Here is a 72089-nt window from a genome sequence, read left to right as displayed (position 1 = left end):
CATCCCGGCAACCAGGGAAACTTTCCGGTGTATTGCTCGATTGCTACAAGAAGAAATAATAAGGTCATCACTTGAGTTAAAAGTTAAAGGTTTCGCAATGAGTAAGCTTTTGAAAAGTGGGTACCAAGGCTGGCTAGGCCACCACGGTACCACTACAATTCCAGTTGCATAATCGTCAATTATTTTTCGTAGTGTTTTTAATATTACTGGTATTGGCGGGAAGGCATAGAAGTAAAATCCGGTCCACTTAAAAGTAAATGCATTTATAGCAAATGCGTCTGGGTCTCTATGCCATGAAGCATATACTTCACACTTGTGGTTTGTTCTACTAGCAAAGAGATCGATATTAGGGTTACCAAAGCAATTGATTATTTGATGAAATGCGTGTTGAGAAATCTCCCACTCGATATCAGGATGCGATTTGCGAGATTCGTTATCTGCTATTGTATTCTCAGAGGAACGAATGTAATCGGCATGCACAATTATTTGACGCGCTTCGCACCATTGCCATAACATTTTTGTAATGTTAGTTAAATGTGGATATTTTACTCCGCCCATCCGATTTATATACGATATTGCCGTAGTATTATCGATTCGCAAAAGGATTTGGCAACATGTATATTCATTTGCAAAGACCTTTAAGCCTAAGAAGGCGGCAAGTATTTCTAAGTAATTTATATGGTGTAACCTTTCAGTGTTTGACCAAGGTCCACCAGTACTTATATCCTTACACGCGGCCCCCCACCCCGTTGTTGAGGCATCTGTAAATACCTCCAAGGAATAATCGTCGCTTTTTATTTTACTAACAGAGTTGTCTATTACATTTAGCCACCAGTTAAAGTCTTGAGACAAGTGTTTCGGTAAGGACATAAATTTATCGTAATTTTCATCTATTTTTAGATTTAAAAACTTGCATCTCTCAAATTCCTTTGTATAGAGCCATCCGTAGTCTACGGCCTGGCATGCTGATGTCAATAATCCTAAAAAACGAGCGAATTCTCTAATTTTGCAGCCTCTCAACTGTGTGAATTTTTATAGTTCTTTTTTAATTTTTTGTCTTTTCTCGTCAGGTAAACTAACTTCGAATTTCCGGGAATCAATAATATTACCCAAGAATCTGCATGACTGAGAGGGAATTAATGAGCTTTTTTCTAAATTTATTATAAATCCCAAAGATTCTAGTAACTTTCGTGTGTTGTTCATATTATGTAAACATTCGTTATAGTCTCGACCGATTAATAGTAAATCGTCTAAATAAAAAGTCGACATATATCCCATCCACCTTAACAGTTTTGCTACAGGCTTCAAAATTTTTGTAAAAATATATGGGGCGGTATTTAATCCAAATGGTAGCACATTAAATTCGTATAAGTTTCCATTCCAGATAAACCGTAAGTATTTTCTTGAGTTAGGGTGAATTTTTACTAGAAAATAGGCATCCTTTAGGTCTATGGTACACATATAGCAGTTTTTTGATATTAACTTAAGGGCAGTTCTTAAATCTTCAAGTTTAAAGTGATGAGTACGTATAAATTTATTAAGTTGTTTTAAATTAAGTATAAGTCTTTGTTTGCCATTTGGCTTGGGGGTAAGAAATATACTAGATATAAATTGGTCACAACAAGGTGAACATAAAGATATTGCACCTGTTTGAAGGAGACTGTCTATCGATTCTTTAAATAATATTTTTTCCCCAATCGAATATATACGCTCTTTGGGGATAATTGTTTGTACGACTGGAGATGTAAACATTATTTCATAGCCAGATATCAATGATAGTATAACTGGATTATCGGTGATCATAGCCCATTGGTTATAAAAACGACTAAGTTGACCAGAATTTTTTACCGTATCTAGCGGCGTTGACGGCCCTGCGGCGGCGGACGCGACGACGTCCTGAAAGCGTTGTGCTGCGTCGGCGCCGTCGTCGCCGTCGTCTGCGTCCGATATGGAGCTGACTGTCGCGGCGTCTGACGCGCTCCCCTCGTCGATGGTGTTCCAGTCTGCTTGCGGATCGCGGGGGGAGCTCGGTAATTTAAAGGCCTGTTCTGTGTTTTTGCTGTCGTCTGTGATGTCGGATTCATCTTGGAAGCCGACCTTATATCGTCACCGGACTTGCTGATTGATTTTGCCGATTTTAGGGTTTCTGACAAATTAGAGCCGAAGAGCATTTCATCTATCTTTGTTTTTTGTAGCTGATCTTTCAGATCTTTTTTCACTGTGGCAAGAATGAAAAATCTTCTCAGAATAGAATCTCCGTGTTGAATATCTCCAAGTATACGAACCGTGTCCATTAATATCTTCAGAAGCTCAGGGTTTTTGTTTTCCGATGACAAGACCATAGTGATTGCGGCGCTGAGTGAAGACAAAGCGCAAGAAGTCATCTTCTGTTTTTTTTCTATGCCCTTGTCGCGCTTGGATTGACTTTCCACTAAGGAAGCTTGTATCTCCGGATTAAGGGTAGGAGCGTTCAAGAGCTTGCAGATACCGGGTATTAGATATTTATCTTTTATTTCTTTGCGGATCTCTTTAGAAAGGCCAGACGTAACAATATGGTTTAACCTTACGGCTAGATCCTTCTGGATATCAGGGCCGTATTCTTTTGTAAGAGTAGGGTCTACGCCCAAAATTTCCATGAGATCCGAATCCAGACTATTTTCAACTAGTTCATTTGTTTGTGGGGTGGACTCTAAAGTTAAGACAGGGTCGTTTTGTGGGACAGATTGAGACAAGGGTATATTTGGATGTGACTGGCCCGTTCCAGTAGACGAGCCCACAGGAGAGTCATCTCGCTGGGTGTTACTGCATAGGGGTGCGGCAGCGGCCGGCAGCACTGCGGTGACGACAGAACGTGGACGCTCGTCTATCACAGGTGAGTGGACTTCAGCAGTAACTAGCTGTACATCTGTGTCTTGTGGCATTTCAAGTGCAGCAAGTACTTCGTGCAGGAAGTGGAAAGCCCCATTTGGACAGTCCGATTTTCCATAGTTACATAAGTAGGTAAGTACCTCTTTGGTTTGGGAATGGAAAGCCCCTTTTTTGGACAGTCCGGCTCCCATTTTTTAATTAAGGATCCTGAGTAAAAACCTTTCTACCATAGAAAAACCAAAACAAAGGTGACCGTTTTTCACTGGCTACCCTGATAGGGTTAGGCGCGACTTGTCCGACTAAAAATATGTTATTTGTTCATTACTATACCGTAATCTAAGTTATTATCAAGTATGAATCACCAGGAGAACCACGCGGCGACTGCACATCGCTGTTCGACGAAACTGATTTAACGTATTTACGACGAGAAACACGTTTCATTTCTCGCTCCAATTTCTTGAATTTTTTTAGCTAAATGTTCAAAATCACTGTCACTATCCTTATTACGCTTCCTTTTAGGCATTTTTTACGAACACGTGCGCAATAGCGAAGCACTACACTGTGAATGATGACAAAGGCGCGTAAAATAACGTCAGTGATTTTTTTAAAAATCTACCTTACAATTCGATTTGTTTATCTCCTAAATTCAGTGTACAATAGCGAGTCTATACGTGAAACTACATGTGTATAATGCTAATATCGAGAACGAAGCTCGAGTGTAATAATTATTCTTGTGTGAACGCGAATAATACGAATAATAATGAGCAAATACAAGATAAAAGTGCATTGAAGCAATGTTTTGACACTAAGGTGAAAAGAAAAACTCGTATTAACAGTAGACAGCAACTTTATTTTTATTCTTAGGTTATATGGCAAATAATGAAGGTCGAGTGACCACGCTACGTAAATCAATGGACTATTATTGGATTTCAAAATATGATATAATTAAAACTGCGAATGAAGAGATATTAATTTTAAAAAAGAAAAATATAGACGATCCTACTGTCCGTAAAGTTTCTTTTTTTGACGTGACTTATTGTAGATTTGCCGCAGATGCATTTAAAACGCATAAATGTTTTTGTCATAATTTACATTATCATAATCCTTTTTTTTATAATTTTTACAAGGCATAACGGTAGGTTAGGGTGCGGCGGGGGTGGCTCTTGGGCCACCCCTACGCCGCCAGTATGTTTATCTTACACACGAAAAGTATACTGAATGATGACCAATGGCATGAAATAGTGTCAAAAAATATGACGACGACTTCAAACCGAGATGCAGTTACGGCGTATATGTCAACTACATCAACACTCCGTTAATCGAAAATGACTTTTTAATATTTATTTGACTTTTAAACATTTTTATACTTTGTACTAGAGTAATACATTTTTTCCTACCTTATTTCGCGTTTTTATTACACCACTTATCATGGACACCCTACATTTATGATATGGCCAAACGTGGATGGAAATATCATTAAACGCTGACATTTAAACGATATGGTCAGTTGAAGTTGGCCATTTCATGAAATACGACCGTTTCATGAAATGGTCGATCATTTCATGAAATGGTCAATTCTATGATCTGGCCACGACATATACATAACAACAACAACAAACAACATAGATGATGATGATGATGATGATATATATATATCGTGGCCATATCATAGAATTGATCATTTCATGAAATGATCGACCATTTCATGAAATGGTCGTATTTCATGAAATAGAACAACATTCGTTGGCCACATCATGATGTGGTTTGGCCAGATCAATGAACACAAAACGTTTAACGATATGACCAACTAAATGCATGATTACTTCATGATATGGCCAAACGTTAGCGATCATATCGTAAAATAGTAACATTATCCACCGGTAGTGGCGCTGGTGTCGCTTTGTTTATGTTTTGCATAATGGCGGCGGACAATAATTATTCTTGTGTGAACGCGAATAATACGAATAATAATGAGCAAATACAAGATAAAAGTGCAGTGAAGCAATGTTTTGACACTAAGGTGAAAAGAAAAACTCGTATTAACAGTAGACAGCAACTTTATTTTTATTTTTAGGTTATATGGCAAATAATGAAGGTCGAGTGACCACGCTACGTAAATCAATGGACTATTATCGGATTTCAAAATATGATAAAAACTGCGAATGAAGAGATATTAATTTTAAAAAAGAAAAATATAGACGATGTCCGTAAAATTTCTTTTTTTTTTTGATGTGACTTATTGTAGATTTGCCGCAGATGGCATTAACTACTTGAAACGGGATTCTATTAAAACGCATAAATGTTTTTGTCATAATTTAAATTATCATAATCCTTTTTTTATAATTTTTACAAGGCATAACGGTAGGTTAGGGTGCGGCGGGGGTGGCCCTTGGGCCACCCCTACGCCGCCAGTATGTTTATCTTACACACGAAAAGTATACTGAATGATGACCAATGGCATGAAATAGTGTCAAAAAATAATATTTTTATGACGACGACTTCAAAGCGAGATGCAGTTATCAACACTCCGTTAATCGAAAATGACTTTTTAATTTTTATTTGACTTTTAAACATTTTTGTACTTTGTACTAGAGTAATACATTATTTCCTACCTTATTTCGCGTTTTTATTACACCACTTATCATGGACACCCTACATTAATGATATGGCCAAACGTGGATGGAAATATCATTAAACGCTGACGTTTAAACGATATGGTCAGTTGAAGTTGGCCATTTCATGAAATACGACCATTTCATGAAATGGTCGATCATTTCATGAAATGGTCAATTCTATGATCTGGCCACGACATATATATACACAAATGGCATTTGGCAATTGGCTTTAATGGTACAAAGAAAAGAGTAAAGTAAGTAAAGGAAAGTATTATTATTCTTCCACCTCTTCCTCCGGGACTTCCTCCTTCTCTTCCTCTAGTTCTTCCAGAGCCTCTTCTGTTTCTTTATCTGTTCCTACTACTATATTTTTTGACAATTCGTCAAATTCACCTTTTTTCAACTATTTTTGTTCATCTTTTACAATTTCTTCGTTTGTTTCTGTTTGTTCTTTCTCGACCTCTGTTTTTTTCTGTTGTTCCACTGTTAGTTACATTCTCCGTTACCTGCTTATTTTCGTTTTTTCTTTCATTTTTTCGTGCTCGTTTTCTCATGACCGGTTTTCGCAAATTTTTAATGTTTTTTCTTTGCTCAGCATTTCTAAGCACTAACTTAAAAAAAATTTCATTTTCATCAATTGTGAACCTTTTGTCCCAAGACAAAACCATTCTAAAGCAAAAATCAAGTACATTTTTGTATCCTTTCAATGCTATTTTGATCTTGTCACCTTGACTGCCACCTGACCAAGAACATTTACATAGGAACTCTCGAGTGAATAAAACATCAATCAGTTTATATGCACAAGTTATTCCATGTCCATCTGATGTAGTGCACAAGATTGAGTATAATTTCTGTAGTTTTCGTTTTTCAATAGGATCAGATACTAATAATTCAAATTCTTCGAGTTCTTCAATACTGTTTATAGGTTTCAATTTAAATGCAGTTGTCTCCACTGTGCTAGCTTCAGCCAAAGAAGTTACATTTTGATTTAGGTGACGCGACGGTTCAGAACTCTTGTGATGGTCTGTTCAACTTTAGTTTCCATTTCCAATACAAAATTTCCAAGTCTTTGTGCAAATCTTTTTTGAATTTCTATCATATTTTTTTGGTTTTCAAGTACAGTGTTCAACTTGTCCGTAATCATGTCAGATAGATTTTGAGTAATAGGAGTTGTCACAATGTTATCTGAATTATTCATGATGATATAAGTACCCTCGGTTGGTTCTTGGGTTATTACTCCGGATGACGTCGAGGGTCTTTCATTACATGATTGAAGAATCTGTAACGAAAACAGGTGGTAAATGGCATGTACTTATCGAAAATACGAAGTCCATCGCAAGAAGGTTTATAATAAAGTTCAACAGCATAGCTTCTTTCAAAACTCTCAAACCATAGACTTAGTATTAATTATACACATATACACTGATAGTGTGTGACTATGTGAAACATTTTTAAAATAATGTATTCTCTTTGGCGATAAAGGTACCTAAGCCTATTTTATTTACAATCTATACAGGGTATTAGGAAAAATATTAACTTAATTTAAACCACGTGTTCTACTCATGACACTGAACAACTTTCCCCAAGGAACATAGGTCGAAATACGAAAACAAAAAATTGATCTGCCATGTACAAAATGAGATATCAGCTGATCCATTTTGTAAGTAAGGTCCAAAAATTTTTTCGTATTTCGACCTATGTTCCTTGGGGAAAGTTGTTCAATTTCATGAGTAGAACACGTGGTTTGAATTAAGTTAATTATTTTCCTAACATCCTGTATAAAAAACATAGTTTCTTGAGGCACGTTCTCTGTATTAGAACACCACTAAGACAATGTTTGAACAATTCATGTAGCTTTGACTTTTGTAAACCGTTTATTGTACATACATACATACATAAACAGCCTATATACGTCCCACTGCTATGCACAGGCCTCCCATCAATCAACCGGAGGGGGTATGGAGCATACTCCACCACGCTGTTCCAATGCAGATTGGTGGAGGTGGTTTTTTACGGCTAATAGCCGGGACCTACGACTTGACGTGCCCTCCGAAGCACGGAATCGTCTTACTTTTTCGGACAATCGGGTGATTCAAGCCTAAAAAGTCCTTACCAAACAAAGGACAGTCTCACAAAGTGATCCAAACAAAAGACGGTCTCCCATCGGGAATCGAACCCGGACCTCCAGATCGTGAGTAAACATTTCGAATTTTCTATTTAACATTAGTTATTTAATTGTGTTCCATAGAAAGTGAACGTTTCCGTCCCTCCGAGGCTCCGTCCCACAGTCTGTAACCCACCGAACGTACATCCTTCCATCTTTTCGTCCATCCCACCCTTCGTCCATCCGTAATCCCTCAGTTAAAGAAAAAAAAATAGAATAGTTGTAACGCAGATAATGTCCACGACACCAGTTCATTTGTAAGTTAATAAAATATAAATATACACAAGTTACTTACGTATTGATCTGCCAGATCATTAAAGTCTGTGTTATCATTATCATTCGTTGCATAAATCGTTGCCGCTAGATTTTCTTCTCGGCCACCGACATCTGTGTCACTAATTTGTAACATTAATGACAGCTCTTCATCTGCATCTTCATATGTTGGGAAACCAGTACGTTTATCTTTGCAAGACATAACTGCCCAATCTGCACGAGGTTTAGAATTTTCATTCTTTGCTAATTTATATTCAAAGGGTCTTTTAGGATATCGCAAATTTCCTTGATATTCCCAATTACTTGGCACAATGAATAATTTTTGCACTCCCTTTTCTGTGGTTTGCACTATTTTGTAAGGCATGATGAATCTGAAAAGAATCCAAATATAAATTAAAGTCTAAAATTGACGTTAAGGGTTTGTGAATAGGTAAGTATCTCCTACATGGCAATTTTCGGCCCAACTTATTATTTTAAAGTTATCAAAACAGTGACGCGCAAGAGAGACTGGGTTACACTGCTTAGGCGACTGAAACAAGACTCAAGAGTAGCCTTCTCGAAGCGCCCCTCCCCCCGCACCTTTCATACACGGTGCGCGCGCAGCAATAAGTATGATTGGGGATTCCCCTGCAAAGTATTGTACCTACTGACTTTAGCGAAATCTTCTAATAAAAAAAAATGATTTATCAAAATTAACATGTTTATAACGTTTTCTTTATTTTAATAACTTGATGATGATGAGTAAGTAGGTAGGTACCTACTTAACTAAATAACGTTTTGATCTAATAATTGCAGTACCCTACTAAGCCGTATATTAAACTTTATAAATGATGTCTTAAAGAATAATATAAATATCAGAACGTTTTTACTACGTATAAAAAACTCTAATTGTTTTGTCTAACTAAATTACGATTAACGGCACTATTAAACTATCATTAAATGCTTATAGCTTTAATGTTACCTATCGCCATATTGCCTTACTGTTTACATTTTTTATGATTGTAGTTAGTCAACAAAATTTGAATAAATTGCGTTAATTATAATGTATTATGTTCAGAAATGCCCACCAAAGCTAATTATGTGTGTAAAGACCATGTTTAAAGCTAAGATTTAACAAAACGTATTATATCCTAGGTTATGTTTGTGAATATTTTCACAAACCTAAACGAAAAAAAGGGATGATTGCGAAGGCGCGCTTCATTTTTACCATAAACATCTATACCTTTTTACGGTAAATTGATATTCGCAGATCAATTACAAGTTTACAACCAAAAAAGAATGAATTAAAGTGATACTTACCCATAAAATAATTGTATCACTTCACAATCTTGAGATTACACGACACGCTGCATTAATTGCACAACAACACTTACTTAAATGGATATATTTAATTGAATGTATTGTAAAATATCTATTTGCAAAGGAAATAAAGGAGTAAGCACTGTTACAGAATGTTATTCCCTAACTAGCTTTTGCCCGCGACTTCGTCCGCGTGGCGTGTTATATAAGAGAGAGATCTTTGTGTGTGTGGGAGTGCATACTTATGCAGTTTAGATTTTTTCATAAGTACATTTTTTTTTCCCAATAACTCCCATTTTTCAAAATACAGCCAAAAATAAACTTTATATTTACTAAGGTATACATGCGTGCTAGATTGAATCAATTGATTGAATTGTTTTTTTTTTTAAATTGATTGTTCATTGAGTTTTAATTTTAATACACACTTCCTCTCTTCCCTTCAACGTTGCTGTGCCCTATAGGGTCCATGTTTTAGTTCCTATGCCTATGTAACACCCTATTGTACTACATGGAATGCAATAAATAATTTAATTGAATTGAAAATATCTATCTTACGCGGTTTCGATTTTTTCATACAAATGTTTTTTTCCCACTAACTCCCGTTTCCGTGGGAATTTTGCAATATCCTGTTGCAACTAAGCTTTAAGTTAACTAAGGTACCTGCATGCCAAATTTCAAGCGTCTAACTTAAGCGGTTTAGATTTTTCATACAAAAAGATTTTCCCGCTAATTTCCGTTCCCGTGGGAATTCCGGGAATTCCTTTCTTAGTGCACCTCTACGGTACCTAAGCTATGTCCCTTCCAAATTTCAAATGCCTACGTTTAGCCGTTCAGGCTATGCGTTGATATATGTCAGTCACTGAGTCAGTCAGTTTCTCCTTTTATTTAGATTTGTTTTTTTCATACAAATGTTTTTTCCCGCTAACTACCGTTCCCGTGGGAATTTTGTAATATCCTGTTGCAACTAAGCTTTAAGTTTACTAAAGTACCTGCATGCCAAATTTCAAACGTCTAACTTGAGTGGTTTAGATTTTTCATACAAAAGGATTTTCCCGTTAATTCGCGTTCCCGTGGGAATTTGGGAATTCCTTTCTTAGTGCACCTCCACGGTACCTAAGGTACCTGCATGACAAATTTCAAAGGTCTAACTTGAGTGGTTTAGATTTTTCATACAAAAGGATTTTCCCGCTAATTCCCGTTCTCGTGGGAATTTCGGGAATTCCTTTCTTAGTGCACCACTACGGTACTTAAGGTATCTGCATGCCAAATTTCAAACGTCTAACTTGAGTGGTTTAGATTTTTCATACAAAAGGATTTTCCCGCTAATTCCCGTTCCCGTGAGAATTTTGGGAATTCCTTTCTTAGTGCACCTCTACGGTACTTAAGGTACTTGCATGCCAAATTTCAATTGTCTAACTTGAGTGGTTTAGATTTTTCATACAAAAGGATTTTCCCGCTAATTCCCGTTCCCGTGAGAATTTTGGGAATTCCTTTCTTAGTGCACCTCTACGGTACTTAAGGTACTTGCATGCCAAATTTCAATTGTCTAACTTGAGTGGTTTAGATTTTTCATACAAAAGGATTTTCCCGCTAACTACCGTTCCCGTGGGAATTTTGTAATATCCTGTTGCAACTAAGCTTTAAGTTTACTAAAGTACCTGCATGCCAAATTTCAAACGTCTAACTTGAGTGGTTTAGATTTTTCATACAAAAGGATTTTCCCGTTAATTCGCGTTCCCGTGGGAATTTCGGGAATTCCTTTCTTAGTGCACCTCCACGGTACCTAAGGTACCTGCATGACAAATTTCAAAGGTCTAGCTTGAGTGGTTTAGATTTTTCATACAAAAGGATTTTCCCGCTAATTCCCGTTCCCGTGAGAATTTTGGGAATTCCTTTCTTAGTGCACCTCTACGGTACTTAAGGTACCTGCATGCCAAATTTCAATTGTCTAACTTGAGTGGTTTAGATTTTTCATACAAAAGGATTTTCCCGCTAATTCCCGTTCTCGTGGGAATTTCGGGAATTCCTTTCTTAGTACACCTCTACGGTATCTAAGGTACCTGCATGCCAAATTTCAATTGTCTAACTTGAGTGGTTTAGATTTTTCATACAAAAGGATTTTCCCGCTAATTCCCGTTCCCGTAGGATTTTCGGGAATTCCTTTCTTAGTATACCTCTACGGTATCTAAGGTACCTGCATGCCAAATTTCAAACGTCTAACTTGAGTGGTTTAGATTTTTCATACAAAAGAATTTCCCTTCACTACTCTGCTCCTATTGATTGTAGCGTGATGAAAAGTATACTATAACCTGTCCAGGAGTGTGAAGAATAATTGTACCAAGTTTCATTAAAATCCGTCCAGTAGTTTTTGTTTCTATAAGGAACATACAGACAGACAGACAGACAGACAGACAGACAGACAGACAGACAGACAGACAGACAGACAAAAATTTTACTGATTGCATTTTTGGCATCAGTATCGACCACTTATCACCCCCTGATAGTTATTTTGAAAAAATATTTAATGTACAGAATTGACCTCTCTACAGATTTATTATAAGTATAGATTGTAAAAAAGAAAATGTAAACAAAAAACAGGAAAAATTGTGTCCTGAAGAATTAAATTCTGCTCTGCTTTCATTAATAAAACTTGATCAACATAAATATTTTGAAAATGACATAAATAATTTGAAGTCTAATGTACCATTGAAGTCTAACTTGAGCAATTTAAGCCCCTTTTTGGATTCCCTTGGTTTATTAAGAGTTGGAGGGCGACTTCAAAATGCCAATTTGACCTTCACACAAAAACATCCCATTATTATGGCAAAAGGTTCTTGTTTAACTAAATTAATTATAACCAGGGAACATTTAAGACTTTTGAGTCATTTGTCAGTCATTGGAGTCATTTTGCTTTGACAACTATTCTCACATTATTTTATGACGTGTAAAATAAGTTAAAATTACCTACTTGTTTAGGTAAGGTATTTAATTTAATAGTAAATAGGAAAAAAAAGTGTGAAAGTGTGGGTAAGTAGGTAGGTAATTAATAATTAGACTTACGTTTTACAAGAAAGGTTCGAAATGTCGTCATCCCCGTTCGATCCACAGACCTGCCGCTTCATCTGTCCACAACACTTTCGAAGCAAAGTCTGGTGAGCTTTCCACTTGAACTCGGTACCATTCTCAGAATGCCACACGAGGTAAGCAGGAATTAGCTCGGGCGTACGTTGCATGTGGTAAGGTTCGCGTGGTAGTCTTTGGGTTGGCTGCACGGCTAGTACGGCTTCTTCAAACTCCGGAACCTGTCCAGGAGTGTGAAGAATAATTGTACCAAGTTTCATTAAAATCCGTCCAGTAGTTTTTGTTTCTATAAGGAACATACAGACAGACAGACAGACAGACAGACAGACAGACAGACAGACAGACAGACAGACAAAAATTTTACTGATTGCATTTTTGGCATCAGTATTGACCACTTATCACCCCCTGATAGTTATTTTGAAAAAATATTTAATGTACAGAATTGACCTCTCTACAGATTTATTATAAGTATAGATAGTCAGTTTACAAGCTTTATATTAATCGTAATGATGTCGCAAAAAGTGCTATAAGCATAGTGATATGCTGTTTCCCGACTTCAATAATGATGTTATACAACCGTTATATTGCTATTAAACAGCCAAATTAAAGTTTAAAGCTGTATAATTTGGGGCCCAAATTAGACTTATAATAGCCGTACAAAATAAATGCAGCTGATATGCGATATACTTGTAATGCTTTGCTAATGACTTCGTGCTATTATAAGTTTCATATAATGTGGTTTTGTGTTGCTTGGGTTTACTACCCTTTTTGAAATCAGTTCTGCGATGTCCACCATAATGCTTATGCTGTAAGATCTGTTTTTCACTAACATTATTTTTAGCTGTGGATGACGATGGCAACAACGTGTCTGTGTTATCATCTGCGTTACTGGTATCTGTTATCCTCACCCGATCGAGTCTACAACGTAGCGGTCGCCCTAACAACAACTGAGCCGGAGAGAACCCCGTAGTGCCATGAATACTGTTTCGATAATCGAATAAGAATCTATTAAGTTTTTCCGTTATTTCCTTTTGTGTTTGATAGTGTTGCAAAATTATTTTTAGTGCCTTTTTAACCGTTTTAACGCTATTTTCTGCTTGTCCATTTGATTCCGGATGGTATGGTGCAATCGTTTTGTGCTTTATTCCGTTTAATTTACAATATTCATTAAATTTAGTCGAACATAAATTTGGGGCATTATCTGTTACAATAGTTTTTACCAAACCGAATCTACTAAACAACTCGCACAACTTTGATACGATCGCCTCGCTATCCGTACTTGTCATTAGAAAACATTCCGGCCATTTAGTATGTGCATCCACTACAACTAAGAATTGCTTGCTGTCTAATGATAACATATCCAGATGTATGCGATCCCATGGCCGCGCGGGGTATGGCCACGGCGCGAGCGGAGTCCGAGGTGGCTTACTGCGTAAGGTGTTGCATACACCACAAGACCCAATTTTTTCTTCAATATGCTTATCGAGTGCCGGCCACCACAGTCTACTTCTCGCTTCCGTTTTAGTCTTAACTACTCCAAAATGGGAACTATGCAGTTCATCTAACAGTTGTTCTCTTAAAATTTGCGGTATTACTATCCTATGGCCACGCATTACGCATTCCTTTTCCACAGACAACTCCAATCGGCAATGGATGTATGGTAATAGTTCCTTGTTCGTCACTTTTACCTGCCAACCGTTTTTTATGAATCCCATTACGCTTTTTAAAGTTATATCGCGCTTAGTTTCCTCTTTTATTTCTTGTACTGTTACAGGTTTTATTAAGGCATCCGTTATATAATTTATGTACAGCAAAGGATTTGTCTCTAAACATTTGTAACTGTCAATACTTTTTGTTAAAACTGTTCTTGATAAAAAATCTGCCACGTTATTTTCACTCTTTATGTATTCTATTTTGAAATTATATGCGGAAAGAAACAATGCGTATCGTTGCAATCTATTTGCAGCCATTTCGGGTACACCCCGTTTACAGCCAAAAATCGAGATCAGAGGCTTATGGTCGGTACGTAACGTAAATGGAACTGTACGACCATATAAGTAATGGTGAATTTTTTTTATAGCAAACACTATGGCGACAGCTTCTTTTTGAATCTGTGCGTAGTTTCGTTCGGCTGCGCTTAAAGAGCGCGAAGCATACGCCACCACCCGCTCGCTGCCGTCGGCCTGCCGCTGGGACAGCACCGCGCCCAGCCCGGCCGGGCCTGCGTCCGCCGTCACTGCCGTTTGCAGCTGGGGATCGTAATGTGCTAACACTCTTTCCGATGCTAACTCCGCCTTAATATTTTTAAAATTTTATTTTTATTTTTACCTGTACTTCGCCCCACTCCCATTTTTGTCCCTTTTTCAATAATAAATTTAATGGACTGAGCACACTAGACGTGTTGGGCATGAAACACCTATAATAATTCACCATTCCTAAAAATGATTTCAATTCGCTTACATTTTTAGGACATTCACTATTCAAGATAGCTTCTACTTTCCTATCTGATTTGTGGAGACCGGTCCTGTCTATTACAAATCCTAAATACTCAACTGAGTCCCGACACAGTTCACATTTGTCTGGTTTTAAACGCAACCCCGATTCCTGCAACCTCCTTAGATCTTCCTCTAACCGTTGTAAATGTATATCGTTTGTCGGGCCGGTCACTAAGATATCGTCTAAAAAAATACATGTTCCTTCAATATCCGCTAATAACTGTTCCATAGTGTGTTGAAAAATAAATGGTGCATTGGATAACCCAAAAACTAAACGATTGTATCGGAACAACCCCTTATGTGTGTTAATACATGTTAAAAATTTTGACTCGTCCAACTCTAACTGATTATAAGCCCTTGAAAGGTCTAATTTCGTAAATTTTATTCCTCCGTGCAACTTAGAAAATAAATCTTCTATGCGCGGCAAGGGATAATTGTCCGAACACATAATCTTATTAAGTGTCACCGAGTAGTCGCCACAAATTCTAATATCCCCATCTGCGCGTAACACGGGTACTATAGGGGTTGCGATCTCGGAATGATCCACTTTCTCTAATATACCTAAATCTAGCAAGCGTTGCAAGCTAGTGGTACAGGGCGTGGTTTAAAAATAATAATTCGGCGTTTGGTTTGATTCGTAATGTGTTTATTATATTTCCCTAAATCATTCTTAAAGAGATCCTAATATTTTGTTGTTAACCATTCACCTACACTTTCTTGTTTTAAATTGTTACAATCAGCCCTACATAATTGCAATCCAAACACAGTAATAAAATCTCGGCCCAACAAAAACGGTTGTGTTTCTTTTGTGTCGATTACAAACAACTGAATAGGTTTGGTGTGCCCGTCGAAAATGATAGGCAACGTAATGAATCCTAACGGCGAGATTTTACTCCCATTATAGCAATTAAGAACAACGTTACAGGATTTTAAAGAATGATTAGTTTCGAAATAAGATTTATAAGTGTCATTTGGTAATACTGACACGGCACTACCGCTATCTATTTCGCATAAAATATTAACGCCGTCCATTGAAATCATTTGCCGCATTGGAGTCCTCGTCATCCACAGCTAAAAAGTTACTACTTTTTATATTCAAATTGCACATTCTTGCTAGATGTCCCTTTTTATTACACTTCCTACTAATAAAGTCAACGTAACGACACTTTTCTCTCGTGTTATTTTTATAACCGCACACTTCACATCACTTCGAACCGACGTTGTTACGGGATGAATCAACGCGCGGGCCGCTGCCGGGCGCTGCCGCGCTGCCTGCAGTCGCGCTGCGCAGCGAGTATAGCGGTGCGGCCGCACCACTCGCCTCCTCTCGAGTCGCTGCGCGCAAAGCTTGTCGGGCACACTGTACGCTTTGTGCCAATTCTAACGCTTTGTCAAAAGTCAATGTTTCCACATTTTCCGCGAATAATTTTTCCTTTTCTTTTGATGGTTCCAATCCTAGGATAAACCGATCTCTTAATGCCGTTTGTAGTTCATCTCCTTTATAACCGCAATACTGTACCATACTACGCACTCGCGCCGCCCACTCCGATAAGTCTTCACCCGGCCGCTGCTGTGCCAAACTAAATTTAAGCCGTTCACCGAACGAACTCTTTTTTGTTTTAAAGTGATTATCCAGAATTTTCACTAATTTATTGTGCTCCAATTCTTCCACTTGGCTAGGAAAGGCTAAATCTCTCGCGACGCGGTATGTATCTTCCACCAAGGCCGTAAGCAATAACGCTCGTCGTTTTATTCCAGACTTATCTGTTGTATCGTCAATATCGTTCGCAGTACAATACTGTGTAAACCGACTCTTGAAAATGCTCCATTCCTGTACCCGGTGGTCGAAAATGAGACAGCCGCCAAATAATCCATTTCCCTTAGTCGCCATTGTTTCAAATGCTGTTCACAATTTGCCATTTGCCTTTGCTTCACACACGTGAGAATTACTCGTCGCCAAATGTTATATCGAGGCACTTGGAAATGAAACAACGGGAATACGCTCACGACCATTTAATGGTTGGCAACAGACTGCCCTAATACAGGTAGTTTTATAAAAAGATATATGCTTGTACCCACACATGCTACAGGATTATTAATAAGACATGATTTTCCTCCAAAACTGCTTCATTTACATATTGGTAGTATTATACAAATATTGATGATCATAATTAACAAGGGCATATTATTTTCGCGGCGACTAAAAACTTAAAGGGCGACTAATTATTTTGTTACAAATAATTACTTGGCAGCGATTAAATATTATTGCGACAATTATATTAGATGAGCTTCGAAATGCAAGGATTTATAAAAACTCAATAATGGCTGCTACTTTAAGGTAGCAAAAATATTTAACAGGGCCAATGAAATTATAGGTGAGGTATTATAAATAATGACTTGGCGACTAATATTAAGACAGGAGAATTAAAAATATGTTATTGGCAAATATAGGCTTCCATATAAAAATACACTTTCGGGCTGCGATTTGCAAGCACCTAAAAAAATAAAACGGGTACTGTAATTAAGTATTAGGATTCTAATATTTTTGTTTGGGAATCAAAATTTAATGAAAACGGCGCCAAGCGCACACGCTTAGCAGAGTGCGGGCCGCGGTGCGGGGGGTGATGTAGGGCGTTATTAGCCAATGGCAAGCGGCGGGCGGTTATCACGGGATGATACGATTGCCTGTTATTGTTTACTTGTAATATTTTCACAATTTTTGAAAACAATTTTTACTATTAGCCGAAGTCTCTTTTGAAGTTTTTTCATTCCCTATATGATCTATTTGACATATTTTGGTTAGTTGTGACCATCGAGGCCCGAAGGGCCGAGAGGCGGCGGTGAAGATTTGTTTCGTAACGACAGCAGTCACGGGTGCGAGCGAAGCGAGCACGGAAATTCGCGGCACCCCGACACTGTAGATATAGGTTACGAAGGCTGTATGGCAGGGGGCGAGCAAAGCGAGCCCCCTGCCATATAGCCGAGTGGGTTAGGTTACTTGTGACCATCGAGGCCCGAAGGGCCGAGAGGCGGTGGTGAAGACCTTTTAAGGTCACAGATCTTGAAGGTTTATTAACAGTAGTGTAATGAATGTTCGGCATCATGATATTTGGGACAAAATGTATTTCGGCCAACCCTAACTTCGGAAAATAGTTTTTCCCACAAATGAAACGTCGGAGTAACGAAAAGAACGAATTGTTATTAAGTCAAACGAAACTTAGGCAAACGTGATTTCAGCGAAGTGAAAAAAACCGAAACGAAAATAGTCGAAAAGTTTTCTGTTTAATGAAATTCGGCAGAAAAAACCATCAAACTTGAGATACAAGTATTATCAAGTATTATTATAAACCAATAATATTTTTTGCATGCCAATATTTGCTTTATTTAGAGCTCATAAAATGTCGCTCAAAGTATATTTTTTATAACCTTGTTCATATTTTTTTCTCACCTAGGTTAACTATATTTTCAACCCCAATGTATAATTTAAGAGAGCCTATTTTCTATTTTTTAGTCGCCGTCAAGGCGTTGGCTTAACAATAAATTCAGTTGCCACAACAATAAATCGATGCCAGTTTAAATTAAAACAAAGCTTATAACTGATTTTTTAGCCGCCACTTTCTACTAAAAATTACTCTTCACCGTTGCTGCCAACCTATTATTTTTGCTACCTGCTTTCATTATTTTTACATCCCTAAATCCAATTAATTTGTCGCCTCGTTAAATACATGCCATTAACAAGTACCTTTGATGTGAGAACCAGTAGTATGCTTGTAGACTTAAATATTTCATCTTACCAAGTCTGTCCGTCATTCATATTTCTTTTCCCATAATTTTCTTGAATTTATTTATTTACTAGCTGGTACCCGCGACTTCGTCTGCGTACTTTTAATTTGAATATTAAGGATTTTATAAAAGGAACGGTATAGTATTTGATTAAAAGAGAGTAAGTAGGTATATTTAAAAAAAATCTGTTTACAGTAGGTGTAAAGTACCTATGTATTCCATTGAGTGGCAGAAAGTACCTAGGAACATTTATTGGTCCCTTATGTCCAAGAGATACTTACAGGGGTCAGCGTCACGTTGTGTACAAAAATATTTTAAAATGACCTAATTTAAAACTTTTTTGTACACAACGTTTGCTGTTTTGTTATTATTTGTTAAAATGTGGAGATTGTTTGGGCTCGACACTCGCGAGCAGGCCATGTATACACCACGTGCGCTCCCCCACCACACGACAGCGCCGTTGACTGCCGCCACACTTCGGCGAATGTGCGCGACGACGAACGACGACCGACGGCAGTGGCGGCGATGCAGAGTATTCGTTAAAAGGAACTTTATCTTCAAAAGCCAATTTTTTTTAACTTGATACACCCAAAACTACTAAATATCATGTGCCTAGGTTCAGTGGTTAAGATTTTGTATACAAAAAGTTTGGCTTCGTAGTTCCCGTTCCGAATCCGTTCCGTTCCGTTCGAATTTCGGGAATTCCGTTTGTTGAAAAACTCTGCACATCCTAAGAGACCTACGTACCAAGTTTCATGGTTTTATCTTCAAAAATTACGAATACCCATACAAACTTTCAAACCGTATTTCACCCCCATACTGGTAAAAATTTCAAAATGCTAGAACAAACGATTTTTTGTTTGTTATTTAGTGCCTAAATACAAAATTTAATATTTTTATCTTGAAAAATGACGAACCTCATAAAAAATTTCAACACCTATTTCATCCCCTCAAAGATCGAATTTTCAAAAACGCTTTAACAAATTGTTTTTTTATTTCTTATCAAGTTCCTAAATATAAAGTTTCGTGGTTTTATCCCCAAAAATGACGAACTCCCATACAAACTTTCAACCCTCATTTCACCCCCTCACTGGTCGAAATTTCAGAAACGCTAGAACAAATGTTTAATTATTTTTTATCAAGTGCTTAAATATAAAGTTTCATGGATTTATATTTTAAAATTAAAATTTCCCATACAAACTTTTAACCCCTATTTCAATCTCTTCGTCCCTTCTTTTCGCAATAAAAGGTACCCTATGTTCTTTCTCAGGGTCTAAAGATTGTCTGTGCCAAATTTAATCAAAATCGGTTGAGAGGTTTAAGCGGGAAAGCGTAACAGACAGACAGACAGACAGACAGAGTTACTTTCGCATTTATAATATTAGTAAGGATTATTTTCCCTCGTTGAATAGTAAACAAACTAAGTGTAGGTGTTATAATTTCGTTGACGAACTGATTACCTATCCGTTTCTTTGTCTAAAATGAGTATTAACTTATTACTATCATTGATTACTGGGCTTAAAGTTCGTATAAATGTCTATCTAATTACCTCCTCAAGTTTAAAGCGTAGCTAGTCATGTAGTACTATATTAATTATGTGGTGTAAGTAATTAGATTTTATCTGTATGTAATGTAACAGTCAGTTGAATAAAAAAAAAACGTATACAAATCAGATCAATTAATTGGCGTAATGTGATTCTAGAAAGAGTTTTAATGTTAATAGATAGCTAGCTATAGCTATGTGTAGGTTCCTGTAGGAATGAGATATAACTGTTTAATAAAGACAGTTGCATCAAAATTTTATCATAAATTCCCTAAATTATGGCGCCTACCTACCCTCTAAGTTACAAAAGTGATCAAATACTAACTTGAAGTCACTCAGTTTAAAAAAAAAACATCGAAATCATTCCAGTAGCTATGGCGTCATGCGCTTCTTGACACGATCACGAAATCTAGATTTCCGCGGGAATGAGGTATTTTCCCGCCATAAAAAGTAGCCTGTGTCCGTGCCTAAGATCCTATCTTTAAATTAACCAAGTCTTATAAAATTCCGTTCAGACGTTAAGGCGTGAAAGAGCAAAAGTCCCAACAAAAACGACTAAAAATCACTAAATCAATTTAGTTACCTGCCAACTGCCTACCCCCTAAGAACGATGGCGTGATTATTTGTAGCCTATGACCATTTCTAGGTTATCATCTATCACCATACCAAATTTCATCAAAATCCGTTGAGCCGTTTAGACGTGAAAGAGTAACAGACAGACAGACAGACAGACAGAGTTACTTTCGCATTTATAATATTAGTATGGAGTATGGATTTAAAAGGTACACACAACAGGTAACAATCATGACATGCGAAAATAAAAGGTTACAGATGTGGGTAATAACTAGATTGAAACCCAAAACGCGTATACACGGCATGGTTAGGAAATTTTGTAACGTGAGGTTAGTTGCAGTTAAATGCTAAAAAGTGGTTAATTACTAAATAACAACAAAATAAAACAAGGAAAAAAAAGTGAATAGAAACATTCCGTCACGGAGGGCAAGCATGGTTAACTACTTTTGTTAGGCACATGGTATTGCTGGCTGAGGAATTCTAGACAGGTACGTTTGTAGGGTCCGACATATCTGTTGAACACATCCAATTTAGGGTGGAACTTGGACAATTCATTGTAAAGCCGACACATTCGGACAATGGGATTGAAATATGAGGTGTTGTTTTTGTAGACACGGAGTAAAAATGTTTTGGGATATCTGAGGTTATGCTTACTTTTAATACTGAAATCTAAAAGGGAAAGAATAGTTGGGGAATCGAGCATACTGTGAATAATTTTATGTAAATATATAAGTTCTTGAAGGTGTCGCCTAATATACAAAGGTGTAATCTTAAAGTGACATAGTCTTTCATTGTACGAAGACAGACGTCTGCCCAGGCCACACCTGTACGACAAGATTTTCAGGCACTTATTTTGAATGCGTTCAATGGCGTCAATGTGAACGTTATACAAGGGAGACCAGATAATAGACCCGTACTCCAGCATGCTTCTCACAATAATACAGTGCAAGAAAACTTTGCTGGTTTTTGAAACTGCGCGATATTCTAGTGATGAAACCCAGCGCACTAAATGCTGTATTGGTGATATGATCATAGTGTTCCCGAAAGCTCAGTTTTGAATCAAAAAGGATTCCCAGGTCTCTAGCCACAGTTCGTCTTTGAATTGACTGCCCTTTAAGTTTGTAGTCCAAAATGCTGTGCTGACGCTTATTAGTAAAAGTTATTACTAAACATTTATTGATATTTAAGAACATTTTATTGCATTTACACCAGTCAGAAACAACATTGAGGTCATCCTGAATTGCATTTGCGTCATTTTGGTTCGTAACGGATTTGTATATTTTAAGGTCATCGGCGTAGAACAGACAGGGGCATTTTAGATTTTCAGAGAGATCATTTATAAAAGCTACAAAGAGAAGAGGACCAAGGTGGGAACCTTGGGGAACCCCTGATTTGATAATAACCGGGTCAGACAGGTAACCTTTAAGTGCCACGAGCTGGGTCCTGTTTGCCAAGTACGACTGAATCCATCTGAGCAAGCACCCATGAATTCCGTAGTTGTGCATTTTGTGACAAAGCCACACATGAATTGACTTTATCAAAAGCCTTTTTGAAGTCTGTATATACCGAGTCCACCTGCCCCCTTCCAGCCAAAACTTGACATAAATAATTTTTATATACTAATAAGTTACTAATAGTTGACCTATTTCTAAGGAAACCATGTTGGTTAAAAGATATGACTGAAATGATTTGATGATACAAGTAGTCATATACCATAGACTCAAAAAGCTTAGCTATACAAGATAGCAAGCTAATCGGCCTATAATTTTCACAGTTTGTCATATCATCTCCCTTATGGATCGGAACAATATATGCTGACTTCCACGCAGCTGGGAAATCTCCAGACTTCAAAGACATATTAAATAATAGTGTCAATGGACTACAGAGTTCATTAGCGCACTCTTTAATGAATTTTGGGGGAAGTCCGTCTGGACCTGCACCTTTATTGTTATCCAGGACTTTCATTTTGCTCAGCAGGTCCTTTTCAGGAAGCCTGATGTTAGCCAAGGAATTCGTGCCTATAACAGAATATTCAGGATTAACTGGACTACCAGCAGGAGCTACGTCATCCTCGAATACAGAAGCGAAATACATTGACAAAAGTTCACATATTTCCTTAGGACCAGAGGCAAGTTTGTCACCTAATCTCATTACCTGAGGTATACCCGAACCGCGTCTCTTACGCTTAACAAAACGCCAAAACGCTTTGGTATCATGCTTAACTAGAGTCTTCAATACTTGCTACAAACAAGTTGTAGCATCATGTAGTCATCTCTTTACACCTTCCTCTTAACATAGAAAATGTGTCGTAGTCTCGCGGGTTCTTGAATTTTTTGTAACGCTTATGATACTTATTTTTTTTTCATTTAAGCATTTTATAAGGGCTAGTGAGTACCAGATTGGGTATGTATCTGAAACGTCCCTTTTGTAGGGCGCATATTTACGTACAATGTTATTAATGACATCATAGAAGTCGTCAACTGCCCTGTCTACTTCCGTATGCTCACCCAGTTTAGCGAACCAATCCACGTCACTGATTTCAGCCCTCAGTCCTTCATAATCGCATTTATTAAAGTTTAACACTTTAACACGATTAGGTTTAATAGTTGGCTGAAATCAAGAGATTGATAACTCAATTCTGAGAGGCGGATGATGTCGGTCTGGATGAACCAAAGGTAGTTCCTTGTCAACCTTTATCAAGTCAGATGTAGAGAGAACTAGGTCCAAAATACGACTATTATCATTAAGAATATTATTAAACTGAACGAGGTCACATAGAGTTATAGTATCCAGAAGATTGGAAGTATTAGAGTTGTACGGGCCAAAAGGTGTCATTTTAACAGAAGAAGGAATTTGAGACCATGATATATTTCTGGAGTATTAAAGTCACCTATTAATAAAATAACATCATCGTTGGGTATATCTAGGATGGTTTTTTGGGTATTGTTATAGAATGCCGTAAGCTTATTTTTGTTTAGATCCGGGGGAAGATAGCACACACATAGGTGTAGATTAACACAAAGTGAGCCAGTAGATACGGGATACACAGAGATTCAAATGTCCTCAGCCTCGCTTTCCCAAGTTGACTGTCTAACAACATTAAAACAATCCTTAATTGCGACAAGAACACCACCACCCTCGGTCTTCTCACTACTATAACTTGCCCTATCTATAATTAATAGAATAATAAAAATATTATCCTATGGAACTACGTACTTGTAAAAAAGCAGTTATGGAATGGCTACATATGTTGACTTATGAAGAAACTGAAGGAATCCTACTAAGAATTCATTGACTGTCTGTTTTTGTGTAGAATACACACGCGTTGATTGATTGCACACACACACACACACGCACGCACGCACGCACGCACGCACGCACGCACGCACGCACGCACGCACGCACGCACGCACGCACGCACGCACGCACGCACGCACGCACGCACGCACGCACGCACGCACGCACGCACGCACGCACGCACGCACGCACGCACGCACGCACGCACGCACGCACGCACGCACGCACGCACGCACGCACGCACGCACGCACGCACGCACGCACGCACGCACGCACGCACGCACGCACGCACGCACGCACGCACGCACGCACGCACGCACGCACGCACGCACGCACGCACGCACGCACGCACGCACCATCGTATCAGAGAACTAGAGCAACAGGTTGCTGTAGCCTATAATACAATAAAAGCTCATGAGGACCAACATTCTATCAACGAGTCACAACAAACTTTAGCATTATACAATAAGTTAGTCCGTGAAGAAAATTGCCAAAATAATGAGTCCATGACCATAGATCTCACTTCAATGAGCGATAAATATAGTGATGATGATGAAGGTTATGAAGAAAAATATAAATTACGGCAAGAAAATTGTGAGCTCCAACGCCAATTAGCCCGAATACAGCAACTATATGACAATGCACAGAAGGAAATTGGTGAACACATCAAGGCAACAGAGTCCCTGGTAATTAACACGGAACGGCTTGAGTCTCTGGTGCACGACCGAAACCTGGAGCTGGAAACACTCCGCGCCAAAACACGCAGCGAGTCTAGCGAGGATTTGCAGCGCGGGGGGCTGGTCGCAGATTCTGGAGCCTCACCGTCCACCAGCGCCGCGTGTACCACGCGCCGCGAGACCGCGCCGCGAGACCGCGCCGCGAGGTACCACGCCCCATAGGGCTGTGAGACGCGGCGCCGCGCCGCCCAGTGCCGCGGCGCCTAGTGCTGCGCCGGCCAGGGCCAAATCACGCAGGGTTGCGACACGCAGAGCCGCGCCGCCCATCGCCGCGTCGCCTATTGCTGCGCCGGCCAGGGCTGCATCGCGTAGGGCTGCGACACGCAGAGCCCCGCCGCCCAGTGCCGCGTCGCCTATTGCTGCGCCGGCCAGGGCCGCATCGCGTAGGGTTGCGACACGCAGAGCTGCGAAACGCAGTGCCGTGCTCCCCGCCGGTGCGCCGCTGGCCGCAGTGATGTGCGACACCGCACCGCCCAACAACGAGCCGCTGTGTGCCGCGCTGCCGAGTGTCGCGCCGGCCGGTGATGTGCCGCCGGGAGCCGAGCCGCGGAGGGTCGGAGCTCGCGGAGCCCCGAGGCGCAGGGCGTCAGCGACAGCGCCGCCGCCCGCGGCACCCGCGCCCGCTGCGCCGCCAGGTGGGGCGCTGCGAGGGCCCGAAAAGGTCGCGACCGCATTGCCAAACATCGTCGCGCCCCAGAAAGACTGTGTCCCACGTCTAACGAAAAAGACTGTTGTGTTCTCGGACGATATAGGCATAGGTTTAGGACTACTTCTAAAAAACTCCTTTGATCATGACATTGTTAATGTGTGCATGCCTGGCGCGTCATATTCGCAAATCATCACAAAATTATTCCAGTGTAAATATGATGCAAACACTACCGTTATTCTTTTAGTAGGCAATAGTACAGGGCTCACAAAACAGCAATTGACTAGGTATCATAGGTCACTAATGACTGTTGAGTGTGGAAACTTAATTATTTGTTCATTTCCATATTCAAATTCATTAGCTAGTGAGGAGAATAATTATATATTTTCTCTCAACCAACACCTTTACAACAGAACCTGTCATCATAGTAATATTATTTATTTAGATATGAATAAGTTTATTCAAAATTGTATAATAACGACAGATAGAATATATCTATCTAAGTACTTTAAAAAATTATATGTTCGGTACTACTTTTTTATATTAAAGAGACATCTGCCAGACCAGGCAGTAAACTTATTGACTGTACTGTCTTCTACAGTACAAAATCTTTTATTGACGGTAGTCAGCCATGTACCACGAATGGTAGGTACTTCATCTTTAAAATAGACAATAAGACAAAAGAGAAGCTTGGAATATTAAAACTAGTTCACCAAAATATTCAAGGCTTCTCTGGCAAAGAATTAGACGTAGAATTATTTTTAGAGACATTTTTTATTGACATTTTATGTATTACTGAGCACTGGTTGAAGGATTATGAATTGTTATTCGGTTTTAAAAATTATCATTTCGCTAGCGCTTTCTGTCAAAAGATCAAAATACGCGGTGGCTCCCTTATTTTTATCAGAAATAGTTTAAAATATAAAGAACGCAAAGATATTACTGGACTTTCGATAGAAGGCACTATGGAGATTTCATGTATAGAAACAGAGAAACATAATATTGTTGTGGCCGTATACAGACCCCCATACAGTGCTAACTTCACAGTTTTTGAATCAGTGATGGAAAATGTACTGAAGGTCATATCTAAAAGTAATAAAGCCATTATAGTGTTGGCGGTTACTCCACCGACAAGAGCGCAGCTCTTAAATAGAGAGAGAGAGTGTGTGGAGATTTTAACGTTGATTTATATGAAGTAGATTCAATTACAACTAGATTTCTAAGTTTGTTTACATCTTTTAACCTTGTTAATATATTTATGGAGCCAACTAGAATTACAGAAACAACTGCCTCATGTTTAGATAACGTTTTTTGCAATTGTGACTTCCAAGAAAGCAGTAAGCTTAACTGTTTTAAGTCAGATCACAGTGGGCAGCTGGTCAGTTTCCCAGTACTTAAAAACGTTCAGAAAATTAAATTTCGTACACGACCCATCACTGATACTCGGATAGATAAATATCGAAATAGTCTTATTAGTAACTTACCTTGTCCAAACTTTGATACAGACAATCCTGACGATTTTTACAGGGATTTCTTTACTATAATCCATAAAGAATTTGAAAATAATTTTCCTCAAAAGGTGTGGCGTTCTAGATGTGATGGTTGAGTGGTGTGCTGGTAATTAAACGACCACATAAAGGAATATTTTAAAGTTTATTGTTTTCTTTTACTTATTCACACATTTTACACTTTTATTATTATTATTTTATAAATCACCATATATTTTTAGTATTGTTTTAGATAATGTTTTAACACAAGAAGATATTGATTATGCATCCATTTTTGATGCCAAGAAGGAAGTCGTCATTTGTCTATGACAATACCTTTTTAATAGTAACAAAACCATAGACAGTTTTACATTTTGTTCGTGGTCCGAACATATTGGGGCCTTAGGCAAAATATTATAAACTAATCTCTAAATTAAAACTTATCAGAATTGAAGTTAAGTTACATATAAAAGAAACAAAAATACTTAGTTAAGTATGTAAAATGAAACTTAAAAGAGAACTCAAACTCTTAACACATTTGTCCCAAATCAAAACTAAAATTATTTAGATGATTGAACACATAAAAATACAACCTAGTAGAATACTCTAAGTCTTCAAGTTAAACATTATTATGTAAAAGAAATAAAAACTTACTCGCTAAAAAAAATTTAAAGAGAATTAAGGCTTTAAGTAATACCTTTTATAAAAAGAAAACAAAATTATTTAAGTATAATCTACAGGGTGTAACGGAACGGGGGTATCAACCCGAAGTGTGCCTACTCTGTCACTATCTACAAATCACATGCGAGAGTATTGGCCGCCTAAATTCATATTTGCATTAGTTATGAGCAATTGAATTCCAGGTCTTCATGTAATAAATTCAAATTTGCACAACACTACGTAGCAATCAGCTGTTCAAGGTATTTAACTTTTGAGTGAACAGCTACCACCTCTTTTATTTATGCCTGCCCTAGTAAAGGGTAAACGTGCCAGTGATGGCCATATTAATCAATATTTTTTAAATTGTTTTGTTTCATCCTTGTGAGGCCAAGATTTCCAGACACAATATTTAAAAAAACAATGGGCTTTGGTCCCGGTTACTGCTTACTGATGTAATAAGTAGTCGTTACATGAGCCATGTCAGGGGCATTTGGCGGCTCAATAATAACCCTCGCACCAGGATTGACGAGGTTGGTTATCCACCGCACAACCAATAGGATAGAACAAGATGTGAACATACATAAATCACGGCTTTATCCCTAATGGACCAGACAGAGCTACAAGTAATTACACATATTTAATATCACACTTACTGCGCTACTGAGGTGGGCAGAGTCACTTTGTTGTACAAGTTTTGTCCAAAAATGTAGTCGATTACCTACATTAATAGTTGATAAAGAAATGTACTTTACAATGCATCTCGTCTCCTTGTGTAGTATGCTTTATTTTATGATTACGTAATATCAGGCTCCCTTAACACCGTCATCCAGGTCAAATGGGCATCACGCTAGCGGCGAATGCGTTCATGGCTAGCTAGGTACGGGACAGTTTCATTAGAATACTTTCAGAGTTTTGCAGGCCCTAAACAACTACTACTACTCATACACAGTTACCACCAATCACTGACTAAGGTGTGCAAGTACTAACACCTCACTTTACAATGGATCAAAGGACACAGCGATTCAAGAGGTAACGACGCGGCGGACGAGTTGGCCAGAAGGGGAACGGGAGGTAACAGCCATCGGTCCGGAACCGATATTGCCGATCTCATTCGGACAGGTCCGCTCGCTGCTACGAACGAGAGCAGCCAACAAACACACCTTTTTTTGACATGACTTATCGAAGATTTGCCGCAAATGACATTAACTACTTGGCCGGATAAATGGAGCGCTGAAGGCTCTCACCCGGTACAACGTTTAAGACAACAGGCCTGAGGGTGCCCAGTTGGGCGCGAACCTCGGCTCAGGGCGTCGTCTGAGAGGAAAAATATTTGAAAGAATTAAACGACCCTAGTAAGTCGATAGCGATAAGCGCTGATTGAGGGAAGTCGTCGACCACGCCGGCGGTGTCGGTATCGGGGTCCTGAAATGTTTGTTGTCGCGAGCTGATTGGCTGATTCTATGACTAGAGTAATCGGGTCGTCGGGATCGTATTACATACTTCGGACGCCGATGCTATTCAGTACCGTTCCTAAGCGGGATGTATTCGGAAGCCGCAACTACCAGGGGATTTGGTTGGCGCGGAGCAGAATCGAAAAAACTAATTTGAGCCATTGGGCAATGGTTGGCAGACTTAGGTCAATGTGCAGATTTTCATTGCGAAGGAACCACGAACGATTTTGTATTTCCTGTAGACGGTGGATTTGAGAGAGACTCGCGTGAGCGAAAACTACCCCTGCATAGGTCATGATCGGACGGATGCAAGTCGTGTAGATTCCTAAGGGATAATTTACTACGCTTGTTAAGGAGACAATGAACATGGCCCATTACAAACGTGGCGCGATCGTGCACACGTTTGATATGGGCCTTGAAAGTAAGACGTCTATCTAAGACTACGCCGAGATATTTGACTTGCTCCTCCCAAGGGATCGGCTTGCCAGACATCTTGATGACTTAAGTTGACAGCGTGACCGTGACGTATTATAATAGCCCTTTGAAAAGTACACCGCTGCACTTTTCTCCGGGTTTACCTTGATTCTCCATTTGCGAAACTACTTGCCCAAGGCATTGGCGCGTTGGAGAATTCCGGTCATCATAACTCGACCACGGCACGAAGAATAGATGGCTGTATCATCCGCAAATAAAGCTAGTTCGGTATTAGGGTATTTGGGAATGAACAAACACACCAGACTATGAACCACCGTAAATAAATGCAGGCAGGCTAAGATGGCACTACCCAACATCAATAGTTGTCTCTCCAAAAGAATTCTAAATGTGAAGAGGTCTCCACTAATACAGGTAACAGCTGCAGGTAGCAGGTGTAGCTGTGTGGTCACGGTGATATCAACAAACATCTGTTTACACTAGGTGTCACCGACAAGCCCCTGTGCAGAACCTGCATGGACGAGACAGCGGCCCATGTGCTACTGGAGTGTGAAGGAGCCGCCAACTACCGGGTCCGGCACCTTGGCCAGACGGGGTGCCTCCCTGAGGCGGCCGGCAACGTCAGAGGCTTGTTAGAATTCCTTGGGGATTTACAACATAGTAAAAGCAAAATAAATTTCTCAAGTACCGTTGTGACTGCCTACCCCTTAGTGATACGGGCGTGATATTATGTTAGTATGTTCTGATTACTTATGGCTCTGACCACCCTATTAGGGATACGAGCAGCTGCAAGTGATTGTGTATCTTATTAACGAGACATTAATGTTACGTTTACAACATAGTAAAGACAAAATTAATTTCTCAAGTAAAGTACCTACCTAACATAACTTTACTTTTACTATAACATGGTAAAAGTAATCTTAAAATAAGTACTTTCGTACAATACAATAATACTTTTTCTACTCCTCTACTTTAATCTGGCATTTAAATAACCAAAAAGTCTAATATAAGTACATACATAATTAAACTCTTTGAAAAAGTTTACGCTCTATGGCCTATAAAAGCATTGTTTACAAAGTGTAACTGTACTATAATGTCGCCAAAAAAGCATTGTTGTTGTTTTTTTTTTTTTTTTGACCTGGAAACTGGCACCTTTACTTTGTTTGGTGCCATAGATATACTATAAAAAAAAAGTATACATTTGCCGCCATTTTCCCGCGCGTTGGAAAATAAATTGGAAATTTTTTGTTTCGTTTAAAATTACGTCGTCGTAGAAAAAGTATTGTATGCAACGTTGTATAACTAGGTCAAAAAATGCTCGTGGCGTCTCTTATTGCGATGTTCGCCAAGGCTCACATCGCAACTCACGCCACTCGCATTTTTTGACCCTTCTTATACAACTGTTGCATAAAATACTATTATTGCGTACAAGGAATTAACAACACATAACAGTATTTTTTTAAATCTTTTTCTATCGTGTGGGTTGTGAGGTGGATTATCAACCTCATCAACCCTGGTGTCAGGGTAACTATTGAGCCGCCAGAGGCTGACATGACTCATACATACATGAGTAAGTAGTCACCGGGACCAACCGTGCCTTCCGAAGCACGGAATTGCAAATTGCATTGGGACAGTTAATGGGATTTATACCAGGATACCCTGTACCAGGATGCCAGGGCTCGCGAATAGAAAAAGGCACGCTAGTGTTTCAAACTATCGATAGTTCAGTATCGATTATCGATCATAATCATTTTCAACTACGATTTTGATTGGTAGAAATAAAAAAATAACTTTTCAAAAATCTAAATCCATGGACTTTTGAGTTATTGAAATTCAGTTTAGACAATCAGCCCACTCAAAATAACCATACTATCGGAGTGTAGCAATACTACTGACTGAGGGCAAAATTATCGATAGTTTGTTATTAATCCGCAACGATACTATCGATTGTATTGCACTTAGGTAATAAAATCGAAAATGTTCCCACTTTCCGAGTTATCAATAGTCTTGCTATCGATCGACTCTCGGTCGGGATAGATTATCGATAGTCATTTTTTGATCGGCAAGCCCTAGTGCACCCGAAATTCAAAATGGCGGTGCTGTTAAGAAAAAGTTATCATTAACCATGATATAAAATATTTTTTTTTTTTTGTATTTTTTTTCCTTCCTAAATTGTAGTCGTGTATTGTCCAACAGTGAACAATAACATCACGCCTTTTTCCCATTGGAGTAGGCAGAGACTGCGGAATTTCACTTACCACTACACGCTCGTATCGCTACATGCCCGTACCAAACATACATACATAATATCACGCCTTTATCTCTTATGGGGCAGACAGAGCCACAAGTAATCATAACATAGGTACATAAATAATTATCATGCTCGTACCGCTAATGGGATGTTCTTGTGACTCTGCCCACCCCATTAGGGATACGGGCAGAGTGATAGTATGTCTTATTATTGACAGATTAATTTCGCCTTCTGCTATTGCGCGGGATATTTGCGAAGAAACGTGGCAATCCTGTGTTAGTGCCAGAGTGTGAGCACGGGTGATCCTTATTAGATAAACGACTTTTTTACTTTTCTAGGTTCAAAGTAAAATACGTACCTACTTTCATAAAATACAATACATTCATTCATTCAAACAATACCATAAAAATATTTTATTGCGCACAAAGAAATAACATACCCTTAAGTACCAGGATACTAGCATTCGAAAGAGATAGAAACATGCACACGAAAGTAAACTGTCAAATTATTTGTCAGTGCTTGTTTACTATCTGTGGAGTGAAGTTCGAAATTTGGATTTGTTGTGATAACTGTGATCAGTGATAGTTCGAGGTGTCTTTGAGTAATGTAGGTTATTATGAAATGATGATGTGTGTGGGTGCCGGCGATGGCAACTTAAGTGAAGCACGGAACTTGTATCAGCGATTCATAGAAGGTAGACCAGCTGATGAAGCCAGGCAACTGCCTTCACTGCATTGCTTCAGGAAAATGGTCAATCGCCTACTGCATTTAACGGGCTCTTTCCACGCGTCATCCGAGACTGGCCGCTCGGCGACCCGTGATCCGGAGTTTGAAGAAGCCGTACTAGCCGTGCAGCCAACCCAAAGACTACCACGCGAACCTTACCACATGCAACGTACGCCCGAGCTAATTCCTGCTTACCTCGTGTGGCATTCTGAGAATGGTACCGAGTTCAAGTGGAAAGCTCACCAGACTTTGCTTCGAAAGTGTTGTGGACAGATGAAGCGGCAGGTCTGTGGATCGAACGGGGATGACGACATTTCGAACCTTTCTTGTAAAACGTAAGTCTAATTATTAATTACCTACCTACTTACCCACACTTTCACACTTTTTTTTCCTATTTACTATTAAATTAAATACCTTACCTAAACAAGTAGGTAATTTTAACTTATTTTACACGTCATAAAATAATGTGAGAATAGTTGTCAAAGCAAAATGACTCCAATGACTGACAAATGACTCAAAAGTCTTAAATGTTCCCTGGTTATAATTAATTTAGTTAAACAAGAACCTTTTGCCATAATAATGGGATGTTTTTGTGTGAAGGTCAAATTGGCATTTTGAAGTCGCCCTCCAACTCTTAATAAACCAAGGGAATCCAAAAAGGGGCTTAAATTGCTCAAGTTAGACTTCAATGGTACATTAGACTTCAAATTATTTATGTCATTTTCAAAATATTTATGTTGATCAAGTTTTATTAATGAAAGCAGAGCAGAATTTAATTCTTCAGGACACAATTTTTCCTGTTTTTTGTTTACATTTTCTTTTTTACAATCTATACTTATAATAAATCTGTAGAGAGGTCAATTCTGTACATTAAATATTTTTTCAAAATAACTATCAGGGGGTGATAAGTGGTCGATACTGATGCCAAAAATGCAATCAGTAAAATTTTTGTCTGTCTGTCTGTCTGTCTGTCTGTCTGTCTGTCTGTCTGTCTGTCTGTCTGTCTGTATGTTCCTTATAGAAACAAAAACTACTGGACGGATTTTAATGAAACTTGGTACAATTATTCTTCACACTCCTGGACAGGTTATAGTATACTTTTCATCACGCTACAATCAATAGGAGCAGAGTAGTGAAGGGAAATTCTTTTGTATGAAAAATCTAAACCACTCAAGTTAGACGTTTGAAATTTGGCATGCAGATACCTTAAGTACCGTAGTGGTGCACTAAGAAAGGAATTCCCGAAATTCCCACGAGAACGGGAATTAGCGGGAAAATCCTTTTGTATGAAAAATCTAAACCACTCAAGTTAGACCTTTGAAATTTGTCATGCAGGTACCTTAGGTACCGTGGAGGTGCACTAAGAAAGGAATTCCCAAATTCCCACGGGAACGCGAATTAACGGGAAAATCCTTTTGTATGAAAAATCTAAACCACTCAAGTTAGACGTTTGAAATTTGGCATGCAGGTACTTTAGTAAACTTAAAGCTTAGTTGCAACAGGATATTACAAAATTCCCACGGGAACGGTAGTTAGCGGGAAAAAACATTTGTATGAAAAAATCAAATCTAAATAAAAGGAGAAACTGACTGACTCAGTGACTGACATATATCAACGCATAGCCTGAACGGCTAAACGTAGGCATTTGAAATTTGGAAGGGACATAGCTTAGGTACCGTAGAGGTGCACTAAGAAAGGAATTCCCGGAATTCCCACGGGAACGGAAATTAGCGGGAAAATCTTTTTGTATGAAAAATCTAAACCGCTTAAGTTAGACGCTTGAAATTTGGCATGCAGGTACCTTAGTTAACTTAAAGCTTAGTTGCAACAGGATATTGCAAAATTCCCACGGAAACGGGAGTTAGTGGGAAAAAAACATTTGTATGAAAAAATCGAAACCGCGTAAGATAGATATTTTCAATTCAATTCAATTAAATTATTTAGTGCATTCCATGTAGTACAATAGGGTGTTACATAGGCATAGGAACTAAAACATGGACCCTATAGGGCACAGCAACGTTGAAGGGAAGAGAGGAAGTGTGTATTAAAATTAAAACTCAATGAACAATCAATTAAAAAAAAAACAATTCAATCAATTGATTCAATCTAGCACGCATGCATACCTTAGTAAATATAAAGTTTATTTTTGGCTGTATTTTGAAAAATGGGAGTTATTGGGAAAAAAAATGTACTTATGAAAAAATCTAAACTGCATAAGTATGCACTCCCACACACACAAAGATCTCTCTCTTATATAACACGCCACGCGGACGAAGTCGCGGGCAAAAGCTAGTTATAAATAAATCTTTTAATATATGCCATGACTCTTGTCATTTTTTCAACATTAGAGTATTTTTCTAATATATTATTCAATGGATTTACAAAGTTACATGTATTGCAAACTTGTTTCATACATTTCAATTCAGGTATGTCAATTAATGATTTGTTACATGGTGCATCACAATGTACGTAATTACAATTTTGTAAATAATGTGGACCATGAAACCACAAGGTATTTCCTTCTAGTGCCTGAGGTATTACGCCTCGAGACAAGCAATCAGCTGGGTTATCCCTTGTGTTTACATAATACCACTTAAAAGTGGAAGTTAAGTTTTTAATTTTATCAACTCTGTTTGCCACATATACACTCAGCTTTACAGGTTCAATGTCAAGCCATGAAAGTACAATATTTGAATCTGAATACAAGAATGTTGTCACATCATATTTAAGGGACAAAGTGTCATAAACTTTTTTGCTAACATTGCTAACAATAATGCACTATTCAGTTCAAGCCTTGGAATTGTTAAAATTTTATTTTTAGGATTAATTCGTGAGCGTGAGCATAACAGATTGACCTTTACATTATTATCCATATCAATAATTCTCAAATATAAACAACAACCATATGCGATATTTGAGGCATCAGAATAACCAATTAATTCAATTTTATTAGACATTTGTACGTTGATGTTTCTAGGTATTGAAATACATGACATATGTACTAAACTAGTAGCAAAGTCAACCCATTGCTTATTTAAATGAGTTGGTAGGACAGAATCCCATTTTAAATCCTCGAACCAAACTTGCTGCATTAAATGTTTTGCCTGCACTAATATGGGACCCACTAAACCTAAGGGGTCGAAAAACTTACTAATGAAACTTAACATTTCTCTTTTAGCGTTGGTTTTTTGGACTTGTTTTTCAGGACATTGAATATTTAGTACATCAGAAGTTACATCATAGGTAAGCCCTAATGTTTTTATGTAATTATTAGTTTTATCAAAATCTCTACTGCCTGACAATTGATGCAAAGCAGAAGGAATGTCATTTAAAAGTTCACTATGGTTTGAACACCACTTATGTAAAGAAAACCCCGCTAATTCCATGAGTTCCATCAGTTGCCTTTTGGTCTCATTCAATTCACTAACATCATTAGATCCGCAGTGAATGTCATCAACATAACTGGAATATTGTAAAACAAAAGATGCTAAAGGGTATGTTTCCTTATACAGCTGAGCCAACTCTATTAAGCACCGAGTGGTTAAATAAGCTGAACTCTTTAATCCGTAAGTAACGGTTTGTAATTGAAGACACTGAACTGGATCATGCATGTTATCTCTCCACAATATATTTTGTAAACAGCAGTACTTATTGTCAACTAGAATGCATCTATACATTGATTTAATGTCACACAATAAAACAAACTTGTAAGTTCTGAATAGAATCAGAATGTCAAAAAGGTCGTTCTGAACAACCGGCCCATTTAACATGATGTCATTTAAACACAAATTATTTTTTGTTTTCATGCTAGCATCAAACACTGCACGTACGGGGGTTGTCTTACTGTTTGGATTGACTACTGGATGATGAGGAAGAAAATAAACATTACCTGCACTCATGTCATAGTTAGAAATATCATAATAACACGCATGTCCCTGCTCAATGTACTCGTGAATAAAACTTTTATATTTTTGATGCAAATTGACATCTTTTAAAAATCGTTTTTCTAGGTTATAAAACCTTTGTAATGCAGTTGAAAATGATTCACCTAATTGCACATCTTGTAAATCAAGTTTTAGTGGTAATGCAACAGAAAATCGTTTATTTATTAGTTTAACAGAATTTTGAAAACATTTTTCTGCTAACTCATGTTCAGTGGTGCCCTCTTTAAACACAGTAGGGACTTCCTCACACTCCCAAAATTTGGAGATATTATTATCAAGTTCACATATTGAAGTTTTTTGTGAATTGCAAGTATTAGTTGAAGCCTGACCTTGAATAGAATTACAATTATTTACTAAAGAATTATCTTCAATTATTGAATCAGGAATTAAGTTTTTGTCTGGAATATCATCACAGGTTTTTAATAAATTATTACCTTCAATGTCATTGCAACCTTTAAATATATTATTTTTACCTTCAATTGTAAGGCATAGATTACATGAAGAAATTTTGCCAGCAGATACCGGCAAATTCCCCGCGACGACATATCCAAAACTTGTATTGACCAAAAACGGACCAGATGGGGATAACGGCAACGACTCACGCTGCAGCACTTGGAAGAAAATATCACATCCCAATAATAAAGAGATGTCATCCGTTTGGTTGAAGTTTTTGTCAGCTAATTTGACATAAGATGGAATTTTAAAATTTGAAATATTAAATGTTTCTTGTGGCAATTGGAACGTTATGTTTCAATATATATTCAATATTCTTTATTTGCATACTATGATGGTGTACAAGTTGGTCAGTTTTTAACTACACAGCATGACACAGGCATATTAAACTCGTTTATAGACGAGTAAACAGACAAATCCGCCTTTTTAGTGACACTATTGGTGCCCTCAATGATTCCTGTGATCACCTGGTTTGTGTGACTTATGTCACAGTCAATTTGTTCAGCAATTTTTTCTGAAATAAAAGACATTTGGCTCCCACTATCGAGCAGGGCCCTGGCATATATAAAAGTACCATTTTTACTTATGAGCCGTACCCTTGCAGTAGGCAACAGCACATTTTTTGCCCGAGAAGTGCCGGATATAGAAACAGCAGCAATGTTGTTATCGTTAGAAGTGCTGTGATGAGCAGCAGCTGATGTATGGATGTGGATTAGGGTGTTATGCTTTTGTTGACAAATGGCACACTTGAGACGCAGCATACATTGGCCTCGATGATAATTCAGGCATAATGGACATAAATTATTATTTTTTACAAAATGATGTCTATCTTTTTCAGGCATTAATTTAAATTTGACACACTCAAACAATCTGTGAGGTTGCTGACAATACTTACATGTATTGATGTTAGAAGCCACGCCGGAAGCCACGAAACTAGCCTTACCAGACTTCATCGGCTGCTGCTTATGCGGCTGCTTCTCTGCAGTCAGCTTCTCCTCTGCAGTATTCTCCATCGCGATGGCGCGTTTTTCTAGAAATGTGGTAAATTCAGCCATGCTAGGTACAACCTTGGCATCCCTCTCTAAGTAAAAGCCCCTATATGTGTAACTATCCACCTTTTTTGCTAAAATATTTATCAATAGGATGTCCCACTTGTCCACAGGCTGCTCTAAGTTTTTCAAAGCTCCCAAGTGCAACTTAACATTTGCAATGAGTGACCGCAAGTGCTCAGAAGTGCATTTTGTAAAAGATGGCAATTCAAGTATGCAAATAACATGATAATTAACGATTTTAGGTGTGTTATCATATCTGTTTTCAAGTAACTCCAGTGCTGTGTTATAATTCTCATCAGTGAGCGTTAAGTTTTTTATTAAATCGAAAGCTTCCCCAGCCAAATGTGAGCGCAAATAATAAAGCTTTTCACACAAAGTTAATTTGGTGTCAGTATGAATCACTGCTTTAAACATATTAATGATCGGGTAATAGTCCACAATGTTTTTACCATCAAAAGGATGGATTGTAATTTTTGGTAATTTTTTGAAATCTCCCTGAAGGGGACTCGGAATTTTATTTGTAGCATTGTCAATTATTGAAATGCATTTAAAATACTTACTCTCGTATTCGTCGTAGTTCTCCTTGTCGTCAGGGTGCAGAAGCATCAAACTGTGCCCCCGTGCAATAAGTCTCAATTCGAGTTATGCTACCTTTGATGTAACTTCGATTACTAACGTATTCTTTTAACTCCATCTTAATTAACAATTTACTTTATATGTGTACGCAAAACAAAACACTGCAGCGCAAAGAAAGAAGGCGACCAAAATGGCGTCTCGTACAAAATTACTTGATATTTTTCTTAAAAAAAATAATTCTATATCATGACATTAAAAAAAAATACAATATGACATTACAAATTGTCAACGTAGTTGTGGTTGTGTGATATTAATTTGATTATTTATTTTTACCATGCGTCCCTCGGTGTTTCCGAACGAGTAGAATAATGACAGTTGTCCTTGGTCGAGGAGAAATCTTGCCCAATCACAGCGAAGTTGCGCATGCGAAAACTTCCGACTTTTTCCGACGATACCCGACGGACTCTTCCCGCCTAGAAACTTGACCGATGACGATGACGTCGAATGAACGGTAATGTTGCAATGTGGAAAAAATATCTTGAAAATAAATTGCTTCTTTCTTCTATCTTCAAAATGGAGGATACTAAAATGTTGAATAAAATATTATTACGAACCACTGACGACACGAAGTAAATTTTCTATGACGAAACGAACGACGAATTTCTTCTTATGATGATTTTATTTTTCTTATTACCAATTTCTTCTTACGACGAATTATTTATTATAGGAAACCAATCCGTTTTCTATTTTTCTTTGTCTTCACTTCTTCTGTATGTATATAAAAAGGTGTAAATATGTAAATAGCTTGTAAATAATTGTAAATAGGACTAACTTCTTATTTCTTCTTGTTTCGTAATTACACGAATGTCTTCACCGCGACGATGACACGATGGTTTTTGTAAACTCCGACGATATTGCGGGTTACTGTTTTCTATGTTATTTGTCTTCTAAACGTAGAACACGTAGTTAAATTATAAATGCCTCGATATAGATCAGAGGTTTTCTGAAGATAATTTTCTTCGACGTGTAGAACACGTATTTAGGTAGTTAAAATATAAATACCTCGATATAGATCAGAGGTGTTTTTTGAAGATAATTTTCTTCAACGCGGAGACAACACGTAGTTTAAAATACCCTGAAGATAGCTCGAAGGTATTGCTGAAGATTACTTCAACGCGAAGTCAACACGCAGATAAATACTCAACCCTGAAGATAGCTCAAAGGTTGTGAAGATAATTTCTTCATCCCGACGAAATGCAGGCTTTGTTTTATGTGATCTCAACGATAGTCATCACATTGTACTCCGAAGGATCTATAATATTATTTTTTCATCTTGATGTTCTTGATGTTACATGCTTGAAGAACCATTTTTTTACGCTCGAAGGACCAATTTTATGTGGCGTTCTAGATGTGATGGTTGAGTGGTGTGCTGGTAATTAAACGACCACATAAAGGAATATTTTAAAGTTTATTGTTTTCTTTTACTTATTCACACATTTTACACTTTTATTATTATTATTTTATAAATCACCATATATTTTTAGTATTGTTTTAGATAATTTTTTAACACAAGAAGATATTGATTATGCATCCATTTTTGATGCCAAGAAGGAAGTCGTCATTTGTCTATGACAATACCTTTTTAATAGTAACAAAACCATAGACAGTTTTATATTTTGTTCGTGGTCCGAACAAAAGGTAGTTACCAACAGTCAATCATTCAAGTTCAGTGACTGGGCTACCGTAGGCATTCGCAAAAGTAGAAATACTCTTTATTTTTTATATGAGGAAAAAACGTATACACACACTGATAGTTTTAAAGCTACGTCAAAAAATATTCTAAAATATTTCGAAGAGTGTGTTATACAGCCAAACAGATGCATATTAGTAGTAAAATAAAGACCGCGGATAATAAAATAAAGGCAGTTTGGCAAGTAATAAATAGTGAAACAAAGGCTTCGAAACCGCGTGAATTAGAATACAATATAGAATCGGGCACTGGGTTAGTTAAACAAGATAAAGATGTAGCTGAAGTTTTTGATAAATTCTTTACGAACATCCCTGTAAAAACTACAGAATCTCTCAGGTCCTCTCCTGTTCAAGCTGATATATTGTTGAAAAGTAATGTTACTGCTTGCATTGAATTATTTGATTTTAAACGCGTTGATCCGAGTAGTATTGTTAAAGTATTCAAACAGCTGAAACTTAAAACCTCGAAAGATTTATGGGGATTGTCTGTCAAATTGATGAGCTCTGTTATTGATATCTTAGCACCATATCTAGCATACATTTTTAATATGAGTGTTGAAAATGGCACTTTTCCAAATTTAATGAAAATCAGTAAAGTTATACCTCTTTTTAAATCGGGCACAAAATCAGACCCCACCAATTATAGACCGGTTTCTATTCTACCAGTACTTAGTAAAATTTTCGAGAAAATTATTCTCGACCAACTGCTATGTCATTTTAATTTAAATAACTTACTTCACAGCCAGCAGTTTGGTTTTACTAAGGGTCGGTCTACAACAGACGCGAGTGTCACATTTGTTCGACACATTTTCGATGCTTGGGAGGAGTCGCAGAATGCCGTAGGAGTATTCTGTGACTTGTCTAAGGCGTTCGACTGCGTGGATCACGAGACCTTGCTTTTGAAATTGAGGCACTATGGACTAAATAATGGAGCTCTCAGTTTGTTAAATTCATATCTAGGTGGTAGGATACAAAAGGTACAAATCAATAGTACAACTTCTTCGGGCTCTCATGTTCAAATGGGAGTTCCTCAAGGATCCATTTTGGGTCCGTTTCTTTTTTTAGTGTACATAAATGATTTACCTTATGTAGTACAGAACCAAGCTGACATTGTACTGTTCGCGGATGACACTTCTCTTATATTTAAAATCGATAGAAAGTTAGAGGAACTTGACGAAGCAAACAGCGCTGTGTCGCAGGTTCTGAGCTGGTTTACAGTAAATAACCTAGTTCTAAATGCTAAGAAAACGAAGTGTATTAAATTTGCTCTACCAAACGTAAAGAAAGTAAATAATAACATTAAAATTAACGACGAGAATTTAGATTTTGTTGAACACACCGTTTTCTTAGGAATTACTGTAGATTCAAAACTCCAATGGGGCCCACATATTGTATCACTAGCGGGCAAGATAAGTTCAGCAGCATATGCCGTCAGAAGAATCCGACAACTCACAGATGTACCCACTGCTAGACTTGTCTACTTCAGCTACTTCCACAGCGTAATGTCTTACGGTATTTTATTTTGGGGTCGAGCCGCTGATGTAGAAACTATTTTCATCATTCAAAAAAGGGCAGTTCGCGCTATTTATAATCTGCGTTGTCGGGACTCTTTAAGGGAGCTGTTTAAAGAAATCAATATACTGACGGTCGCAAGTCAATATATTTATGAAAACATTATGTATGTGCGTAAGAATGTATCTCTCCTTCCAAGAAACTGTGAAAGGCATACTTACAATACAAGGAATAAAAATAAAATTGTTGTTCAAAATTCTAGATTAAGTAAATTAAATTCATCTTTTTTGGGGTTATGTATACGTTTTTACAATAAAATACCAGATAATATTTTAAATTTGTCAGAGAATAAATTTAAAGCTCACGTGAAGCTTACTTTATGTAAAAAAGCTTATTGTAAGATTAATGATTACCTAAATGATAAACATGTCTGGTATTAAATGTGTTCTTCTAGTTATTAAATAACTTGTAATGTACCCTCATTGATTTAAAAGATGTGTTGCTGTTGCAGTTTCTTGTCATTTCTTCTCCTCAGCCATAACACCTTGCGAAATGACGTAAATTCAAAATGTTACATTGACCTTCAACAAGTTTATCCATGATAATTCATCATCATCATCAATTTAAGAGCCACGCTCTTGTCGGTGCAGCATTTCTGTAAAATACTCTCCATGCTACTTTCATACTTTCTTTCTTTCATGCTATTTTTTTCTTTTCATGCTCCATGATAATTACGTTGAATAAATGATTCTGATTCTGATTCTCTATCGAGTACACTTGAGTTCAAATTTGTTTCAGTTAAAACATAATATGATATCGTGATTGTTATTTAAAGTATTAAGATAAATTTCGGTAGTCTTTGATCTTATTCTATTTACATTTTGATAGAAAATATCCATAACTTATAGAGAAAAGGTTCCAAATTATAGCTACATAATACACACATGAAAGAAAATTAATGAACAGTGTTTAAGCTAATTTTTTAAGAGTATCCAAGTTCTTCACTAAAATTACACAAGAACCTTCATCTTTGCGCAGATAAACTCGACCGAACTTAACCCAGACGTAGGTGTATTCCTGAGCCTTGGCGTACTTCCGAGCAGCTGCATGTAGCTCCTTGCATTCCGCCGATAGGTGTTCGACTACGTATATATTCATTTTATCGCCAGAAATCCCCAAGTGCGATGAGTTGAGAATGTTGCCCTTGTTGTCCTTATTAAATCTCCTGACTGCAGATATAACCACGTCGCGATTACGCTCGGATGGCAAGGTCACAATAATATTACGGGGTCGCTTGGACGTTGGATCCAACTTGGCTACTCGACGAATCCCACGAATATCCGTCTCACCAATAGGCGCATTGATCACATCGCAGAGGTTCTTGAGAATCGTGATGAGATTCTCAGTTTTCTTCTCTGGTACACATTAAATCTCTATGTTATGATTTCTGGACGCTCTGTCCAAAATAGACACGGACTTTTTCATGATAGATAGTTCTACCTGTAGCTGTTGATTTTTTTCGTCAAGTTTTTTTTTAGCTTCATTAACCTGTATTTCTTTCTGCAGATCCACAGCACACATGAAGCACAGATGAAGTCCGTGGTTTTTGTGAAGTCTGATTGTAGAGCCTCGACTTTCGAATTAAGTTTCTGTTCTATGTCCAGCAGTAAAGATGCTCTTAGTTCATCCAACTTAACATCCAGGAGTGATGAGATCCGACTAAGTGATGATGATGATGTCCTCCCAGACGTATCCGTCGACGGCGACACCCTTAGCTAGTGTTAGCCTGGGCTCTTGCATGGGTGCGGGCGTGACTAGCAAAACCAAATTTAGTCTTGAAAGTCCTGTTGCAAGAAGCACAATAGAGAGTCCCATTTGAGTTATAAGTGTAGTGGTAGGAGGGCTTGGGTCGAGTTTTTCGGATCTGGCGTTTGGCGTCAAGATCTTCAAGACGGGTTCGTTCAAAGTTTTTTAATCCCGATTCGACAGCAGATCGCCAGTCCGATCTCTGAGTGGCAAGCTTCTCCCACGATTCACTAGACGTGCCAATAGCAGTCAGATGACGTTTCAAGTCATCCCTGTAACGCAGGTATTGTCCTCCCGGTTTACGTTTACCTGAGCTAAGCTCAGAATAAAACACTTGCTTTGGCAACCGAGTAGACTCCATGCGAACAAGGTGTCCACGCCAGCGAAGTTGACCTTTCATTAAAAGACACTCCATTCCAGCTAGTTTCGTTCGGCGTAGGACCTCCGAATTTGGAACACGATCCTGCCAGCGCACCCGAAGAATTGCTCGAAGACATTTCATGTGGAAGATATCAAGACGTCTGATGTCTCCCTTGTACAGACACCAGGTCTTCGAAGCATACAGCAACAAAGGAAGTATTATTGCTTTGTATACAGCAAGCTTCGTGTGGAGTTTCAGGTCATGTGATTTCCAAACTCGTCGGTTTAATCCATCAAAGGCCGCAGCGGCTTTCGCGATTCGTGCAGAAATCTCTGACTCGAGACGGTTATCACTGCGCACTAGACTCCCAAGGTACCGAAATGTCCCTACTTCATCTAGAGGCTTTCCACGCAGGTAAACAGCAGCATCATCCGCAGATTTTCCCTTTGCAGGTTGTTTAAGAATCTGGGTCTTGTAAGCGCTGATTACTAAGCCAAACTTGCGACAGGATTCGTCTAAATTGTCGAGATAACTCTGCAGGTCGTTCATGTTATCAGCCATTAGGCAAAAATCGTCGGCATACAGAACTTCTGTTACAGGAATGGAGTGTATCTTACGTTTTGCTCTGAAGCGCGTGAGGTCGAAGACGCTTTTGTCCGTACGGACATTTATAAAAATCCGGTTGTTACACTTCTTAAGAGCATCATTCATTACCGCAGCAAAGTAAATGGCGAAAAGGGTCGGAGCCATAACACAGCCTTGCTTGACACCACTGGTGACAGGAAACTGTTTTGTGAAGTCGTACTCGTGACGTACGCGGGCAGTCATACCCTCGTGGAACTGATGCACTAAATTGACAAGCTTCACAGGACAGCCACATTTCTCTAAAACAGCCCAGAGTGCAGTCCTAGGGACGCAATCAAAGGCCTTTTCTAGATCCACAAAACATAAATAAAGGTCACGGTATTGTTCAAGACTTTTTTCTTGGAGTTGTTTGACAACAAAGATGGCGTCAATCGTGCCTTTGTTAGGTCGAAACCCACATTGGGTTTCGGGAAGGAAACTTTCGGCTATTCTATTAAGGTGTCTATTGATGATATGCGCCAGTATTTTACCTGCCGCGGATAGCAAGGCAATGCCTCTAAAAGAACCGCAATCGGAGAGGTCACCTTTGCCCTTGTATAATTTGCTTATAGAAGCATCCTTCCAGTCTTGTGGAATAATCTCAACGTCCCAAATCATTTTCATAAGGTCAAACAGTCTGGACCTGATACTCGATCCTCCATATTTGTAAACTTCAGATGGGAGACTGTCTGAGCCTGGCGATTTACCGTTCTTTAAACGGTGTACTGCACTATTGAACTCTGCGAACGATGGTGGTTCATCCAAACTCGATGCAGATGGCAAGCTCTCAAGCGAGTTAATATAATGCAGATCAGCTTCTTGTCTCACGGGATTCAGCACTTCATTGAAGTGTTCAGCCCAACGAAGAAGAACCTCTTTCGGATCTGTCAGTTTCTGAGATTTATCTCACGAGTAGACTGGGGCAGTCTTTATCGCGCGTGGTCCGTAAACGGACTTCAGCCCTTCAAAGAACTTTGCAGTTTGACTAGTGTCAGCTAGCAACTGCAAGTCTTCGGCCTTGCGGCGCCACCAACTGTCCTTCAGTTCTCGGATCTTTACCTTGAGATCCTGTTGTATAGACCTGCGCTGTCCCACACTAGTGACACCCCGCAGAGCAAGACGAAAACTCTCAACAAGCTGTCGCAATTCCACATCAGAATCATCAAACCAATCTTCATTTTTCTTTTGTGGTTTACCAATCACTTGCTGAGAAACACTGTACAAAGCCCTTGCGTATGCACACCACTTGGTATTTACTGAGGTAGAGTCGTCAGTGCTGGACATCAAAACATCAAATTCCGCATCAAGTTTGTCCTGCGTCGCTTCATCGTGGACCAGTTTTGCAAAGGCCAGCCTGGCTGGAACTTTGTGTTCTGCTCTGCGCGGAGGCTTGTAATTCAGCCGCATCCTGGATCTGATGAGACGATGGTCAGTCCATCCCTGGGCACCACGCATTGCTCTTGTAATAAGTACATCTCTTAGGTCTTGCCTGCGTACAATGATGTAGTCAAGAAGGTGCCAATGCCCAGAGCGCGGATGCATCCAGGATGTCTTGTATTTGTTAGGGAGCCTGAAGAACGTGTTTGTGATGCTAAGATCGAATTCGGAGCAAAGAGTAAGAAGCGCTAAGCCATTGGTATTACACTTACCGACTCCATGCTTCCCTAATACATTCTTCCAGGCGATATACTCTGTACCAACACGCGCATTAAAGTCACCGAGCAAAATTACCTTGTCACAAGCTGGGATTTTCTGCAAAACTTCACGCAGATTCTCATAAAATTGGTACTTATCCTCATCAGATGTTGTCATGGTGGGTGCATACACGCTCACTAGATGAAGATGTTTTCTAGGCGATATATGGAGTCGCAAAGACATAAGTCTATCATTGATGCCCTTAGGAGACTCAATAAGAGACCTGGCGATGCTGTTCCTGATCGCAAATCCAACGCCACTTGCGGCTTTGTCACTTGCTGGTTTACCCATCCAGTAATATGTGTATCCACCCATCTCCTCACAGAGCTTACCGCTGTCTGCTAAATGAGTTTCACTGATCGCGGCTATGTCGATATTATAGCGGGACAATTCACGTACTATGAGTGCAGTTTTTCTTTCGGGACAGAGGTTGTTGTCATTGTCCAATAAAGTTCGTACATTCCATGCAGCTATATTGAAGGATACATTTATATTATTATTGTGCTTCTTTCGACCGCTTTTAGTTGGTGACCAGAGAACCGCAGTTAGCTGTCTGGGTCTGGTTGAGGCAAGCTTTGTTTAGGCCACTTTTTCTAGGCCCCTTCCCAGATTGGGGAAAGCAGTGCGATCCCTAAATAGGGCTGCTTTGTCGTCGGGTGAGCTGCCGTACCAGTTCTCTTGCCTCGAATGAGTTCCAGAACGACCATCACCACCCGACCGCCTTACGTGCAGAGATCCAGCTAGAGACCAAACCCACCAGTTTAGTCCCCACCACCAGTCTCCATCGCCGCAGGACTTGCACTCAACATCCAGGTTCTTGCCAGGGGTCATCAGCGCAATATATTAAGGTGGGTGAGCTCGTCTTTTAGGTGTAGTTACCAGTGGAGCGGGGGTCCGCTACGACTAGTTAAGCCTAAAAGATGCAGCGACTGGCCGTATGCCTCTCGAATCCCGACATACGCCCTTTCAGGCACAACGCAGGTGCCCTGCTGCAGCGCCGCTGTTGCCAGGATCGATGCCATTCTGGCGGTGCCTGCCTTCCGCACCGCTGCAGACTTAGAGTGCTTTAAGGGGGGATCATCCCAAGGAACTAGGGAATAGGTTAGGGGATAGGAATAAGGAAGAGGGAAGGGTTAAGGGACACTACTGACTCGGGACACTAGGAATGAGGCAGTAGTAGCTCGGGAAGCCGGGGTCGCGTACCCGTATACCATAACAAAATCACCGATCCGACTAAGTAGGGCAGTGGAGTCATGAGTGTGGGAGACGGGGAGCGGCTATTCTTACTTGGTGAGGAGTCAATGACTTTGTCCAGGTCACAGGTTGATTCACGACTACGCGACATTACGATATCGTCACATGACATGTTAGTAACTTCTTGCTGTGCACTGACTAGTTGGCTACGGACCGGCGTTTCACTATTATTGCCCCTCCGTCTAATGACGTTTGTAAATAGGGAGCAAGCCCAAGACCTTTTCAACTCAGCTTGATGGTGCTTGAAGTATTCCGCTGTTATGTTTACACAGTTGCGATGAAAAAGCTTATTGCATTGAGTACAGCGAATAAGTTCAGTTACTGGAAGACTTTTTAGGCATGCGTCGCATCTCATTTTGTACAAGACTTTTTAGTAGGTTACTTATAAAGCATCTGTACGAGCCCACCAGTACCAAGCAACAACGACACTATGTGGTATAATTATCCTTCAATTATCGCATATGTATCGCCAGTATCGTGGTGCAGGGGAGAGTAGGCAGCAAGCGATAGCGAAATTCGCCGTGCCGATTCCACTGGTTCTGGCGTAGCGGTCAACACATCGGACGCGCAACTCACGGGACGCTGGATCGAAACCACTCACCGCACAAAACTTTTTCAAAGTTATTTTTCGACAGCAGGTCCCAAACAGCACACGTCACGGGCTTGTAGACAAGTCGTGCACGCGGAAGCGGAACAGCAACACCGAAATCCAAGATGCGCGGGCGTTAAATAGACAATTCCACAAGATAGTAAAAGACGTACCGAGTATGTCACCAAAGACCAATAAACAATTAAATTTAAAAACTCGAGACTTGAGTCTCAAAACACGTCCACACGCAACAAAGAGCAACAGGCGAAAAAAGCAACAGCGTATTAGCAATAGCAAATTTATTTACCTAAAATTAAAAAAAGAATTTCAGATACTTTGATTAAAGCGATTTCTTGAGTAAATCGGAAAATAGGTTGCGTACTTGATTCGCATAAGAAGATGACAGAGGGCGCCACGGGCGGGGCATTCGAGCTACAACGTGCGTGGCGTAAACAACGGAGTGGTGAGAAATTGTGAAAATAATTTGTAAAATTAGAATTATATCGTGTTTTAGTGTCATCCACATACTTGTTTTAATAATTCAGAAGTGGGATGTACACATTGCAGCACAAAAGTGGTATGTACTGAACAATTTTTGTTGTCTTATCGGTTACTTGACAAAACGTTACCTGTTTCCTTTCTTAACAGTAATAAGTGTATTAGTTAACTTCTTTTGATAAGTAACAATTAAAATACGACAAGATTATAGTTGAATCTGCTTAAATAATTTAAAAAAATAAATAAAAGAAGAAAGATTGGATATAAAACATGTAAGTTGGTAGGTGTTTCTCTCGTATTTCATTGTTTACATTATATCTACACGTTATTACTTTATGATACTTACGATAGATACCTACGTGAAGTAAAAGAATCGTCTTCAATGCGACTTAGAAACGATTTCGTTATATTTAGCAAGTACTGATATAGAAAGGACTGATTATATTTTACTGATGTACCTATTACATAACCAAGCATTCTGGTTTATATGTACTTACATAGATTACTTATCAACTCTTTAATCAAATGTTTTAATTCCTACCCTCACCTTTCCTAATATTAATAATAAATAAAATATATATATATAAAAAAATTATACAATAATAAATGACTGTTCATATGTATATCAATTACTTACTTACGATCCATTACAATCTGAATGACTTATTTTATGTATATATCATCGATTCATTATTGTTACTTCTCTTAAAACATCTGGATTTCTTTTGGTCAAGACTAAAGATCGTAGCAGCGCTACAAATATATTCATTATTAGTGTATATGAAATATATATAATTTACGTCTTACCTTAATCGATGGAGAACTTAGTATGTGAGGGCCTGACGCCGCCGCTACCTGTGGACACAACTGGTTCTAGGAGAAGGCAAGGCGAGGAGTACATGCCTGTTCGCAGGAAACGCCTTAGGTCACTCACCCCAAGTCGTGGACGGTCACATCGTAGGAGTAGTCTTCGGAAACGTAGAATGGAGCGTCGCAGGCGTCGTCGTTCTCGATCAAGGCCGAGAGACTCTAAAAGGAAAAGCAGGAGTAGATCTCGATCCGCTCTAAGGAAACGCCGGTCACGTTATCGCCATAACTCGTCCACCAGCCGACGTAGCACTAGTTATACTTCAGGGACATTAAGTAACCGATCAGGCAGCTCTCAATCGAAGACCGCTAGTTCGAGTGAAATGAGTACTGGTTCGACTTCATCATCGACTGAGCGCTTGTCGCGATCGAGATCAAGGCATGGTAGGAATCATGGCTCCCGGCGTCATCGTCATTGCGACCATCACTCTAGACCGAGGCGATCCCGTCATTCGGAAATGGACAGGCTAGTTAGCGCTATCAGTAATCACAGTCGCAATACGTTCGTGGGCGCACATGACATAATACCTAATTTCGATCCAGGGCTGAAGACGCAATCTTCAAAATCATGGCTCAAAAAGGTCAATGAGACTGCGGCTATGTACAACTGGAGTAATAAGCAGATTATTTTCCATGCGTTACCCAAACTTGACGGACTAGCACGACGGTGGTATGAAGGTTTATCATCGGTGAACCTTAGTTGGAAGGAATGGCAGCGGAAGATCTTGCAAAATTTTCCGGACGACAGGAATTACGCGGATCGCCTAGCAGAGATGCTAGATAGGAAGAGTAAACGCGAAGAAACTCTTGAAGAGTATTTCTATGATAAAATTAAATTGGTAACCCATTGCAACATAAAGGGTAAAGATGCTGTCGACTGCATAATACATGGGATTTACGATCACAATATTAGATTAAATGCACAGGGTGCGAATTTTAGAAGCCCGAACAAGCTTCTTAGATACCTACGCAGTATTACCGCTAAGACTTTTAAAGATAATCGAAAAACACTAACGCAACCCAACAATAAATTCATTAAATTCAATCCAAACGCAAAATCTATGGAGACGAACAGAAATAATAGGAATTCAGGCATTAAATGCTTCAACTGTTCGGAAAGTGGCCATACGGCACCGAGATGCACAAAAGAATGGCAGAGATGTTCAAAGTGTAACCGTATGGGCCATATAGCAGATTACTGTAAACGAGATCAGACCAATAGTACTAAAACAGCTACCGACGACAGGACAGGAAGTTCAGAAAATAAAGTATTGTGCATCACTGGTAATAGCGAACCAACAAATATATATAATAAAAATTAAGCAAAATTAAAAATTTTGAAAAAAACCCACGACGGTAAAGTTTCATCAAAAAAGAGTAAAATAACTCAAAACCCCCGACTTAACCCAATTATTATGTAACGAAATATTATATTAGACTTAAAAATACTTTCTAAAAAAGAGTTGATATCTCGAGACATCGGTAATAGATATACTTAAGTACCTAAACAATGAATATGGATGTTTACAGTTTTTTCCTAACGTGTCTGTTTCTCGAAGATATCCTTAAATGTAGCGATAATAATTTTACCATAATACATAACCGAGGAATATCCGTCGGGGGCTGCCTTTTCTATATAAAATTTCAACAAAAATTTAATCATACTCATAAGTGTATTTTAATTCGTCGTTAAACATCTACAATTCTTCAATAATTGTATTCACGTCACTAGAAAAACTTTAGCTGGGTTAATGGCAGCCCCCGACGGATATTCCTCGGTTATGTATTATGGTAAAATTATTATCGCTACATTTAAGGATATCTTCGAGAAACAGACACGTTAGGAAAAAACTGTAAACATCCATATTCATTGTTTAGGTACTTAAGTATATCTATTACCGATGTCTCGAGATATCAACTCTTTTTTAGAAAGTATTTTTAAGTCTAATATAATATTTCGTTACATAATAATTGGGTTAAGTCGGGGGTTTTGAGTTATTTTACTCTTTTTCGATGAAACTTTACCGTCGTGGGTTTTTTTTCAAAATTTTTAATTTTGCTTAATTTTATTTCAGACTTTTTAGAGAGCATATACGAATTATAATCTATATATTGTGTAGGTAAGATCCAATCAAAAACATAAATGTGAAACGACAGCCAAGTTCAATATTATGTTAAATGCCTTGGTTGTCGACTTCAACGACAAAAGAAGTGAGATCTAAATGGGTGCCAAGTTCAATGGTCAGTCCTGAAATTTATTTATAAGTAACAGTATAACATATCATAACTTCTTATAACATAAGATAATGTATTGTAGCCTAAGGTCTGTCTTGGCTAGTTTTCATAAAATTATGAATTATAGCCTTCGCAAGTTCTAAATTGTAGCCTAAGGTCTGTCTTGGCTAGTTTTTATAAACCTACCAACGAATTATTATGTTCGATCGCTAGTTTCTACCAACAATCCAAATTTTCGGAAATATAAAATAATAACCGACAAATACTTGTAGGTTTAGAACTTAGAACATATCCTCGTAACGCCGTAGGTCCTTTTAAAAAGACAATTTCAAAACTAAAAGTACTTAGTGCTCTGCCTACCCCGATAGGGCATATAGGCGTGATTATATGTTATGTTATATGTTTAGTTAATCAACATACCTACCACATAAAGACCCGCAGTCATGAGTTTTGATTACTTACTGATTCTGAGATGTAAGAATTTACATCTATAGTTAGGTACAGGCACTAATTAGGTATTTATGTTAAACGTTCATAATAGAATCTAATTATTTAAAAATTGCCAGTTTCTTATTTTTTCCTTTGTATTCATCTAATTACCTATCAGCATACCAAATTTTAACTCTCTAGGTCATCTGGAACTGGGTTAGAATTTTGATCTATAGGTCAGTCAGTCAGTCAGTCAATGATAAAATTGAGGATTTTTGGACATTAATATCTAAATAACCGTTTGAGATAAGCTTATGAAATTTAGAACACATATGTATCTCGCAAGTCTCAATGTATGAGCCAAATTTGATACGTTTATGTGAAATAGTTTTTGATTTATGAGGGGGTCAAAAGGGGCTCCAAATGGTTCGTGTAATATTACACACGGTGCGGCACGCCAGTTCTGTTTCTTTAACTTGGCTTGACACGCTACCGCGTGTCTAGATCTCGCAAAACAATAAGTGTGATTCATCCTAGCACATAATATTAAGTTACTTATTAAATATTATACAGTTGCTTTCTGTTTAAAGTTACCTGTATAACACTCATCTGAGAACATGCACCAATCACCCACGAACTCATTTCTGAAATCCGCATTGAAATCAGACAATAAGTTTTAATTTTAATAATATTGCAATATAAACGATTCACACTAATATAGCAGCGCCCCCTAGTGAGTTAATATCATAATCCTTATCTTAGACTATGCACCATTCAACTACGAACCCATTGCTGAAAACCGCATTGAAATTGGACAATTCGTTTTAATATTATTGCAATACTATTTTTCACTAATATTGTAGCGCCCTCTAGTGAGTTAAAGACGTAATTTTTATTATTTGGGAACATGCATTAAGCTACCACGTACACATTGCTGAAAACAGAATTGTAATCGGACATTTCGTTTTGATTATATTGCAACATTGTTTTGCACTAATATTGTGGCGCCCCCTAGTGAGTTACAGCCATGACACCTGTCTAAGAACATGAACTCAACAAACACAATCCCGTTATTGAAAACCGCCTCAAAATCGGATCATTAGTTTAAAAGATAGGTGGTAACATTACTTTGCACAAACGCACACACAAACATCTCTCACCCTAAACGCATATACCTGCTCCGTCCCGTCGTGGGTAATAAATCTAATTAAAATTATACTAACCGTAATTAACAACACTTTGCTTTACTTAATACTACCTGATTATTGAGTGATGGGTTCAACTTTATGAATTAAATGAGGATTAATTGGATGAATTTGATTCACTTGACCACACAATCCACGTGCCACTTATAGTCGATCTTGATTTTTCTTTAATACTTATTCGCCAATCACTTCGTATTAATTTATCTACAATTTATTGTTTATAATCTTCTCTGAAATCCGGCTCGATGGACCATGAATATGCCTGATATGGCTTTTTACTGATTTTTAAGGGATTTAGGTAGCAATGAAACAGCACCGTGTTCGTCGTAATTACGTGTAATCAATGGAACCGAAAAAAAAACGCGTGTCAAAAACAATTAACTAATAAAAACTACTGCAAATAAATTGCTATTATAAATTGAAGAGGCGTTTCGAATAATATTGACTCTAAACACTAATATTGTGGCGCCCCCTAGTGAGTTACACACATGACACCTATCTAATAACATGAACTCATCAAACACAAACCCGTTATTGAAAACCGCATCAAAATCGGATCATTAGTTTAGAAGATAAGTCATAACATTACTTTGCACAAACGCACACACAAACATCTCTCACCCTAAACGCATATACCTGCTCCGTTCCGTCGTGGGTAAAAATGGTTCAGATTAACGGTCATCAGAGACCTGCCTTCCTTGATTTCGGGAGTCAGTGTACAATCGCCAAGCGAAGTTTAGCTGATGATCTGTCATTACAACTAGATGTTAATAACCTACCACATATTAAAGGTTTCGCATTTGGAACAATGCAACCTATCGGGAAAGCAAGAGTTGAAATAGTTGTGGACTTTGTAAAGGCGGAAGTGGACATTTACGTAGTACCGGACGATTTTCTGAGTTCAGATATACTTATTGGCCAAAATTTTACCGAAAAACCAGATGTAGTGGTATACAAAACTAGCACGAGTTTAATTCTATATTCAGATTCTTCAGAAAAGATTAATTTGCACACTGCGGAAGATACTACGATCGGTAAAATGAAGGGCATTAAAATTCGCTGCGCAAGGAATCACACGGGATGTATATATATACCTGGTAATACATCTTATAAAATAGGCGAAGAAATGATTACAATCCCTGGCATATACCAGGTAAAAGATGGTGTAGGAACGTTGCCGGTAATCAATTATTCTGGAAAAGATATTATTATGGAACAAGGCAGACTTATAGCTCGCGCTCTATCATTACCCTATGTACCGAACCTGATGGATTCTCCAGTATTTGAGGTAAATAAAATAACAACATCTGACAGCACTAACTCCTGTACTGATAAACCTTTGACTATGGACATGTTAAATATAGGATCAGACGTTTCTAATGACCAATGTAATAAATTACTGACGCTACTGAATGACTATCGGGACTGTTTTGCGTTAGAATTAGACGAGCTTGGTAAAACATCTATAGCTGAAATGCACATAAAATTACAGGATGATGTGCCTATATCGTATAAGCCCTATCGTTTACCCTATAGTGAAAAATTAGTGGTTCGACACCTAGTGAATGAGCTTCTAGATGCTGGCATTGTAAGAGAGTCTAGTTCTTCTTATGCTAGCCCCATAGTCTTAGTTATTAAAAAGAAAAACGGCGAGTATCGTTTATGTGTAGACTATAGGGCCCTGAATAAGAAGACCATCAAGGATTCTTATCCAATGCCAGTGATAGATGACCAGTTGGATCGACTGAGCGGTAAAAAGTATTTCACCAGTCTCGATCTGAAATCCGGGTACTACCAAATTCCGGTCGCAGAAGATTCCAAACATTTAACCGCATTTATTACACCAGACGGGCACTATGAGTATACCAGGATGCCTTTCGGTCTTGTGAACGCTCCTGCTGTATTCCAGCACATGATCAACAAGGCCTTAGGCAAAGATAGGTACGATCTCGCAATGCCCTACATGGACGATCTGTTATCTCCGGCGACGACGATAGGTGATGGGCTCGACAGACTTGGGAAAATATTAGAGTCGTTGCGTAAAGCGGGCTTGAGACTGAATATTAAGAAATGTTACTTCTTCCAAACATCTCTAGATTATCTAGGGTATGAGATATCCAAAGAAGGGTTGAGACCTGGAAGTAAGAAAACCAAAGCCGTTGCATCTTTTCCGACCCCAACAAATGTGCACCACGTCAGACAGTTCGTTGGCTTGGCGAGCTTCTTTCGGAGGTTCATCCCGAATTTTGGCACTATTGCTAAGCCATTGACGAGCCTCACGAAGGCTAATGTACCTTGGTCATGGGAAAAACCACAAGAAGAAGCATTTAATACAATTAAGTCAAAACTAATCGAGCGACCACTATTAGCCCTTTATGACCCAAGTTTCATCACAGAAGTGCACTGTGATGCAAGTAAGCATGGAGTGGGAGGTATCTTACTTCAAAAGCCCGACGAAAAATCACCGTTAAGACCTGTAGCTTACTTCAGTAAGCAGACGACTAAAGAAGAGGAGTTTCTTCATTCCTATGAGTTGGAAACCCTAGCCGTAGTTCTATCGTTAAAGAAGTTTCGCATATACCTAATTGGCATTCACTTTAAGGTATACACCGACTGTAGTGCCCTCAGAACGACACTAACAAAGAGGGATTTAGTCCCGCGAATTGCGCGATGGTGGCTACTGCTTCAGGAGTATGACTTTGCGATAGAATACCGGCCTGGTGAGAATATGCGACACGTAGATGCTCTAAGTCGCAATCCCATCATATCAACAGATGATGACACCAATTTATTGGACGCGGAAGAGTTAGCTGCTGCTGAATATCGGAACTACTGACTGGTTACATTCTGTGCAGTTAACGGACTCAAATCTTAAATTAGTCAGGTCAATACTGAATACCGATAAAAAGGACATAAAAGATATAATGGAAAACTACGTCTTACAAAATGATAAAATATATCGCAAGATTGGAGATCAGTTAAAATGGGTAGTACCGAATGGAGCTAGATGGCGCATTTGTCAGATGGGACATGATGAATCCGGTCATTTTTCATTAGATAAAACTCTTGACAAGATAAAACAAGACTTCTGGTTCCCTAAAATGAATAAATTCATCAAGAAATACGTTTCTTCATGTCTCAACTGTGCTTATAACAAAGCATCGACCAGCAAAAGTAGTGGTTACTTACACCCAATCCCCAAGGGGAACACCCCATTTCATACCCTACACATGGACCACTTAGGCCCATTTGTAAGAAGCAGAAATGGAAACGAGTACATATTAGGGATTATTGACGGGTATAGTAAATTTATATTTGTTAAACCGGTACGGAATCTCAAAAGCAAGACGACTATAAAGATCGTAAAGGATATCTTCTGCATGGTAGGAGTCCCAAAAGTTATAATCACTGACAGGGGAACAAGTTTCACATCCCTATTGTTTAAACGATATGTTCAGTCTATAGGCGTGAAACATGTTCTGAACTCGGTAGCAACCCCCCGTGCCAATGGGCAAATAGAAAGGTATAACCGGACCATACTGGAGTCTCTAGCAGCATCCAATCATGGCCAGGATGAACGAGAATGGAATCATGTAGGAAATGTGCAGTGGAGTCTGAATAATACTCAGAATAAAACAACTGGGGTTTCCCCATCCGAAATTGTTTTTGGCAAGAGAACTACTGGATCTAACGAAGGGAACATCCTTAACGCATTACGGGAAGATGTTAGAAACTCTGATACTGATAAGGAGACTACGGATATGATGAATGAACTGAATAGAGACGAACAAAGAAACACAATATGCGAGCTAGCTAGTAAGAATATAGAAGATAATCAGAAGCAGATGAAGTTAAGATATGACAGCAATAAGGCACCCACCAAAATGTTTAACTTAGGAGACTTAGTTATGATTCCCAATCATCATCTCCCAGCAACCGGAAAGAGTAAAAAGCTCTGCCCTAAGTTTAGGGGACCATATAAAGTAACGGCCGTACTTAAAAACGATCGCTATGAAATTTCTAGCATTGATGGGCACGCGAAACGTAAATATAAAAGCATATATCCCGCTGATCAGCTAAAGAAATGGATCACGTTTAATTCTGTAAATAATAACGATAACGACACAGACGATCTGACAAGTAGTGACTCGGACGACAATAAATCATTAACTGAGACTAATTAATAATACCATTACTTATATTAATTTATTGTATTTATTCATAACCGCCTTCGAATAACGATTTAAGAAGAAAAGCTTTGTCCTTTAAATTCAATAAATAAATAATAATATAAATATATATACAGTTACATGTGACAAACTTCTACTTACTATCTAATATATTAATTCGTAATAATTAATACGTGTTCTTATACTTATAATACTTATATTACTTATAGTTTATATACTCAGCTAATATGTACATTTCTACATTAATACCAAATAATATCTAAGTAAACCCTTACCTTATATACCCTCCTTCCTCCAAGGCTATATTCCAGGGAATAGCAGAGTCAATGGAGGAATAAATATCCATCACCATGATTTAATCTGATGCTAGACGTGGATACCGTACCATGTATGTATAAACAGGCGGTGAAGAATACCGACCAACGTAATATAGTTTTGCTGGAGTAATGATGATTGAAGGATACCGTAGCGTAAGGTGCTCACTGTGTAACTAGTGAAGGATACCGATGCGCGCGGTGCTCATCACATTACAAACACTATGTTGGAGAAGGATGCTGGCTTCTAGCCAGCGCTCTCAATATGATGTTCGATGTATTAAAATTATATGATGGGGCTAATTAAGGAAGATTTGTACCTTGCTTGTTCACCTGTTTTATTTACTGCTCTAAAAGTGCTAAAAGAATAATCAATCGTTGTTATCATGAACTATCTATCTTATAAATCATGAAATATTAAATTATCACTACCAGATTAACTTCTATACTTTATACTTAACTATATATATATAAATATATCTATATCGGAAGGCGATTGGGGCAACCACCGTTCTACACGCCCTATCTATGGAGTAATGAAGGCGATTACTTCACCGACAAGAGCGCAGCTCTTAAATAAAGAGAGAGATATATATATACTTTAATATATATATACAACTGTATAAAATAAAATAATATTAAATAAATAAAATCATGATTTTCGACCACCTACGTATTGTAACGAAGCATTTCGGACCAACGAGCCTTGTAGCGACATCTTGTGGTTTCTGACGATATAACGTTGTTTTTATATTTTACCCGCAGGAAATCACAGATGGCGCTGCAGGGTTATCGATGGGCCCGAATATTTTTAATTATTTTATTTTCTTCAAAAATTTGGTATATTAAAATTATCTGCAACATTTATTTTTGATATATTATAATTATATTGTTTAAATTTTGGGATCAAACAAGTCGATCGATTGTTGTCGTTGATTCGGCGAATTTATGGTTTGGTAGATTTTTTCTAGTTTGGCAACTTTGTTCGTGGGTTTTGTGTCAGACTGACAGCTGGCTGAGCTGAGACAGGTTTTGGAAAGTGGGGACGTCGCGAGAGCGCCGGAGACTCCATTGCCGAAACCCAAATGTGGGCAAATTAAAGCCACAATGTATTGGCGGCATCAAGAGCCGATGTAACCATTTATATAAATAACTTAACCGAGATGGTGAGTCCTCGCAATTCTTCGTGCATATTTTTGCACCAACTTGGTGATAACCTCGAGGTCCTTTGTTTTTCAGCAACATCACTGAAATCCCATCGCCTAAGGTCCAGTGGGTGGGATTAGGTTTCATCCGAGCGATGCCCAACTATCCCGGATGAACCTGTAAGTTATTTTCTTTGTTTTACACTCGTGAGTTGCCTTGCCACGCTGTCAGCTGAACCACATGCTAATCATTGCCATTCCTTGTTGCAGATGGGGTTTTAATTGTTTTTAAAGTTTTAAAGGTTTAAAGTTTTGAGTTTTTTTAAAGTTTTGAGTTTTAAAAGTTTTTAAAGTTTTTTGTTTTGCTTTAAGTTTTTAACGTTTTGAAGTTTTAACGTTTTTGCAAGTTTTTAACGTCGAACGTTTTGCAAGTTTTAATCTAAGAAGAAGTTTATGATTGGATCAGACTATTTCAACAAATTTTGTGAATGAAGATTGCTACTGTTTTCTTCTGCGTTTGCAAGTTATTTCAAGCTTCATTTCGGCGGAGCTTGCCTTGGTTGTTTGCACGACGAAGCTTTCCTTTGTGCGGCGCGCATGTGGATGTGCCGCGCCTCTCCTTTTGTCAACACACCGGATAAGGCCCGGTGAAGGTCTGCGAGGTTGACCGGTGGACGTGCAGCCCGCCAGCTGCGTAACAGTTGGCCCGCTGCGCCGCCATCGTCCAGCACGCCCTGGCCTGAGCCGGCCTCAACTCATCACCTGTACAGTATTCCGGAACGCCTCAGGTAGGCCTGATAGTCGGAGGTCCTCGAGTAAGTGAGGTGCCTACAGGTGTACGGACAGTGTTTTTAAATATAGTGATATCCCATGGTTGTTACGGAGTGACAATTAACCTGACGGACCAAAGCGCGACCTGTCTCCCTCCATAGGGTTTTTGACCTACCTATGGTTAATGAAATTTGTAGATTTAAAAAATATACATTGTACAAATTCAAGGGAGTTTTCTTTGTCTCATGCTCACCGGTCTATAACATCTAGCTGTGCCCTTCAGGTAAACACCACTTTATAAATTTCTGAAACATATCGATATCAGTATTTCTATAACACCTTTTCCATTCACCTACCTTTTTATATAGGTAGTCAAAAATCTAGTGTTTCAGTGACGCCGCTAATTTTAAAGCCTCGAAACTTGCCCCAAAATATGAGCAGTGCGTAATTAAAAAGGTTTTATCGCCCTTGGTGTACGATTTGGTTTCATTTGGTGGCAAGAACTTAGGTTCTTGGCATATAAAAGATTTAAAAATTTAATTTCCAAATTGCCCTGTGTTCCCCTAGTCATATTTTAAAAAAAAAAACATTTTACCGGCTTGGATCTTTGTTTTTGGCTCAATTTAAATTTACATTTATAAAGAAAGTTACATTATTTTTCTTTTTCATATGGTTAGCTTCATAACATTTTTTATTAATAAAACTTTGGTGTGTTTACTTGTGTCGTAAGTGACCTAGTAACAATCTATTTATAACAAACACGAATTGTTTATGTGGTTAAAGACTATTAATTGAGTCTTTTGATTTTAAAAATAACTACATTTACAATTAAATGTTTTTATGTTTGATTTTTGTAGTGTGTTTATGGTGCGCTGATAAGGCCCATACACACTTGCGTCTGCAACGCAGCGTTTTTATGAACGCCCAATATAGCGTTTCATATTTTTATGTTTTTTTGTTTAGGCGATTATAGCCAACTATTTAAAATAGTTTTTACGTTGCTCGTGTCAACATTTTTTTTTAGGCAATATAGTAGCCATTTATTAGAAATACATTTTAAATAGGAAACCTCATTAGGTTGACTATTTTTTTTTGTTTTTCGACGGAGCGGGTAGTGACTCCTTAAATAAGCCTCTAGCAACTGTTGTTTTGTTTTTTTGTCTTTGTCTTTAGAATTGGGGTATCGAGTGACACTATGAGAGTCGTCAGCTCAACAGGGTTATGAATGTGGGTAACATCCAGTGAAATTGATACTGGGTGCTACTATATGAAAGAAGTGAAAGGTGATCAATGAATGGTGATGAATAACAGGTCGGGGTAATTGTTGTGCTTAGGGTTGTGCTGTTTAGATGTTGGTGTTTGTGCTTCGTTACGTTTTTTTTTTATAAATTGTTGTTGTCTCGTCTTCTGTGACAGATTTTTTTTTTACATTTGATAAAATTTAGACTGGTTGTGCGCTCCAGGCTCTATGGCTGAGGGCAGCCGTGTTTCTCACCCAGTTCGAAACCTCTCGTGGGTAGGGGGGTATTGTAACGAAGCATTTCGGACCAACGAGCCTTGTAGCGACATCTTGTGGTTTCTGACGATATAACGTTGTTTTTATATTTTACCCGCAGGAAATCACAGATGGCGCTGCAGGGTTATCGATGGGCCCGAATATTTTTAATTATTTTATTTTCTTCAAAAATTTGGTATATTAAAATTATCTGCAACATTTATTTTTGATATATTATAATTATATTGTTTAAATTTTGGGATCAAACAAGTCGATCGATTGTTGTCGTTGATTCGGCGAATTTATGGTTTGGTAGATTTTTTCTAGTTTGGCAACTTTGTTCGTGGGTTTTGTGTCAGACTGACAGCTGGCTGAGCTGAGACAGGTTTTGGAAAGTGGGGACGTCGCGAGAGCGCCGGAGACTCCATTGCCGAAACCCAAATGTGGGCAAATTAAAGCCACAATGTATTGGCGGCATCAAGAGCCGATGTAACCATTTATATAAATAACTTAACCGAGATGGTGAGTCCTCGCAATTCTTCGTGCATATTTTTGCACCAACTTGGTGATAACCTCGAGGTCCTTTGTTTTTCAGCAACATCACTGAAATCCCATCGCCTAAGGTCCAGTGGGTGGGATTAGGTTTCATCCGAGCGATGCCCAACTATCCCGGATGAACCTGTAAGTTATTTTCTTTGTTTTACACTCGTGAGTTGCCTTGCCACGCTGTCAGCTGAACCACATGCTAATCATTGCCATTCCTTGTTGCAGATGGGGTTTTAATTGTTTTTAAAGTTTTAAAGGTTTAAAGTTTTGAGTTTTTTTAAAGTTTTGAGTTTTAAAAGTTTTTAAAGTTTTTTGTTTTGCTTTAAGTTTTTAACGTTTTGAAGTTTTAACGTTTTTGCAAGTTTTTAACGTCGAACGTTTTGCAAGTTTTAATCTAAGAAGAAGTTTATGATTGGATCAGACTATTTCAACAAATTTTGTGAATGAAGATTGCTACTGTTTTCTTCTGCGTTTGCAAGTTATTTCAAGCTTCATTTCGGCGGAGCTTGCCTTGGTTGTTTGCACGACGAAGCTTTCCTTTGTGCGGCGCGCATGTGGATGTGCCGCGCCTCTCCTTTTGTCAACACACCGGATAAGGCCCGGTGAAGGTCTGCGAGGTTGACCGGTGGACGTGCAGCCCGCCAGCTGCGTAACAGTTGGCCCGCTGCGCCGCCATCGTCCAGCACGCCCTGGCCTGAGCCGGCCTCAACTCATCACCTGTACAGTATTCCGGAACGCCTCAGGTAGGCCTGATAGTCGGAGGTCCTCGAGTAAGTGAGGTGCCTACAGGTGTACGGACAGTGTTTTTAAATATAGTGATATCCCATGGTTGTTACGGAGTGACAATTAACCTGACGGACCAAAGCGCGACCTGTCTCCCTCCATAGGGTTTTTGACCTACCTATGGTTAATGAAATTTGTAGATTTAAAAAATATACATTGTACAAATTCAAGGGAGTTTTCTTTGTCTCATGCTCACCGGTCTATAACATCTAGCTGTGCCCTTCAGGTAAACACCACTTTATAAATTTCTGAAACATATCGATATCAGTATTTCTATAACACCTTTTCCATTCACCTACCTTTTTATATAGGTAGTCAAAAATCTAGTGTTTCAGTATAGATAACAAATAAACTTAAATCTATGTCCACAGGCCATACCGGATTAAAGCAATTGGAACCATTGAATAACTAACTACTAAAGGTGGATATTGCGACGAACATCTTAGTAATCAAACCAGGACTGTAAAGTTGATGATTAACCCACATGATGAAAGGAAGAAGATCAAGCATTAAAAGTAAAATAAGATATTGATAAAAATAATAAATTGAAGAAATAATGAAGATCGGTCCTGCTAAAAACAAAGCTGTAGCTATTATAAGTTAATAAGTACTTACTGTTGTTTGCCCTGATTGTAGTAACTTTGTTAATGTATAGATAGATCTAGCACTGATTAGCCTTGCAATTACTATTATGAATGTATGGGGTCATACATGGTGTAGCTCGAATGGCCGACACGGAATAGGGTCATTCCGTTAACAGGACGGCCGTCTATTAGCAATAGCAAATTTATTTACCTAAAATTAAAAAAAAAAATCAGATACTTTGATTAAAGCGATTTCTTGAGTAAATCGGAAAATAGGTTGCGTACTTGATTCGCATAAGAAGATGACAGAGGGCGCCACGGGCGGGGCATTCGAGCTACAACGTGCGTGGCGTAAACAACGGAGTGGTGAGAAATTGTGAAAATAATTTGTAAAATTAGAATTATATCGTGTTTTAGTGTCATCCACATACTTGTTTTAATAAGTGTTATACATATAGGGTAGTTTCATATTGATCTATTATTTTATATGTAGGTAGATGTGTTACGCTTTTGAGCCAGTCAATAAATGGATGTCACGAAATACAGAGTTTTATTTTATTTTATTTTATTTGGATAATCAACAGCGTTACAATAAATGCATGTGTGTTGTAGAACATTAATTAAACGTAAGGCCAATAACAGATTACCCCGGATTATTATGAAGTACTTAATAATATTAATCTAAACTAATTACAACATTATGCTATTTTACTATAATATCATTATATAAACAAATATTTTGTAAACAGGAGAAACTAAATGGGATACCGTAAGCTTGTTCTTTAGAAAACTAAAACTATATTGTAACCATAAGTTGCATTCATAATAAAAAACACTACTAAAAACTGTACTTTTATGCGTATCAATATTAGAAAGAAAAGAAAAAGAAAAGAAAGTTAAGTATCTACAACAATTGAAGTATATACTCACCAATCCTACTCTCAATGAGTTTCGTGTGTATGTGTGTATGCAAGTGTATTTTAAATATAAATATATATGTGTATTTATGTATGTATGTATGTAGCCCTACGTGTTTGCCACTTGGGATCGGATGGGAGCTATTCAAATAATCTCAAAAAACCACCATCCACTACTGTGTGTGTGTACCTATTATATTTGTATGCTGAGTGTTTAAAATTTATTTATGACATGGTTTTTGAAAGTTTTAACGTCATACCGGTATGGATCTACCTCAGTAAAGAGTTTATTGTAGGTACGAGTTATTCTTGTAATAGTCTCATTTTGACAGTAATTTGTCCGATGTGGTGGTACATAAAATGGATTAGGTCGATTTAAGGTGCGGAATGAGAGACGCCGTGGGATATTTAAATTAACTGTGCTTACTAATTCTGGACAATCAATTCTGGAGTTTAAGATATTATACAAGAATGTCATATCGTATACAGTTCGCCGGTGTTCTAAAGAAAGCAGTTTATGCCTTGAGCAGCTCTCTGTGTAGAAATCGTCAGTTGTAGGTCGAAAAAAAGTTCGATAGTTAAGGAAATTAAGAAATCTTTTTTGTATTTTCTCAATCTTAGCAATATGTTTTTTATAATGTGGTGACCAGATGCATGCCGCATATTCCAATATACTGCGCACATACGCAATATAAACAGTTTTGAGTGTTACTGGGTTGCGGAATACTGAACAGGTTCTCATGACAAATCCCAATGATTTAAAGGCTTTGTTGGTAATTGTCTCAACATGTTGATTTAAAGAAAGTTTGTTATCTAAGTCTACTCCTAAGTCTTTTACTAGATTCACTCGAGTGAGAGAGATGCCATCAATATTATAGTTAGTTAGCATGGCCTCTCGACGACGAGTAAAAGATATAATTTGACACTTATTTATATTAATTGATATGCGATTCCGTTTGTAGTAAAAGCTCAACCGGTTTAGGTCCTCTTGTAATTTCAGAGTGTCTTCAGGACTTTTTATGCTTAAAAATATTTTGTGTCGTCGGCGTACATAAGAAACTGAGAAAAATTAATATAATTATGTATATCATACAGATAAGCATTGTAGAATAGAGGTCCTAAGTGGGACCCTTGTGGTACTCCAGATGGAATATTTACATAATCTGATTAAAAGCCTCCCAAGACAACCATCTGCGACCTGTTTTTGAGATAAGACTCAACCAACGTAAAAGGTTGCCATGGATACCGAGCGCAGATAGCTTCGACAGAAGGATGACATGATCCACACGATCGAAAGCCTTTTCAAAATCGGTATAAATCACGTCAACCTGCTGCCCTATTTCCATGTGTTCTCTAACAAATTTTGTAAATATTGTTAAGTTCGTGGAAGTCGACCGTCCCCTGAGAAAGCCATGCTGCTGTTGCGGTATACCGGCAACTATTTGGGGATACATTGCATCGTATACGACTTTTTCAAATACCTTACTGAACATGTTCAAAATTGATATAGGTCTATAATTTTCGATTTTGCTTTTTAAGCCTTTTTTATGAATAGGTACAATCCTAGCTTCCTTCCAAATAGAGGGAAAAACACCATCTTTAAGAGATTTATTGAAAATTAGTGTAAGGGGATGTGCTAACGCTTCACAACATTTTAATATGAATACCGGTGGGATATTATCGCAGCCAGTACCCTTATGAGGATCTAAATGACGTAATAGTTTAAGAACCTGATTTTTTGTGACGTTAAAGTCATTAAGAACATTCGAGGTGGCAGATTGATCGTAGTTATTATGAAAATCCGAGTAACTTGTGGCGGGAAGCGAGAACATATTGAAAAAGAATTTGTTGAAACCACTTACAATCTCAGCACCAGTATTTAACAAAGAGTTGTCCAACGTAAATTTGCTTGGATAATTACTTCCACCTCTTCGTGATTTAACAAAATTCCAAAACGTTTTAGGATTTTTTGTGATCGATTGTTGAATATTATATATGAATTTGTTGTAACAGGCATTGTGTACTCGGTGGTAACGTGCTCTTAGTAAAGAAAATTCTTGTTTGTCTCTTAGGTTGTTGTATTTTCTCCAGTTTGCGTGTGCTTTTGCTTTTTCTTTGATAATTTTGATGAGGCTCGCGGAGTACCAGATCGGGTAGATGTATCGACTATTTTTAATAATTGTTAAGGGGACGTATAATTGTATTGCTTCGTAAAGAATTTCGTAGAAAAAAATCACTGCTTCTTCTGTATTCCTACTCATAAGTTCCTGATCCCATTGGATATTGTTAATAAACTTTATAATTTTGTCATAGTCAGCTTTATTAAACTTGTATTTGCTTATGTGAGTGTTAGTCAGAGGTTTTAACGTTATATCTGAGGCACAGATATTTAATGGGGGATGAGCCACGTCTATTTTAGACAAAGGGTGATCACATACGTATGTTTCGATATTAAAGTTACTAAATATGAGATCCAAAGTATTACCACTGTTATTTTTTGCCACATTGTATTGTGTCATGCCGTTAAAATACAAGGAGTTAATAACATTAAAACCTAATTCACGAATTATGCTACATTCATTTTTTGGAACGTAGGTAGGATCTGTTGTTTCCCATTGTATAAAAGGCAGATTGAAGTCGCCCGTTAGTAATAAACTAGATGTCGCGTGGTTCGCTCGCAGCAAGCTGCTCGCGTGTCCTGTATTAGTTCGAAGCTTTGTATGGCGGCCATCTTGTTTTCGTGAAATCAAAAAAGTTCTAGGTGCTATAGTTTTGCCAGGCCGTAGGGTGTCTCCCTGATGCGGAGCAGTTTTCCAAGATGACGTTCCGATCACACCCCTATACATCATTTTTACACCCGAAACATTTTCTGGAAAAACAAAAATTTATATGGCGGCCATCTTGTTTTTCGGCCATTTTGTTTTTTTTTCACCGGCGATAAAATTTGACCAAGATTTAAATAGGTTTCGTGAAATCAAATATGTTTCAGGTGCGATAGTTTTGCCAGGCCGTAGGGTGTCTCCCTGATGCGGAGCAGATTTCAAAGATCGAGAAGTACTTCCATACTCAACATGACATTCCGATTACACCAAGACATTTTTCTGAAAAAACAAAATTTTGTATGGCGGCCATCTTGTTTTTCCGCCATTTTGGTTTTTTTTCACCGGCGATTGGATTTGACCAAAATTTAAATACGTTGTGCGAAAAAATCATTGTTCCAGGTGCGATAGGTTAGCCAGGCCGTAGGGTGTCTCCCTGATGCGGAGCAGTTTTTCAAGATCAAGCAATAATAAAATACTCAACATGGCGATCCGATCACATCCCTATACATCATTTTTACCCCCGAGGCATTTTCTGGAAAAACGAAATTTTGTATGGCGGCCATCTTGTTTTTCCGCCATTTTGATTTTTTTTCACCGGTGATTGAATTTGACCAAGATTTAAATACATTGTGCGGAAAAAAAATTGATCCAGATGTGATAGTTTTGCCAGGCCGAAGGGTGTCTCCCTGATGCGGAGCAGATTTGAAGAAAGAGAAGTATCTCCACACTCAGCAAGACATTTCAATTACACCCCCATACACAGTTTTTACCCACGAGACAATTTCCGGAAAAACTCAATTTTGTATGGCGGCCATCTTGTTTTTCCGCCATTTTGATTTTTTTTCACCGACGATAAAATTTGACCAAGATTTAAGAAGGTTTTGTAAAAAAAGAATCGTTCCAGGTGCGATAGTTTTGCCAGACGGTAGGGTGTCTCCCTGATGCGGAGCAGTTTTCCAAGATCTGGAAGTTTTCCCATACTCATCGGAACATCTTGATCACATCTCCCATACATCATATTTACCCCCCGGCGCTCCTTCTGGGAGAACAACCCTGTCAGTGAGTCAGTCAGTCAGTCAGTCAGTACATGGGTTTGTAGCTTTATATAATATAACTAGATGTCGCGTGGTTCGCTCGCAGCAAGCTGCTCGCGTGTCTTGTTTTCCCGCCATTTTTTTACCGCGATAGAATTTGACCAAGACTTGAATAGGTCTTGTGAAATCAAAAAAGTTCTAGGTGCTATAGTTTTGCCAGGCCGTAGGGTGACCCAGGGGTCACCGCATCAGGATGCGGAGCAGTTTTCCAAGATGACGTTCCGATCACACCCCAATACATCATTTTTACCTCTGAGACATTTTCTGGAAAAACAAAAATTTGTATGGCGGCACTCTTGTTTTTCGGCCATTTTGTTTTTTTTTTCACCGGCGTTAAAATTTGACCAAGATTTAAATAGGTTTTGCGAAAAAAAATTTGATCCAGGTATAATAGTTGCGCCAGGCCGTAGGGTGTCTCCCTGATGCGGAGCAGTTTTTGAAGGTCGGGAAGTATTTCCATACTCAATATGACATTTTGATCTCATCCCTCTTACATCATATTCACCTCGAGGCATTTTCGAGAAAAACGATAATTTTGTATGGCGGCCATCTTGTTTTTCCGCCATTTTGGTTTTTTTTCACCGGTGATTGGATTTGACCAAGATTTAAATAGGTTTCGTGAAAACAGAAAAGTTCCAGATGCGATAGTTTTGCCAGGCCGTAGGGTGTCTCCCTGATGCGGAGCAGATTTTCAAGATCGAGAAAAATTTCCATACTCAACAGGACGTTCCAATTACAATTCCATACACAGATTTTACCCCCGAGACATTTTCTGGAAAAACGAAATTTTGTATGGCGGCCATCTTGTTTTTCCGCCATTTTGATTTTTTTTTACCGACAATAGAATTTGACCAAGATTTAAGTTTTTTAGGTTTTGCGAAAAAAAATTTGATCCAGGTATAATAGTTGCGCCAGGCCGTAGGGTGTCTCCCTGATGCGGAGCAGTTTTCCAAGATCTGGAAGTTTTCCCATACTCATCGGAAGATCTCGATCACACCCCCCATACACCATTTTTACCCCCCGACACTCCTTCTGGGAGAACAACTCTGTCAGTGAGTGAGTCAGTCAGTCAATACATGGGTTTGTAGCTATATATAATATAATATAATATAATAATAACTAGATGTCGCGTGGTTCGCTCGCAGCAAGCTGCTCGCGTGTCTTGTTTTCCCGCCATTTTATTACCGCGATAGAATTTGACCAAGACTAAAATAGGTCTCGTGAAATCAAAAAAGTTCTAGGTGCTATAGTTTTGACAGGCCGTAGGGTGCCCCCTGATGCGGAGCAGTTTTCCAAAATGACGTTCCGATCACATCCCTATACATAATTTCTACCCCCGAGGCATTTTCAGGAAAAACGAAAAATTTGTATGGCGGCCATCTTGTTTTTCGGCCATTTTGTTTTTTTTTCACTGGCAATTAAATTTGACCAAGATTTAAATAGGTATCGTGAAAACTAAAAAGTTCCACGTGCTATAGTTTCACCAGGCCGTAGGGTGTCTCCCTGATGCGGAGCAGTTTTTCAAGATCGAGCAGTATTGAAATACTCAACATGACGATCCGATCACATCCCTATACATCATTTTTACCCTCGAGGCATTTTCGGGAAAAACGAAAATTTTGTATGGCGGCCATCTTGTTTTTCCGCCATTTTGGTTTTTTTTCACCGGAGATTGGATTTGACCAAGATTTAAATATGTTTCGCGAAAGAAAAATTGCTCCAGGTTTTATAGTTTTGCCAGGCCGTAGGGTGTCTCCCTGATGCGGAGCAGTTTTTCAAGATCGAACAGTTTTTCCATACTCAGCTTGACGTTTTGATCACACCCCCATACATATTTTTTACCTCCGAGACATTTTCTGGAAAAACAACATTTTGTATGGCGGCCATCTTTATTTCCGCCATTTTGTTTTTTTTTTTACCCGCAATTAAATTTGACCAAGATTTAAATAGGTTTTGCGAAAAAAAATTTGATCCAGGTATAATAGTTGCGCCAGACTGTAGGGTCTCTCCCTGATGCGGAGCAGTTTTCCAAGATCTGGAAGTTTTCCCATACTCACTGGGAGATCTTGATCACACCTCCCATACACCATTTTTACCCCCCGACGCTCCTTCTGGGAGAACAACCCTGTCAGTGAGTCAGTCAGTCAGTCAGTCAGTCAGTCAGTACATGGGTTTGTAGCTATATATAATATAACTAGATTTCGCGTGGTTCGCTCGCAGCAAGCTGCTCGCGTGTCCTGTATTAGTTCGAAGCTTTGTATGGCGGCCATCTTGTTTTCGTGATATCAAAAAAGTTCTAGGTGCTATAGTTTTGCCAGGCCGTAGGGTGACCCCTGATGCGGAGCAGTTTTCCAAGATGACGTTCCGGTCACACCCCAATACATGATTTTTACCCCTGAGGCTTTTTTCTGGAAAAACAAAAATTTGTATGGCGGCCATCTTGTTTTTCGGCCATTTTGTTTTTTTTTCATTGGCGATAAAATTTGACCAAGACTTTAATAGGCTTCGTGAAAACAAAAAAGTTCCAGGTGCGATAGTTTCGCCAGGCCGTAGGGTGCCTCCCTGATGCGGAGCAGTTTTTGAAGATCGAGAAGTATTTTCATATTCAACTTGATGTTCCGATCACATTCCTATACATAATTTTCACCCCCGAGGCATTTTCAGAAAAAACGAAAAATTTGTATGGCGGCCATCTTGAATTTCCGCCATTTTGATTTTTTTTCAACAGTGATTGAATTTGACCAAGATTTAAAAAGATTTCGTGAAAACAAAAAAGTTCCAGGTGCGATAGTTTTGCCAGGCCGTAGGGTGTCTCCCTGATGCGGAGCAGCTTTCGAAGATCGAAAAGTATTTCCATACTCAACATGATGTTTCGATCACATTCCTCATACATAATTTTTAACTTCGAGGCATTTTCCGGAAAAACAAAATTTTGTATGGCGGCCATCTTGTTTTTCCGCCATTTTGATTTTTTTTCACTGGCGATAAAATTTGACCAAGATTTAAATAGGCTTCGTGAAAACAGAAAAGTTCCAGGTGCGATAGTTTCGCCAGGCTGTAAGGTGTCTCCCTGATGCGGAGCAGCTTTCGAAGATCGAAAAGTATTTTCATACTCAACATGATGTTTCGATCACATTCCTCATACATCATTTTTACCCCCGAGGCATTTTCGGGAAAAACGAAAATTTTGTATGGCGGCCATCTTGTTTTTCCGACATTTTGTTTTTTTTTCAGCGGGGATTGGATTTGACCAAGATTTAAATATGTTTCGCGAAAGAAAAATTGCTCCAGGTTTTATAGTTTTGCCAGGCCGTAGGGTGTCTCCCTGATGCGGAGCAGTTTTTCAAGATCGAGAAGTATTTCCATAGTCAACAAGACGTTCCGATTACACTCCCATAAACAGTTTTTACCCCCGAGACATTTTGTGGAAAAACAAAATTTTGTATGGCGGCCATCTTGTTTTTCCGCCATTTTGATTTTTTTTCACTGACAATACAATTTGACCAAGACTTAAATAGGTTTCGTGAAAAAATAATCGTTCCAGGTGCGATAGTTTCGCCAGGCCGTAGGGTCTCTCCCTGATGCGGAGCAGTTTTCCAAGATCTGGAAGTTTTCCCATACTCATCGGAAGATCTTGATCACACCCCCCATACATCATTTTGACCCCCCGACGCTCCTTCTGGGAGAACAATTATGTCAGTGAGTGAGTGAGTCAGTCAGTCAGTCAGTGGGTTTGTAGCTATATATAGTATAATAACTAGATTTCGCGTGGTTCGCTCGCAGCAAGCTGCTCGCGTGTCCTGTATTAGTTCGAAGCTATGTATGGCGGCCATCTTGTTTTCCCGCCATTTTTTTACCGCGATAGAATTTGACCAAGACTTGAATAGGTCTCGTGAAATCAAAAGAGTTCTAGGTGCTATAGTTTTGCCAGGCCGTAGGGTGACCCCTGATGCGAAGCAGTTTTCCAAGATGACGTTCCGATCACACCCCAATACATCATTTTGACCTTTGAGACATTTTCTGGAAAAACACAAATTTGTATGGCGGCCATATTGTTTTTCGGCCATTTTGTTTTTTTTTTCACCGAGAATAAAATTTGACCAAGAATTAAATAGGTTTCGCGAAAACAAAAAAGGTCCAGATGCGATAGTTTCGCCAGGCCGTAGGGTGACCCCTGATGCGGAGCAGTTTTCCAAGA

General features: G+C 38.5%; 2 protein-coding genes and 2 long non-coding RNA genes across 6 annotated transcripts in view; 2 read left to right on the top strand and 2 right to left on the bottom strand.

Annotated features, from left to right (window-relative positions):
- Positions 1-2446, bottom strand: part of LOC126380737 (uncharacterized) — a 3510-nt gene extending 1064 nt beyond the window's left edge. The window contains exons 1-2 of the mRNA XM_050030336.1: positions 1849-2446; positions 1-43 (exon numbers count right to left, since the gene is read on the bottom strand). The exon at positions 1-43 is cut by the window's left edge and continues 1064 nt beyond it. The gene's annotated coding sequence lies outside the window, so the exon portion shown is untranslated. The remainder of the gene's footprint in view (positions 44-1848) is intronic.
- Positions 2447-45364: 42918 nt separating this feature from the next.
- On the bottom strand, positions 45365-47175 carry LOC126380428 (craniofacial development protein 2-like). The gene is made up of 2 exons (XM_050029815.1): positions 47114-47175; positions 45365-46712 (listed from the first exon to the last, which is right to left on the bottom strand). The coding sequence occupies exons 1-2, from the start codon at positions 47173-47175 to the stop codon at positions 45365-45367; spliced, it is 1410 nt and encodes a 469-aa protein (XP_049885772.1).
- An 11281-nt stretch (positions 47176-58456) lies between these two features.
- LOC126380758 (uncharacterized) lies at positions 58457-59877 on the top strand. 2 transcript variants are annotated; one of them, XR_007568531.1, is made up of 3 exons: positions 58457-58900; positions 58974-59059; positions 59150-59877. It is a non-coding gene; the product is annotated as an uncharacterized LOC126380758 (long non-coding RNA). The 2 variants fall into 2 exon arrangements; XR_007568530.1 differs by having other exon boundaries at positions 58974-59877.
- Positions 59878-60746: 869 nt separating this feature from the next.
- Positions 60747-62644, top strand: LOC126380757 (uncharacterized). 2 transcript variants are annotated; one of them, XR_007568529.1, is made up of 3 exons: positions 60747-61667; positions 61741-61826; positions 61917-62644. It is a non-coding gene; the product is annotated as an uncharacterized LOC126380757 (long non-coding RNA). The 2 variants fall into 2 exon arrangements; XR_007568528.1 differs by having other exon boundaries at positions 61741-62644.
- Positions 62645-72089: the final 9445 nt, after the last annotated feature.

Source organism: Pectinophora gossypiella, chromosome Z, assembly GCF_024362695.1.
Source record: "Pectinophora gossypiella chromosome Z, ilPecGoss1.1, whole genome shotgun sequence".
Taxonomy (NCBI): Eukaryota; Metazoa; Arthropoda; class Insecta; order Lepidoptera; family Gelechiidae; genus Pectinophora; species Pectinophora gossypiella.
This window is presented reverse-complemented; position numbering and strand designations above follow the sequence as displayed.

Excerpts from the sequence above, each read along its gene's own strand:
- LOC126380428 (XM_050029815.1), bottom strand. The coding sequence starts at position 47,175 with ATGGCATCGATCCTGGCAACAGCGGCGCTGCAGCAGGGCACCTGCGTT. Across the intron at positions 46,713-47,113 it reads TGCGTTGTGCCTGAAAGGGC|ACCCAGACAGCTAACTGCGG; the intron begins GTATGTCGGGAT and ends TGCCTCAACCAG.